Consider the following 72089-nt stretch of genomic DNA (forward strand, 5'->3'; position numbering starts at 1 on the left):
ATGTGTAGTTTATTACTATACCTTAGTATAAATATTATTATATTGTACTTTTCCTCATTTTTTCATATCTTTTTCTACACTTACCAGTTTTCGTTTTCGTTTTCGTTCTAAGCTCCAATCACCAAAGGTTGTCTGTGAGAGATCGCTATACGGGATAAGACCGCGTTTGCGCACCATGTACTTATTTTATGTTTTATATTTCCCCTTTTTTTTCCATGTGTTGTGCAATAAAGCATTTTAAATAAAAATAAAAAATTGATTATATTATTGTAAAGCTTTTATGTTCCTATTTGCTGCTTTAACAAAAACGATTTACAATGACGTCTAAAACTATTAATAGTGGATACACGGGAAGAAACGGACGCAAAATCACTGGTCGTTCTGAGTTCGATCCCCGCTAAAACTGAAAAAAAAATTATTCTCATAATTTTTAACTAAGTTTTAAAGAAAATAAACTTCGGATCGAAAATGTCAAATAATAAAAATATTATCATCTGCGCAGCTTGTCTCAACAAGATCAAAGGTCGAGATTACCTCGTTTGCTCAAAGTGCAAGCAATACTTCGACTTACTGCGCTAACGTATCTGATGACAAATTTACTTCAATGTCAAAAGAAAACAAGAGCTCTTGGATGTGCCACGGGTGTCGTTGTAAACAACCAAAAAAGTGACAACACAAATACGCCTATTCGACCAAAGGTTCGGTACCACAATCATTAAACATTCACTTCGAAGACGACGAAGAAACAGATAATGAACTGACTAATAACATCACAATGCGAAAAAAAAGTAAAGATACTATATTACAATTGAATTCTCCATCTAAGGATTACCCGGACATGTTACAAATTAAACGCATCATCCAAAACACAGTAAAAGAGTCTGTCGAATCAGCTGTTTCCACTTTCTTTTCCAAAGAATTCGAGCTTATAAAAAACGAACTGAAAAAACTAAAAGAATCCGTTGAGTATCTGAGTTTCGAGTACGACCGAGTTAAGGTCGATTTAGCAGCATCCGAGGAAAAAATGAAGTCTCTTGCAAAAAACAACAGCACCCTAAATCAAACTGTTGATTCTTTATCTGCTCGACTAAATCTTATTGAACAACATTCGCGTGAAAACAACCTGGAAATCAACGGAATTCCAGAGAATCGATCTGAAAATTTATACTCAGTTATTAATCAACTCGGAAATACAGTCTCACTGTCTATTCCCGAGACCGATATATTGTCGTGCACAAGGGTACGGAAAATGGATGAAACCAATAACAGACCCCGATCTGTAATTGTCAAACTGCGTAATACAAAAGTCAGAGACAGTATCATCGCTGCAGTATTCAAATTCAATAAAAAGAGACAAACCGCAAGATTGAATTTAGGCGATCTGGGGTACGGCGGTAACAAGTCGAATATGTATGTATCTGAACATCTTTCCCCCTTTTACAAAGCATTACAAGCACGCACCAGGATCGATGCAAAAGAAAAAGGAATAAGTTACGTATGGATTCGTAATGGTCGGATATTCATTAGGAAAAATGATCAGTCACCTGCTAAACAAATCAAATGCGACAATTCTTTGAACAATCTTTAAAATGAGAATCTCTTAATTACTATTAGTCCGTAGATAGTTAACAAAATTCAAGGTTTACTATCAGAATTTTCGTGAAATGAAAACTAAATGGCATAAAATACAAATGGCAACATTACAAGCTACCTATGAGATGATTGTTGCAACCGAAACGTTGATGGATGACACTGTTGCGGATGGGGAATTGTTCACGGATAAATACACATCTATAGCAGAGATCATCAGTCAACCTCCTCTCAACGCAAAACTGGTGGTGAAGTGCTTATTGCAGTATCTAAATCTATAGAATGTAGACGAATTGAACATTTAGAAAGCAACGGTGAAGATTTATGGATTTCTGTAAAAGTGTCGGAAAATGGATTTTCTACAAACATTTTATTTTGCGCAGTATATAATCCTCCGCCTGTCTCTTTGGAAAGTTTAAACCTTATTTTAGGACACTATAAGTGTTGTAATACAATCTAACACTCAAAATCAAAATCAAAATAAACTTTATTCAAGTAGGCTGTTACAAGCACTTTTGAATCGTCATTTTACAATTAAGGAAAGCTACTACCGGTTCGGAAAGTAGATTCTACCGAGAAGAACCGGCAAGAAACTCAGTAGTTACTCTTTTTTAACATTTAAAAAATACAACGTCTCCAGTCTTGGAAGTCAACAGGTAGTAACTCCACGCTTTTTTATCATCTATAAAATCTTGTATCGGATAATAGGCTTTTTCTACCAATGTATTTTTTACAAACGATTTGAATTTACTAAACGGCAAAGTTAAAAATGTCTGCGAAATTTAATTATAGAAACGGATACCTTGCCCCAAGAAGGATTTATTGACTTTGCGGAGTCGGAAACTTGGCGTTATAAGCTTATCCTTACTCCTAGTGCACATACAATGATCATCACTGATTTTATCAAAGTAATCAATGTTACTGTGAATATACATAATATTGTTGTAAATATATTGCGACGCAACAGTGAGTATTCCCACTTTGTTAAAAACATCCCGAAGAGAGTCTCTAGCTGCAAGATTATAAATAAACCGGATTGCTCTATTTTGTAAAATAAAGACATATTCAATATCTGCAGCGTTACCCCAAAGTAATATGCCATATGACATAATACTGTGAAAATAACCAAAATAAACTAAACGAGCGGTATCGATATCAGTTAGTTGTCTAACTTTTCTAATCGCGTATGTTGCGGGGCTGAGTCTTCCTGTTAGGGATGATAAATGAGAAGTCCACTGAAGTCTGGAATCCAATTCTATTCCTAAAAACACCGTAGTATCAGCTTCTTTAAGACGGTCACCATTTAAAGATATATTATAATTTTGCTTGCTAACATTAGATAGGGTAAAAACTACACATTTTGTTTTTTGAGCATTCAAAACTAAATTATTTACTGTAAACCAATTGTGTATCTGTGATATTGCACCATTCACATCGTCATAGTCATTTTTTTGCCTGTCAACCTTAAAAATCAGCGAAGTATCATCAGCAACCGTTTCAAATGAAAAATCAATAACGCATTCAGAAACACTATTATTTAATAACCTAGCTGATTTTGATGTAGATGATTTTAAATGAAATGTTATTTTATGGGGTACTGCATCAAAAAATGTTTTAAATAAATTAGCAACCTCTAATTCAGAACTCGTGTATCTACTACCTGTGTTCAATTATATTGGTATCATTTCCTTTGTGGGTTTTCCACTAACACTACTAATAACATCCCATGTGGCTTTAATTCTATTATCAGAATCCAGGATTTTTTTCTTTAAATATAAGGACTTAGCAGAAATGCATACTGTTTTAAAAATTTTGGAATATTTATTGACGTATTCTAAAAAGGCTACGCTTTGATTCCACCGCCTCATATCATATAAGTCGTATAATTTATTTCTACTTTTATAAATACCAACAGTAGCCCAGTCACTAAACTTTAATTTTATGTTACTATAACATGATTTCATTTTAAATATATTGTTAAATTCTTTTAATATTACTTCAAAAAAGAAATATAATGTTCATTTGGATCCTATGTCGTAAGATCTAGATTAGACAATTTATACGCCACATATCTTTAAAACAATGTAATTTGTTAGCCGTTATTGGCCTGTATGTTATTTTTTTTGAATGATTTATTTCTTTGTGTTTTAATGAAAACTTCTGACCACAATGGTCAGAAGTTAAATTATTTATATTTGATACTTCATATATTTTACAGTCACAAAACACATTATCAATACACGTAGAAGTATCGTCGGTTATTCGCGTCGGTTCATTAACTCTATGGGTTAAATTAAATGTCATAAACAAGGCGACCAACCGAACACTTAACGTAGTTTCTTTAAGTAAGTCGACGTTAAAGTCCCCACATACAATTATATATTTATTAGTTTTACATAGCTTTTTAAGAATGTCCTCCATAGTGGTTTCAAACAAATAATAATCTCCCGATGGTTGCCGGTACACGCAGACTATAATGTATGGTACTGTGGAAATTCCACGCAGGATAGTTCGATAGTAAGTTCGATAGAGAGGGCCACAATATCTTTTCGAGATTTACAAACGATATCATTCCGTACTAATATTAATGAGCCACCACGAATAGCACTCCTCTTACGAATGCACTTGACAGTTTAAAGTTTGAAATATTAAATATGTCAAATTTTTTTACCCACTGTTCTGTGAAACAAAATACATGAATTTTATAACACTCCGAAAATAATTATATTTTATGATCTTTGCCACCTATGCCCTGTATATTTTGATGTATAATATTTAAGTAAGAGGGCGCAGATGTTGTCGTTTTATTTAGTTTAAACTATTAATTTGAGTATCTTTGATTTTGTCGGTGTTAATATAAATTAAATTATTATTTTTATTATACATATGATCCTTGGTAACATTACTTGTTAAATAATTTTTGATATTGTAGGCAATTAGGTTACCAATTTGTCTTTTCGATTTCATTGGTAGGTACATAGTATCCTCTGTCAACTTAAATCTATGAATGAATTTATTATTGTCAAATAACATTAAATCATTACTGCAATGTCGAGTTATTTGACTCGACATTGCAGTAATGATTTATATAGATATATGTATGTTTAAGTCATAAATATGTAAATTCTGTGCATCTGTGAAGGTATGTGAATATGGAAATAAACTAAGTATAAATTTGCATTTCTTTTGATTTTGGATTTCAATTAATAATTTAATATCCTTAATTAAACTCTTTTTGTTTAGAGACAAACTGCCACCATGCATTAATACTACTACATTATTAGAACCCAGACGCATATAATTTATTTTATTTATTTGATGTTGATAGGTTGCCCCGGGTGAGTACGTGTTAAATACATTTTTTATTTCACTTTTAATTATTGAGCCAAAGCCCTGTCCTAACTTATCAGATACTACAATAACATCTTTATTTTCTTCTAACCCCAGTTTATTATGGTTGTGGATCCCTAGTGCACATTGACTCAATTTGATAGGTGATACTTTGGTATTATTACTATTAGGAGGAACCAACTCATTGTCCTGAGTATGCATACAGTTACATTTATTCGACAAGGATTAAAATTTTTCTAAGTTGGAGGTGCATAGCTCAAGAAGATTGTTGGCTGTGTGTATATGTTCCTCTATCTGTTTTTGAGCCAATTCATATTTTTTATTAACAAAATCTTAAGATCTTTGTAGGCTAGAAATTTCTAATTGCAGTTGTTCAATGTCATTTTCATATATTATTTTATTATTCTGCAATTTATTATTTGATGATTTTACTTTATTAATTAAATGTGACCGGTCTTTTATCATTTTGCATATGATGAATTTATTTAATTTTATATATTTTTTTATCTTATTATGTGCAATGCCTGAGAGATCGCCAATAAAGACAATCACCCAGACGTGGTATTGAACGCGGGCATAGTTCTCGCATCCAATCTGAGAGATTTATGATGAGAAGATGAATATGAACAACATCGCTCTTTTTCTAGGCTCGATGACACCGATGACACGAGTCTTGCGGAAAATATAAGATTTAAAGAACGATCTAGATCACGGCATAATTCGCGTCGCATGCATCGGATCTGATAGTGACAATCATTCTTACAAACATTCGACCAAACAAGGCAGAAATAAAAACAATCGAAGGCAATCTAATGGTATTGAAGATAATAGCAGTTCTGCCTCACGTATTTTTGAACAATTTATTGAAGCTCTGAAAAGGGGAGTATGAGGTTCATAAAGGCAACGGAAGTTTATTGATTCGTAACTTATCTTCCAAAAAAATATAGAATTCAAGAAGAATACTCTAATGACTCGTGCATTACCCGTGAAAGGCCTCAACAATGTATGTAACTTATCAATTGTTACGAACGACTATGGAAATGCAATGATCAATTGTGGAGATACAATAACTACAAGTCAAGAAGCACAATTGAAAACTTTATTAGAATAATTTAGTGATCGTTTTTCGACAGGACTCAAAGACTTAGGATTTACCACAGTAACTGAAATTCAAATTAAATTGAAAGACTGTGATCCAATCGTATATCGTCCTTATCGGCTGTCACATAAAGAGCGAACCCAAGTTCAGGGCATGATACAAGAAATGCTAGATTCAAATATTATTCAGGAATCGTCATTACCATATGCTAGCCCAATTGTTTTGGTGAAAAAGAAAAGTGGGGAAAAAAGACTACGTGTTGATTACAGAGCCTTGAACCGGAAAACAGTGAAAGATCATTATCCAATACCACGTGTCGAAGATCAACTGGAACTCCTTGCCGGTCATATGTTCTTTACATCATTGGATCTCACATCTGGATACTACCAAAATACCAATATCTGAGGAATCTCGACCAAAAACAGCTTTTGTAATACCCGATGGACAATTCGAGTAGTTACGAATGCCGTTTGGAGTAGTTAATGCGCCACCTGCATTTCAGCGCACCATCAATAAAGTGTTAGCGTATGCAAAAGTAAAGTTTGCCATGATCTACATGGATGATATCCTTATTCCAGCTCATAACTTCGAAGAAGGAATGTCTCGCCTACGAAAAGTATTAGAACTTTTGCGTGAAGGTGGACTCGCGTTAAATCTCAGCAAATGTAATTTCTTTTACAAAAAAAATGACTTTTTAGGCTTCGAGGTAGGTAGTGATGGAATTCGACCCGGTAGTACAAAAACAGAAGCAGTAGCCAAATTTGTACGTTCAGACGTTTTGTCAAGAACTTTGCTATTATAGCACGACCCTTAATCGACCTTCTACGCAAGAATTGTAAGTGGGAGTGGACCTCAGAACAAGTAACAGCATTTGAAACTCTGAAAAGGCGCTTATTAACAGGCCAGTTATTGCCATTTATGATCCACACGCTGTGACCGACCTTCATACTGATGCATGCAAGATTGGCGTAGCAGGTGTTCTGTTACAAAAGGACAAAGAAGGTTTATTACGTCTAGTTTCTTATTTCAGCCGTAAAATAACTATAAATGAGCAAAAAAATTACACTCATTTGAATTAGAGACTCTTGCTGTTATTACGTCGTTAAACCGGTTTCGCGTATATCTCATTGGAAAACCCTTCAAAATTTATACAGATCGCAACGCCTTAATGACAACCCCTTCCTAAGCGAGATCTGGTACCACGCATAGCACGTTGGTGGATTCAATTGCAGGAGTTTGATTGTGAAATTGAATACAGGGAAGGGAAAAAGATGGCTCGTGTTGATGCTCTAAGCCGTAACCCATTTGAAGCAGCAGCCGCTGAAACACATGTTTTAGATGTATTTCATATAGAAACAGATAATTGGTTCAATACTGCTCAGATAGTGGATGAAGACATTTCAGCAATCAAAAACATTCTCGAGAATTCAAGCAAAAACGAAAATATTGACGTGGCAAAGAATTTTAAGTTGAAGAATGGTAGAGTCTATCGTAACACAAATGATAGACTACGGTGGTTTGTACCAAAAACAGTGCGTTGGCAAATTTTAGGGAAGAACCATAATGACATTGGCCACTTCAGCTTGTTATGTTGTATGTTAGCTCGAATAAAATCATCATATTGGTTTCCCAAGATGCGCAGATTTATTAAAAAGTATGTAAATGCTTGTCTAGAATGCGCTCATCACAAAACACACGGTGGACCTCGGGAAGGATTCCTTCATCCTATACCTCAAGTATGAGGTATAACCCTTTGTTCGTAGTAAACGTGGAAACTGCTACTTGCTAGTGATTATAACTTAACTAAGTTTGTGAACATTACTGCAGTAAGAAATACAAAGGCAACAACTACAGTGCGAACAATGAAAGATCACATAAGCTATTTTGGCACACCAACAAGGCTTATTAAAGACCGTGGCTCTTGCTTCACAAGTCTGGCCTTTAAGAAATTTATACAAGGTACTGGGATCTAAGCATGTTTTAAACGCCGTTGCAACGCCAAAATTAAATGACCAAGTCGAAATATACAATAGGACAATATTAGACGCACTAGCTACAAAATCACACGGAACAAATAAAAGAAATGAAATGGGATGAATTCGTACCTGAGATCCAAATGGGACTTAATACAAAAATAAATAGGACAACACAAAAAAGTCCTTGTGACCTTCTTTTTGGTTATAAGGTTATGAATATATCCGAATCGATATTAAATGACGTTTTGGAAGATACGAGTGTGGTCGCGTCATCTGAAGAAGTGCAAAACATGAGGAAGGAGAGCGGAGACCGTGTAGAAGTGATGGAGAAAACGAAACCAGCGCCGCATTATAGGGAAGTGGGGGACTTGGTGAGAGTTGAAAGAGTCATTAATAGTGGCAATGGAGGGTCAAAAAACTTTTGGCTAACTACCAAGGGCCTTATAGGATTGCTAAAATTTTGCCGAATGATAGATTTTTCGTAGAAGACACTCCCATAACGACGAGGCGAAAATCGCCGATATGAAATATGTTGTAGCGGTGGATGGAATGTCCCCCTGGTTAACTCTCGGCACTCAACTGAAGACTTCCACAGATGGTGATACTGACGATAGTTAGAAATATATAGAGTAAGATCTATTTGCCATAATTTCGCCTACTTAAATGAAGAAGTTATTGTATGATATTGTGTGGTAACGTATTCTTGTATTGTGTATTACCTACATATACCTATATAATTTAATTCAGATTGTTTATATTTGTTGATACGGGGACGTACCGGAGGTCTGATGGCCGAGCTGTTAGCATATTTATTTTAATATGATAATATTTTATTGTTTTAATGTATTGAAGTATTATCAGCATAAATAATTCGATTTAAATAGTTGTTACAATTTGCGTTGATTGTCAACATCCGGTTTTGACTAAACTAAATTGTTTTTAAAAAGGATCAAAACCGGATGTTCCTACAGTCGGAGGAGGGGCGTGTAAACATTAAATACTAGGAGTAAGCCTATAAATGATCATTCCTACTTTAATCGTCGAATTGGAAGGATCGTGAAAAATAATCAATCTTGTATCAGTTTTGATTGTGAACCACTTCAGGAGAGATAAGGTATTGATTGTGAGGAGAGTTTTTGTATTATTCCAACATTAGGATCAAGTAAATTCTTTACTAGCCTAGACATGGCCACTGGCTTCCACCAGGTACCTTTTTTTTTTTTTTCGCTGGAAAAACCCTTAAATATTAAAATGCCGTACGGGTTATCTATTGGTTATGCGCCGGTAGTTTATCAAAGGATTATTTCAAAAACACTAAAGCGTTTCATACATTCGGAACAGGTTCTAGTATACATAGACGATGTCCTTTTGCTATCGAACTCGATATCTGGAGGGCTAATTATATTAAAACAAGTTTTAGAAACGCTCACATCTTCGGGGTTTTTTATTAATTTGAAAAAAATGCACTTTCCTCTGTAGTGAAATCGAATATCTCGGGAGAGTGATTAAAAATGGTCAGGTTAGGCCGAGTATGCGTAAAATACAAGCGCTGATAGATTCGCCTAAGCCACGTAACGTCAAAAAAATTCGCCAGTTTCTCGGTCTTGCTGGCTATTTTAGAAGGTACATTCCGAATTACGCTCAGCGAACAGCTTGTATTGCGCGTCTAACTAAAAATAATGTGTCCTTTGAGTGGGGGCCAGAACAAGATAAACCACGCGAGTTCATAATCGATTGCTTAACAAACGAACCCGTCCTTGCTATTTATGACCCTAAATTACCGACCGAATTGCATACCGACGCAAGCGCAATAGGTGGACTCAGACGCGCGGTCGCGTATTTTAGTAAATCCACTCAAGGTGCGGAATCCAAGTACCATTCGTACGAACTGGAAACCTTGGCTGTAGTGAAGGCCCTTCAAAATTTTAGAAAATACTTGTTAGGAATATCCTTCAAAATTATTACTGACTGTAACGCCTTAAAATTAACCGAACGCAAAAAATAATTTACTTCCGCGTGTAGCCAGATGGTGGCTTTTCATGCAAGACTTCCAGTATATATTTGAGTATAGGAAGGGGTCTTTTATGTCTCACGCCGATTATCTGAGTCGGAACCCTGTCGATGTATGACATATACAAAACCCGAAAAATTGGGCTAAATTAGCTCAATCCGCGGACGAAGAGACGCTTAACCTTATAGATAAACTTAATAATGGGCAATCAGACTCTTCCCGACATGACCTTAAAAATTGACTTTTATATGTTAAATATTGTGCCATTGGTGAAGAATCCCGCCTATTATGTTATATTTCTAAGGGGTATCGATTAAGCCTACTTCACGTTTTTTACGACGATCAAGACCACATTGGTTACAATAAAACAGTAGAACTCATATTACGGCATTTTTGTTTCCCCGGTTTACGTGCTGTAAGGAAATATCTAAAGCACTGTATCGTATGTCTTTCTCACAAACGGGTACCACGAGCCCCTCATCAACCGATAGAGTCCTGGTCTAAGCCTGATGCTCCATTTTCGGTAGTACATATGGACGTTCTTGGTCCTTTAGAATCTCAAGGTTATGTACATATTGATAATAATAATCACGAAATATTGTTTCTTATACTCACTTTACCGTCAAGAAACAAATGAGTTAAAATGAGCTTTTACCGACGCGATTTGACTGTTTGGGTCTCCAAAACTTTTGGTCACTGATCGAGGCCGGATGTTTGAAAGCGCCGCGTTTAAAGATATGGTTAAATCATTTGGTAGTGACATTCATTTTATCACGCCAAGTATGTACCACGAAAATTGACAGACTGAGCGGTATTGCCGAACGTTATTGAATCTACTCCGAATCGAAGTGAACCATAAAAATCAAAGTTGGTCTAATGTGCTGTGGAAAACGCAACTCATAATAAATAGTACTAAACATAGCACCACTAATATGTCAACTCTTCAATATATGATCAAAGGAACTTCTCAAGTGAAGTTCAATCATTATTATATGAGTTGTTTCATTCTTCAGATATAATTAACTAGGTAGTCCTTCTTACCTACAAGGTAACGTCGCATATTTAAGAGATTTCATTTTTTTTACTGTGGTACATAATAAAAAGTTATTTTTCGTGTACCTACATTATTTCCTTCATCGTTCCTGCGCTCCGTATTAGCCTCATTCTTTATAGTATTTATTTTTGCAAAACTTGTGGGATTTTCGGGAGGGAGGGAATCTATATCTTCGAATGAAACAACTCATATAATAATGATCGAACTTCACTTGAGAAGTTCGTTTGATCATATTTGGAAAACGTCATAAGCGCAAGACGTGTTTTGCTGTCTCTGCTTTATTAATTGTAATAACTATATTTTAAACTGTCGAAATAGTGAAAAAGTGATATATTTTTAAGTTACCGTATTAGTGCTAGCATAAAGTATTAAATTTGTGTGAATCTATTTAAATAAAACCATATAATTTTTATTTTTTTATTTTAATTCCGTTATAACTGAAGGTACTCTAATAGTGTTACGGAAGATAAATAAATAAGTGGATACATCAATTTAACGCAATATACAATAATAAATGAATGTCCATAAACTCTGACTCAGTTGATCAGGAATTTACAACACCATCTACAATTTCACGCTGTCAAGTATTCGCTTGATAGCGCAGTGTTACTGTTAGTGGATAACGGTGTAACTTTAAGGATCCCAGTTCAAACTCCTGCAGTCTTTGAAAGAGCAAATTCAGATTTTAATTTTTAATTTGAAATCTACAAACTATTATAATTTACAATAAGATGCCCAACTTCTGCACAGGCTGTCGCAGTAAATTACCATTAATAATAAAGAATTTATGAAATGTCATCAATATAAGCATAGTTATTATCCTCTATGTGAAAATATCTCGTCTAATAAATTCAAGTCACTATCTAATGAAAGCAAAATTAACTGGATGAGCCAAGGATGTCGTAACAAGATACCAAAAACAAATAATTCTAATACCCCTATTAGACCACCACTAAACAGTCAGGTTGATTGTGTATTAAAAGATTGCGGGACTTCCTTAGATATCGATAATGTTACTATTCGAAGTAAAAACACCAAATTACAAAATGATATTTTAGCCAGCCAGCGATTCCGTTAAAAATGCAGAATCGCTTAGCGACATTTTGGAGAGTTTCAAATCAGATTTATCAACGGTCATAACCAAAAATATATCCGATATGATAACTGAAAGGTTGAAGGATATTAACAAAGAAATAACTGGATTTAGAGAGGCTATTACCTTTTTTAATGAACAGTATGAAGACCTAAAAAAGCGTCTTGATGACTATGACGATGTGAACGGTGCATTATCACAGATACACGATTGGTTTAAAGTAAATAATTTGGTTTTGAATGCTCAAAAAACAAAATGTGTAGTTTTTACCTTGCCCAATGTTAGAAAGCAAAATTATAATATATCTTTAAGCGGTGGCCGGCTAGATGTAGCCGATACTACGGTGTTCTTGGGAATGGAATTGGATTCCAGACTTCAGTGGAGTCCCCATTTGTCGTCCCTAAGGCCCAGCACACACGGCGCAACGCATTTGCAACGAAACTGCGACTTCTAGTTACTTTTGAGTTTCAGCCATAGACTCCTTTGAGAGACCGCACACGACGCAACCTGTATGAAACTGGTTGGAAACGCGTTTCAAACCAGTTGCATTGAAACCGGCGTGCAGGAAACTCGTGTTTGCGTTTCTTCGGATTTCGCGCCTTTTTCATCAACAAAATGGCTGACGATGATAATCAAAGCATTGAATTTGTGTTAGAAGTAGAAAAATATCCTTGTTTAAATAATAACACATTACCTAGCTACTCTCGGAGAACTGAGACTGATAAAGCATGGGCAGAAATTGTAGTAGAACATACAACAGTTGATATTAATATCAATGTAGGGATGTATCCCCATAGTTCTTCTTTTACGCCTTCTCCTTTGTCGAAGATATAAATACATAACCACAACTTCTTCATCACTTGAACTAGACATTTTGCAGACTTCTATTCTTTTAGAAAACCGAACTGATTGTGAGCCGTGAGGTTGCTGCGTGTGTGGAAATCGATTGAAACGAGTTTCAAACTGTAGGCGAATTATTACATTTATTTAGTTTATTTTATTTATTACACTTTACATAAACATAATATAATATTTTATTTAATATTTATTTATGTATTAATATTATAAACATCTTACACATTTCACTAATACATACATACATACACATTATAATTTATATTAAATAATAAAATATATATAAATAATTAATTCACAAGCATATTCGGGCGAAACCCGTAGTATACGGCGTTCGGATATTATTCTCCGACTACCGACTACTGCGGAACAAAGTCACATATTTAGTCGGCTTTAACGTTCGATGCGATTTGCTTTGTTTTCTCATTACTTTATATTTCCTGAGTTCCTAAGTTTTTGTGTTGTGCTATATTTCTATGTGTGATATTTCTATGTGTATATTCTATTCTGTCTATCTTCTATTGACCTTTTGAACTTTCTTGTGTGTTTTGTGAACTGTGACTAATATACGTGTACTGGACTGTTAGCGTGAGTACTTTCATTTCCCCTGTATACGTGTTTACGCATTTTACCACAAACTGGTGACCCCACCGTTCACGCTTATTTAGAAGATGAGTAGCGACAGTGATTCACACACTTCGCAAGTGAATACGCGTCCACGCCGCGTTAAGAAGATGGAGCGCGTTGAGTTGGAAAGCACGGATGCTCCTACCCTCACACTTGCTTCTGCACAATTCAGGACACCACCTTTTTGGACAGAGAAGCCTGCAATATGGTTCGCACAGGTGGAAAGTCAATTTAAATTATTATCGATCACGGATGACGCAACAAAATTTTACCACATTTTGGCGAACTTAGATAGAAATTACGCTGCCGAAGTCGAAGATATAATAATTGGTCCCCCGAATTATAAGCGTCTTAAAACCGAACTAATTAAACGGTTATCGGTGTCTCGAGAAAATAATGTTAAACAGCTGCTGACACACGAGCAGCTCGGCAATCGCAAACCTTCTCAATTTCTTCGGCACCTTCAACATTTGGCTGGACCCAATATCCCCGAAGATTTCATTCGAACAATTTGGACAAGTCGTTTGCCAACGGAGATGCAACCAATTATCGCATCTCAACCAACGCTAACACGTTGCACCGATGCTATAGCAGAGCTTGCGGACAGAATACACGACATCGCGGCACCCACCCGCCAAGTAGCGGCAACATCTTCTTCAACGCCTATTGAACTGTTGACGAAACAAGTTGCTGAGTTGACCAGACAGGTCAGCGCTCTCACAGATAAGGTCAATCAGCGATCACGATCCAGAGAACGCGGCCGTGGTAACGGAAGACGACGCAGTCGATCCCAATCACGTAGGTCTGACTCGTGTCATCGTCGGTACCCTCTTTGCTGGTACCACAATAAATACGGCGTCAAAGCTAGTAACTGCAACAAGCCCTGCTGACTTCACATCGGGAAACGCTCCAAGCAATCGGTAATGGCGACTAACGATTGCGGGAGTTCGACGGGTCGCCTCTTCATCACAGATCACGGTACCAAAAGACAATTTTTAGTAGATACTGGTAGTGATATTTGTGTATATCCAGTTAGTGCAATTAGTGAACGTCGTTATAAGACATCATTCCAACTGAGCGCCGCTAACGGCTCAGCTATAGATACTTATGGTTATATAAATTTAACTTTAAATATTGGTTTACGTCGTAATTTTCCATGGCGATTTATTGTAGCTGACGTAACCAAAGCCATAATCGGAGTCGATTTTCTGTCTCATTACCGACTCGTTGTTGATATTAGTAATCGCAAATTAATAGATAGTTTGACTAATATTAGCACTGTAGCTTCTATAGATAAATCGCATAATCTTGTAACGAGCGGTTAAGTAACGACTGGCGGTGATAGTCTTTATCATAATATTTTATCAGAATTTCCGGATATAACCCGTCCCGCCGGTACTCCGGGTATAGTCAACCACACCACACTAAACACCACATTCGCACTACACCAGGTCCATCAGTGTCCTGTTCTCCTAGGAGGCTAGCCCCCGAGAAATTAAAAATCGCTAAACACGAGTTTGAAGCGATGTTGGCGAACGGCACCGCTCGTCCTTCCGACAGTCCTTGGGCGTCGCCACTCCACCTCGTATCCAAGACAAGGACAACGGTTGGCGTCCCTGTGGCGATTACAGGCTACTGAATGCCAGGACCATACCTGATAAGTACCCCATACGCCACATACACGATTTTTCTCACAACTTGATTGATTTTGATTTGATTTATCAGTCATCCATTTAGTGAAAGCTTATAACCAGATCCCAGTTGCCGAGGAAGATATACCCAAGACCGCTATTACAACTTCATTCGGTCTATACGAATTTCCCTTCATGACGTTTGGGTTAAGGAATGCCGGTCAGACCTTTCAAAGGTTCGTTGACGAACTGACGCGTGGACTTGACTTTTGCTATCCTTACCTTGATGACTTTCTAGTCTTTTCCAGGACCCAGGAACAGCACAAGGACCACTTGCGTCAACTTTTTACCCGTATGCAAGATTACGGCGTACTGGTGAATACCGCCAAATGTGTCTTCGGTGCCTCTGAGGTAACATTTCTTGGTTATCATATTTCAGAAAATGGTACCAAGCCCCTGGATAGCAAGGTCAAGGCCATTTCGGAATTTCCTGTCCCGAAAACCGTCAGGGAGCTTCGTCGTTTCTTGGGCATGATTAATTATTATAGACGTTTTGTGCCTAATGCCGCCAAAATTTAAGCTCCTCTGAACGCCTTACTGACCGGATCCGTTAAAGCTTCCCACCCGGTCGTCATAGAGGGAGATTCTCTCAAAGCTTTTGAGAGCTGCAAAGACAGCCTTTGCCAAGCAGCGCTCTTGGCACACCCAAACCCTGATGCAAAGTTAGGACTGGTCACTGACGCCTCTGATACGGCGATAGGTGGCGTCCTCCAGCAATTTCAGGACGGTGCTTGGCAGCCTCTAGCATTTTTCTCACGCAAGTTGAGCCCATCGCAGACCAAACACTCTCCCTATGATCGCGAGCTCCTTGCAATATACCAGAGTATTAGGTACTTCCGACACATGCTAGAGGCTAACCACTTTACTGTCTATACTGACCACAAGCTGGATATAGAGGTAGAGGACGACCAAGGAAACGATGGATGGATTGTGTGAAAGACGATATGGCTAGAAAGAATGTTACTTGTGAGATGACGTCTGACAGAGAAGTATGGAAGGAGAAGACATGCTGTGTCGACCCCAAATAAAATTGGGATAAGGGCAGGAGAATGATGACTGACCACAAGCCTCTCTGCTACGCTTTCCATGAAAGGAAAAGTAGCTGCAGTCCCCGTCAGTATAGACACTTGGACTTCATCTCGCAGTTCACGACCGACATACGAGACATTGCGGGCAAAGATAACGTCGTTGCCGACACTGTTTCTCGAGTCGACGAATTGCAGATGCTGGTCGATTTAGAAGTCCTTGCCTAGTACCAAGCCACAGACCCTGATCTGGCTGACACCCTTAAAGGCGACACATCACTTCGTCTTATAAAAATGTCGATACCCGGTAGTCGTACTGAATTGTACTGCGACGTCAGTACACTGACTCTCAGGCCTTTTGTCCCCATTAACCTCCGTCGGCAAATTTTTGATAGTCTGCACTCCCTTAGCCATCACGGTTCTACAGCCTCAACTAAGCTCGTTGCACAACGCTTCGTATGGCCACTCATGCGCAAGAACTGCCGTCAATGGTCTAAGGCATGTTTGACCTGCCAGCGTACGAAGGTAAGCCGTCACGTGACCTCACCGTTGGGTACACATGCTTTACCTTCAGCGCGATTCAAACATGTCCAGGTATAGACCTGATCGGACCATTACCTCCAGCCAGTGGTTATCGGTACTGTTTGACAGCCGTCGATCGCTTCACGCGATGGCCGGAAGCTGTACCCATAGCCGATATCACTGCTGAAACCGTGGCTAAAGCGTTAGTGTCCTGCTGGTTCTCCCGATTTGGTTCCCCTACTGACATAGTCACCGATCGCGGAAGACAGTTCGAATCAGCCCTGTTCGAACAATTGGCTAAATCCATTGGATTTCAGCATCGCAGGACAACCGCTTACCACCCTCAGTGCAACGGCTTAGTTGAACGCTTTCACCAGCAGCTAAAAGCAGCTATCATTTGTCACGGAGATAGCAATTGGGTTGAGACACTTCCCCTAGTTCTTCTCGGCATAAGGAGTTCCTTTAAAGAAGACCTCCAGGCTTCATCGGCGGAACTGGTATATGGCGAGCCACTGCGCTTACCTGGCGAATTTTTCGGCCATAATGTCGCAGGCTACACTACCGACATTACCGATTTTTCCGCTCGTATGAAGTCCTTTGCCGAGAAGCTACGTCCAGTCCCAGCACAGCATCACTCCACACGTAAGACCTTCATTTTTAAAGACCTTACCACATGCAGCCACGTATTCCTTAGGGAAGACGCGCTGCGTGGTTCACTGCAACCCGCATACACAGGTCCACATAAGGTTATAAGCAGAGGTGCTAAAACTTTTAACATAGATTTTAAAGGCAAAGTCGTGACGGAATCGATTGACCGCCTTAAGCCGGCCTATATACTGTCCGACGATTTGCCACAGCACATACCACCGCCTGACCACGAACTACCAATTCAGCCACGATACCATAGTCCCCCCATAAAAACTACTCGTTCTGGGAGGAAAGTTCACTTTCCAGATTATTATCGTCCGTAGACACGGCCTCTGGAGGGGAGTAATGTAGGCGAATTATTACATTTATTTAGTTTATTTTATTTATTACACTTTACATAAACATAATATAATATTTTATTTAATATTTATTTATGTATTAATATTATAAACATCTTACACATTTCACTAATACACACATACATACACATTATAATTTATATTAAATAATAAAATATATATAAATAATTAATTCACAAGCATAGATATCATTCTCATAATTATAGATATTATTCTCCGACTACCGACTACTGCAGAACAAAGTCACATATTTAGTCGGCTTTAACGTTCGATGCGATTTGCTTTGTTTTCTCATTACTTTATATTTCCTGAGTTCCTAAGTTTTTGTGTTGTGCTATATTTCTATGTGTGATATTTCTATGTGTATATTCTATTCTGTCTATCTTCTATTGACCTTTTGAACTTTCTTGTGTGTTTTGTGAACTGTGACTAATATACGTGTACTGGACTGTTAGCGTGAGTACTTTCATTTCCCCTGTATACGTGTTTACGCACTTTACCACAAAACTAATAATTTCAGAAGGGTTTCGTTGCAGTTACGTTGCAGTTGCGTTGCGCCGTGTGTGTTGGGCCTAACAGGAAGACTCAGCTCCGCAGCATACGCGGTTAGAAAAGTTAGACAAATATTGATACCGCTCGTTTAGTTTATTTTGGTTATTTTCACAGTATTATGTCATATTTTTTAGAGTCCTCCTAGGTAAAATGAAATGAAAAATATTAGACTACTTAAAAAGTCGATTTACCATTATATAATGTAGTTATAATTATTGCTATATTTGGAGTCGGTGTCAGCCCAGAAAACCCTATATCTATCAAAAAACAATACGCGAAAACTTTAAGAAATATGTTTTTTACAAATTACCTTTTATACGATATTATACTGGGTCAATCAAGGGGCTCGTATAGCTTCTTTCTTTTGATTGTTGAGGCGTGTGCCCGAGGCTGACAACGGCTCCAAATATAACAATAACTATAACTACTTTACTTGGTATGTTTTTAAAAACAAAATTCACTTTAGTCAACTCACTATTACTTCCTATCCTCGATTATGCTGATGCTTGTTACATAAATCCCACACAAGAACTGTTGGATAAGTTGGAGCGGTTACAAAATTTATGCATTAGGTACGTATTTGGGTTGAAGATATTTGACCATATTTCTCAATACCGCACTAAGCTTCAGTGGTTAACTGTTCGGCATCGTAGAAATTTCCATGCTCTTTGCACTCTCTTTACCATCCTTTTCCATCCCCACACTCCTCACTATCTTAAAGAACGCTTTGCTTTCTTTACAACTGACTCTCCTCCGCATCCTAATCTTCGGTCCAGAAGTGACAATAAATTAAAATTACCAATATGTCATTCTAAGTGTTACAACGAATCTTTTACAGTTAAAACTGCTAAACTGTGGAATGATTTGCCGTATACCATTCGGCATTCAGAAACAATTAATATATTCAAAAATCGATTAAAACGTTATTATTTGGCTTTGCAAAACGAACATGTAAACGACAATATATACTCGTATCTGTTTAATTTGTATTTATTGTTAATATAGAGGATATATATGTGCATGTATGTATGTATGTATGTATGTATGTATGTATATGTGTGTATTTATATATTATGTACATTAGGTATACATTATTGTATATTATATTTATATAGATGTATGCGTTTGTGTATATTGGATGTATGTATTTATTATTGTAGTCAACATTTACTTATTATTATTTTGACATAAACTTTCTATGCACTTAACGTATTACTAATATAATAGCTTTTTACTCCTGAGGTTGTCTGTTAGAGATCACTAATAGTGATAAGACCGCCTTTGCATACTAATGTTTTCTATATAGCCAATGCTAAAAACGTAACAATTTGTCGTTTTCCTCCATATCATTGCGAGCTCAACCCAATAGAATTAATTAATTTGGGCTCAAGTTAAATCTTACATTGGCAGAAAAAATAAAACCTTCAAAATTCTTGAGGTTAGAAATCTGCTCCACGAGGCTATTAAAACGATAGATAAAAATAAGTGGCTACGGTGCATTGACCATGTCATAAAAGAGGAAGAGAAAATGAAGGAATTGGACGGAATATTGGATACCAAGACGTCGAACCCTACCAAATTTATTATTTCGGTTTCTGACAGCACAGAAACGGAATCAGAATAAATATTTATTTAATAATTGTTGTTTTATTTTTATTTTACCTGTAATTGTTATACAATTATTTATAAAATAACATAAAATTACTTTTAACATCAAAAAAATATATCGTTCCTTAGCATTCATTACCCATTCATTCAATTATTTTCACCTCACTAGTCGAAGGCAAATGACATATCAATTCAAGGTCAAAGTTGTTTATTTACATTTTCTCCTCTTCCCATTGGAATAGACTATTTGTCATCGACCAGTCTGCCTAACAACGCCATCTAGTATCTATTTATATTAACTACTCACGCCATCTATTCGACTAACGAAGAACTAAATACTAAGCTACCGGCTTAACCTGATAGACAAGAGAAAACCTTAATGTCAAAGAAGATTACCCCCTGGATGTCCTAAAAAAACGGAAAGAATTACAATTAGAAGCCGAGAAGGAGAGAAAAAAAGGGAGAAAAGCGTTCCTCAAATACGACAAACTTATTATAATAAATAATCATAACGATAAAAAACAAGATGAACACAAAGTACCACAAGAATATCAAAACAAAAAGAGAAACTTATCTGTATCACCGGAAACTACAATCACCTAAAACACAAAGAACAAAGTACAAACCAACCAAAAAAGATTAATAAAACTAACAACATGAACAACTATCTTATAAAAGCTCCTGTTCTCTCCTATCAAAAGAAAAACCCAACCACAATGCAAGGTGATAATCAAAATCAAGAGAAGTAGCAACTACCGCCTCCCTCTCTCAGCCTCCCAACACGGCTTGTCACCGCGGGAGACAAAGACTACAACCCTCCAACAAAACAAAAAATATATATGTCGGAGACGGTCATGAATCCCTTATCGTAACGAAGCGCGGCACGAATCCCGCGAGGCGGCAGCACTGTCGTTACGTCACGACGCGACTAACTTCGTGCTACGACGGAGCCTACCCGGTGGAGGCGCTCAGAGACGACTCACTCACGATTCCGCTCTCGTGAAGATCAGTACCTCCATCCTAGGAACTGTCATTCGCTTCGTTGCCAAGTGTGATACAGTGTGATACTGAATTAGTGTATTAAGGACTTTAAACGTAGAATAAACGTGTTCCTGTATTCGCGGTTTCCTCTTTGCTCGATCACCCTAGTAATACGCCCCTTTGATGCCTGACGATCGTACTGATGTCGCTGTCGATCCGACATATATATGTACCTACAACGTTAGATCTCTATTAAAACCCATACAAATGGAACTATTAAAATATTCCCTTACTAATATCAAGCATGACATCATTGGACTCTCTGAAGTAAGACGAAGCGGAAACGATATCATAGAAGATGAAAATTATATATTTTGCTACACAGGCAAACCAAAAGGACAACACGGAGTTGGATTTTTAATTTAAAAAAATACAAAACGAATATAGACAACTACATAGGAATATCCGAGAGAATTTGCCTTTTAAATCTTAAATTTGAAAACTTAAAAATAGCCATCATACAAGTTTACGCTTCTACTCAAGACGCAACAGAAGAGGAGATAAATACCTTCTATGACTAAATAAATCATGCTAGAAGCCTTTAAAAATGGAAAAGAAATAATTATGGGTGATCTTAATGCCAAAATAGATCAAAGAAAAAACCAAACACCAAACAGATTGGTGCAATATGCAATTGAAAATAACTTTACTATAATCAACTCTATATTCAAAAAGAAGATTAATAACCTATGGACATGGATCACACCAGACAAACAAACAAGAAACTCAAAATAGATTATATTATGAGTACCTACCCTAAGCTTTTCCAAAATATAGAAATCTTAAATAACAACACTTTCGCAAGTGATCATCGACTTGTAAGAGCCCCGATACAAATTGATAGAAAACAAAAGAAATGTAGAACAAATTTTAGTAGAGCCACATCCTACTTATCTGACATACAAAACCAAACACAGTACTTAACTAATCTAACGAATAAAATATAAAATATACATTAGGAAGATGCTGACAATATAGAGACATTCTACTCTAAGTTAGAAACTTGTATTCACCAAAGTTGCAACGAAATTACTACAGAAAAACCGAAACAACATATAATATCAAATTAAACGAAAGAACTTATCAAAAAACGATCAAAACTATTACATGTATCACGAAAGACACAGAAACAAAAACGGGAACTATCTACACTCTTTAAAACTACAAATAAACAATTGAAACAAGATTACCAAGATTATAGGTTAAAAATAATAGAGAAAAATTTCTACAAAAACTTGTGTAGGATCATTATCCTATTTTACTTTTTAATTATAATATTTATATTTAATAATAATATTTGTTTCTAGTTCATATTACATACGCAGTTTACTAATTATTTAATTTTTGTTATATATGTAAAAATTTATATAAATATTTAACATTTTAAATGACACATTTCGTGTACGGTGTTACAGGAGGTTCGTAATAGTGACGATGCACGAGCCTATTGTTCTCGCGTCGTGCGTCTGCGCTGCGGATCGTCACTCTTCGAGAATTAGTCGATCCGCACCGTATGAACGTTGAACCTGTGTCGCTCGATCGCCGCCGCTCGCTTATCGTATCGCCTATTTATTCGTTACGATATTTTGAACTGTATTTTATCTTTCTTTCCCGCCTTCTGTTTTTCTGTGTGTACTCTCCTCTCGAACTCTTGTGTGTGTGTAGTGCTTCTTAAGGCAATATACTTTTATTTGATTTGGAAAACTGGACTTATATTTAAATTGCCTTATTCATATCTACCCCCAAACTGGTGACCCCGCAAAGTGAACATTATTTTTTTTAAATGAGTGATAGCAGTGACTCTAGCAAAAACAGCTGGTTCACAAAATGGCGACCACGTAACGAAAAGGAAGAAAATTATGCGCGTTTCTACTGAACGTTCCGGATCATCAACGACTAATGGAAGAATGCAACTAAAAGTACCTCCATTCTCACCTGAGGATCCAGAGATTTGGTTTGCGCTCCTAGAAGGTCAGTTCGAAAATTTTGGTATTACCGATGATGCGATAAAATTTAACAACGTAATTACCAATTTGGAAACAACACGCGAAAGCAGTGAAGGATATTATAGTTAATCCGCCAGCTAGGAATCACTACATTAAAATAAAAAGCGAATTAATACGGCGATTATCTGCTTCACATGAAGAAAAAGTTAAGCAACTGCTGACTTGTGAGGAACTTGGTGATAGGAGGCCATCTCAGTTCTTGCGCCACCTCCAGGATTTAGCGGGACCTACAGTACCAGAAGAATTTTTAAGGAAGATATGGAGCAACCGTCTCCCTCACAGCATCCAGACGGTTCTAGCATCTCAGGTCACACAACCACTGGAACAGCTAGCTGACTTAGCTGATCGCATCCAGGAAGTGACATCACCATGCAGCGTTGCTACGATGTCCTCCAGTCAAACGCTCCCTTCGGTTCAATCTGACGAGATCGCGGAGCTGAAGAAGATGGTGCAGCTTCTAACAGTGAAGCTGGATGAACATACCCGGGGATCTTGCTGCTCCATAGTGCGCTCCAGGCAACGCGACCGCAAGCGTTCACCTTCACGCCGTCGTAACCGGTCAGGTTCCAGTCATCGGAAGTATCCCACATGCTGGTACCATACTAAATTCGGGGCTCAGGCCCTCAAGCGTCTGAAGCCATGTGAATTCGCGAAGTCGGGAAACTCCGTGGGCAGTCGATAATGGCGACAAACGATTGTCCGGCACCTTCGGGTCGCCTTTTCATTACCGACCGCTACTCCAACACACAATTTCTGGTGGACACCGGGAGCGACTTGTGTGTCTACCCTCGCTCGGCACTTCGGGATCGCCCTGCCAAAATGGACTTCCAGCTAAGTGCAGCCAATGGGTCTACTATTGACACCTACGGATTTATCGATATTAAGTTAAATCTAGGTTTATTTTTATTTATTTATTTATTTGACAACACCAACAAGTAGTAAAACAAAAATATACATTAAACAAAAGTCATAATACGTAAATGGGTAATTGCCTACTTTTTTACAGGTGTTCTAAGATTACTTGAAAATTATTATATAAGTCAACATTGTAAAAAGTTAAGTGATAAAATAAAACATTAGAATTAATAAAAATAAAGAGACAATCCGATACAGTCTTAATACAGTTTCATGTCAAATTTTAAAAATAAATTAAATTAATTAAACTAAGCAAAATGATCAATTGTGAGTTTAAATAAGTAAGAGATTGTAAAATGTCATAATCAAAATTGAAAGTTTGAATTATACATAAAAAATAATTAAAACTAGGATAACCGATTTGAGTTACTGAATTATTATAGTCTATAAATTATAATTTATGTACACTATTGTTTTTTCAACCGACTTCCAAAAGGAGGAGGTTATCAATTCGTCTGTATTTTTATTTTTTTTTTTTATTTTTATGTTTGTTACCTCATAACTTTTCACTGGGTGGACCGATTTTGATAATTTTTTTTTTGTTTGAAAGGTAGTGCTTCCCGTGGGGTCCCATTTTTTTTATTTTTTTTTCCGATGATGGTATCCATGTGAAAACGACATAAGTCTTAAATTTGCATTATGTATATGCGCGACAAATAGGTGAATAACTGAAAATCACGTTAACCAATTTTGATGATTCTTTTTTTATTATAAAATATGTACTTCAAGGGTAATTTGGTGAAAGTTTGGTAAGGTTCTGAGCACAGGATCCATGACAAAGTAACGAAACGAAAGGGAACGGAACAATTCTGAGGAGCACGTTAGCGATACTCGGTCGAATCTTTTATTTATAGGTTATTTGGATATTTGAGTCACCTTCCGTAATGTGGTTATGTTTATGTAATTATCATAGTCGAATATTATAATCAACTAGCTACCCACCCCGGCTTCGCACGGGTGCAATACTGATACTAAATATACTACAGAATTTGTTTATATACGACATCACATCGCAAACTTCTAAAATTATCAGTGTTTCTTTACTATATTGTTCATGTTTTATATACACAAACCTTCCCCTTGAATCACACTATCTTTTAAAAAAAACCGCATCAAAATCCGTTGCGTAGATTTAAAGATATAGGGACAGAGAAAGCGACTTTGTTTTATACTATGTAGTGATGGAACTCCTATACGGCTCGCAGTTAGGGTGCGATATGGGGCAGAATTTCTTACTATCTTTAATCAAATTTTGTGTATGTGATGTGATGTCATATGATGAACGAAATATAGTTGGTCTTTTTCAAAGTTTTTTTGCTGAGTTCGATTACAGCTCTTTCGAGGGATCCTTGTAGTTTACGCCGCGTGACGTATTAAATCCGCATTTTCGAAAGTCTATTTTTGCTTTATTCGCAAGTTTCCTTTGAAATTGTCCTCGAAATAGTTTCTGACTCATATAAACGGAACGTTTAATCTATCCATATTAAAAAAAATTAGTTAGTCAACATCAGCTTCACTTAAAATCAAAAAATAAATAAAATTTTAACAAAAAGAAAAACCGACTTCAAACAAAACACTATTTTAAAACAAATGAATATGCACGAAAAAGTAATAAAAATAATTGCGTATTCAACATATTTTTTAGAGTCTTCCTAAGTTAAATGAAATGAAAAAATATTAGACTACTTAAAAGTCGATTAACGATTATATCATGTAGTTATAATTATTGTTATATTTGGAGTCGGTGTCAGCCAATAAAACCCTACAGTATATCTATCAAAAAACAATACGAGAATACTTTGACAAATATGTTTTTTACAAATTACCTTTTACACAATAATATACTGGATCAATCAAGGGGCTCGTATCGCTTCTTTCTTTTGATTGTTGGGGCAAGGGCACCGTGGCTGACACCGGCTCCAAATATACCAATAACTATAACTACATGATATAATCGTTAATCGACTTTAAAGTAGTCTAATATTTTTCATTTCATTTAACTTAGGAAGACTCTAAAAAATATGTTGAATACGCAATTATTTTTATTACTTTTTCGTGCATATTCATTTGTTTTAAAATAGTGTTTTGTTTGAAGTCGGTTTTTCTTTTTGTTAAAATTTTATAATATTACAAAAAGACACTCCTATTTTATTATATTTTATTACATGAAAATCCAGTCACATATCGTAAATAAACAAATTCTGTAGTGTCAGTATTGTACCCGAGCGAAGCCGGCGCGGGTCGCTAGTAACAATATAAATACGACACAAATGAAAATACAAACAAATAGTTACCATCAGTTAATATTAATAGCACCATTAATGTCATAGAAACTCAACCGATCTGGACACCAGATGGCGGAACTGGATTTTTCCAGTTAAAACCAGTTTTACGTACATAGTGTGAACGTGCTGGAAGGTCCGTGATCTGAAGTTAATCAGCTTCATTCTCATAAGATCTGGTTTTCGTCCGTTTTCTTTCAATTGAAAGCATGAAAGAAATTGGGTCGAACAAATTAATATTTCACGTTTTGTTAGATTTTGTTTTTTAATGGCGATTTTATTGCGTGCGTTCTTTAAACTTTACAATTTATTGTATATTTAGATGTTTGTCGATTTTCATTTTTTTTATAAATTTAAATCATATGCTTTTGAATCATTAATAGATTAAGGATATGAAATCTGCTATTAGAACAGATGATACCTTTAATTTGAAGTAAAAAAATACACTTTCTTTTCTATATTCAAATTCACCTAAAGTCAAATTGTTTTTTTTATTACTTAAGAAATATAAATGTAAGTTTATTTTTAATAAGTAAAATTAACTAAAACAAAACTTTGCTATAAGGTTTTTCACGATACATGAAACATAATAAATTAAAAACAATGTAATTAAGTCCGTATTCTACACTGTACTGTATGAAGTTTATAATAGAATAGAATATACATATATTTACCACTAATCGGTGTAACAGGTTCGTTTTACACTAATTTCAATCCTAATACTAATTATAAAAATATAGGTTATTTTGTATAACGTACGTTAATATATGATTATATTATATTTCTATTATTCTTATACATGTTTCAAAGACATTTATTTCGCATGTCCTAGTTTGTTATATTTTTGTATATTTATGTAGGCCAACTGTTATGATGTCTCTGAATCTCTGTTTCAAAACAATTTCATGAATTCGTTTCTCTAATTTTGTTTATTTATCACTAGTTATCGCCCGCGGTTTTAGGTGTTAGTCAGGTGATAGGCATAAAGAAGTCCTTCGTTTATGTTCAAGCTTTTTTCATCGAGTCGAGATGGCCCAGCGGTTAGAACGCGTGCATCTTAACCGATGAATGCGGGTTCAAACCCAGGCAAGCACCGCTGATTCATGTGCTTAATTTGTCTTTATGATTCATCTCGTGCTCAGCGGTGAAGGAAAACATCGTGAGGAAACCTGCATGCGACAAAGTTCATAGAAATTCTGCCACATGTGTATTCGACCAACCCGCATTGGAACAGCGTGGTGGAATATGTTCCAAACCTTCTCCTCAAAGGGAGAGGAGGGTTTCAGCCCAGCAGTGGGAATTTACAGGCTGTTGTTGTTTCTTCACCATAAGTTTCATCAAATTCGGTTTAGTCATGCAGAGTTACTTTCGCATTTATAATATTAGTATATATAGATATTATAGATTAACACTGTTTTAGGGGCTTGTCTGTCGCGATTACAATATAGCGAAAAATAATACGTTAAATTGTTCAATCATATTTCACGGTTATATTACGACAGATTAAAATTCATTTCGTCGGATTGTAATCTAACGAATTTTGTAATTTTACGGTGACATATATATATTGCGTATTTCTAGCATTTCACGATCGTTTTCTGCAGTGAATGTCGAATTTGTGTCTGATTTTAGCAAACATATTTCATTCTTTATCTGTCGGCAGAGAAAACAGTCATTTAATCTTATCTATGGTTTCGAACGGTCGATCTCAATAATTAACCGTCAATCATTCGAGATCAAACGCCCGAGGTTTGGTTCTAGGGCAGTTATTTGAGTTCTCTTTGTCAATGGCAGCGAGGCCGCCCCACACCTGCCCCAGAGTTCATTACACTTTAAACTAATTATATATTATGCATCTGACGTAAACAAACGAAAGTAACACTCGTCGTTTGCGAAAATACATTACAAAGATTGTCATCATTACTTTTAATGTGCTTTTAAAAAAGCCTGTACAATATACCTATTACATCTTGTTTTTAAATTAACATGGTTATTTTTATTATTAAAGTTATCAATTTCGGGACATTCGTAGATAATGTCGAAATATCCAGCTCCACCGAACAAAAATAAAAAAAACATGGTAAATATCGCGAAATTAATAACTTTAATAACCTTTTTTTTTGTTCAATGTGATGATTAAATAAATTAATAAATTATTATCTAAATAATTTCCTTTTCCTTCGCTCTTACAATGAGACACAGTTGAACTTCGATAGATTACAATATAGCGAAAAATAATACAATATTTCAGTTTAAAATGTGAGGAGACAAATTGTAATCTAACTATTATTTTAATCTTATGGTCATCTTAATCTTTATATATGTCAATATATATTTCAACAAGTATTTTAGTAGTCATGTATAAAGTTTTATTACATATATTGATATCGTATTGATTGAAAACATTCCGTGGATCTATTTATAAAGTCATAAATAAACCTCGAGTTAAACTGTTTATTTTTAAAAAGTTGTAAACAAGAGGTATCGGTAATTCAATTGAATTTCAAACGGTGACTAATATTTAATTTGTTTATGTGTGCGCGTTAACACATTGCATTCGAGGAAATTAGCGAGCGTTTACCTAAGTTGTTTTTTTCCTCATTTTTAACACAAACAAATATATTAATCAACCGAGGTATTAGTTGCAATAGTTTTTTGTATATCTAGTATATATTTAAATACGCAAAGAATCCATCCTTACTAATATTATTGTAGACCCAGCTTCAGATAAATAGGAACATCAAATATTTTACAACATTTAATATGGTTTACAATATTTATTTTTACAGTTTTCTTTACAATCATCCATTATCTTCCGTATTCAAAAACAGATTAACAATTCTCATGTCAAATTTAATAATATTCTATTTCTAATTTTATTTATAAAAATGTCAAACCAAAAAGTATTCATTAGATTAATATAATTATGTGAATGAATTTAGCTCAACAACTAGAAGTTATACAACTTTAATGATTATTTATAAATACTTTATAGGCTCTCAATATAAATGTGGAAGTTGGTTGGTTGAACTACTGAACTGATGATGATGATGATAATGCCGGGACTCCTTACTATGGAAACTACTTAGTCAGTTATTCTTAAAGCAAAGTATATAATCTGCTTTACCAAAACAGTATTTATTAGTGGATATATCAGGAAGCAGATCCGGCCTTTGTCCAGTTTCAAGTATATATGTCAGAGGTGGATGTGATACGTCTACAGAAATCAAAGGGTCCATGCACTCACATACATCAATTTGAGGTTTATTTGAAAGCACTAAGTCAAGAATTTTATTTTTATTGTTGACAATGAAGTTATATTGTTTTAAATCGTGAAGGGATGAAAAGTCCGACAACATGTTATCCAGTGCGCTATTTGAATTTCCTATATAGGTATGGGACGTCCTAGATCATAACATGTTGCCCAAATTGAAATCCCCAACTACTAACGAAGTGCCATCAAAAGATTCTAGTACTCTATTAGTATTGTCAATAGTGTTTGAGAATGTGTTTTTGAACGGGAGGAGGAATGTAAACTCCGCATATAGGGTAAGGAGGGGGAATGACGTTCACTTAAAGAAAATATGTTGTATTTTTTAAATTATATATTTTAAATCAAAATTTAAAAAAGTAACAAAGTCTTTAACTCTCGAATAATCAACAATTTAACAATAAAAAGCATACATCTTTTATTTACTAGTAGTAGAAAAACTTAAAAAAAAAACATGCTTGAGCGGCATTACCCCCTGACTATGGGTAATGCCGCTCGGGGCACGGGGTAATGACGCTCAAACATGTTCTTTTGGAAAATAACCAATAATATACGTTTTGATAAAAGATAAAGTAATGAGATCAATATCATAAATAAAAATAAACACAACTTAGTATCAATTATCCCCCATTTGTACGAAAAATCAGCCTTTTTCAATTTAACAAAAATAGTAAAGTTTTCAAACTTAAAATCAACTTTCTAATTAACTTCGATTAACATAGTATTATAAAATAAATATTATTCTTAGAGGTAGGACGAATTAGTAATTGGTATATATTATTTTTGAATACACAGATCACAGATAAATCCATCTGGTGAATCCCACCCTGAACATACAGCATGTGCCCACAGTCCGCAGACGGTGCAACGATACCACAACTCGTTATTTTTTCCAAATTCTTCGCAAATAATGCATTTGTTATAATTTTCATCGTCCACATTTATTTCGTCATCGCTGTCATCGTCGCAAAGGTTCTCTTCATCTTCACTATCTGAAGAACTGGACTCGAAAATTTTTCTCTTGTATGATTTTTGTTTCTTAGGTTTGCTCTTATCTTTAAGAACTTTTTTTCCCGTCTTCTTAAGTTTGTCAAATTTTTTCTTTTCTTTATTTTCTAAAATAATTTTCATAGGAGTTGCAGTTAAAATGGTAGCATGTTGTTTTCGCTTTCTTTGAACTCGCTTAGAGGATGGTACTGTAGTAGGTGTATTTGCTATAGCAGCAAAGGATATCGGAGTTCTTTGCTCATCAACAGCTTTTTGGTTACGATTTATTGCCAGAACTGGTTCAGAGCATTGATCCTTATTTGATGGACCTGCCACAGGAGACTTATGTCCTGAAATTAGAGTCCTGCCATCACACTGCACATCGTCAGAATTCTGGATATTAGGATTTTGATTTTCAGCTATTTGCTCCGATTCTTGTGCTATCAGCGACGCTGCCAAAAAGTCTTGTTCAGTAAAAACATTCGGGTTCAATGGGTAAATTCCTGTGGCTCGAAATCCAGACTCTGCTTTACTTATATTCGCAACCTGTACATATGCTTTATTAAATAGACCTGCAACATCATATGGAGTTATTGTAGACATTAAATGTGTCTTCATGTGCCTGTTGCATTCATGTTTGTAAGCAGTTTTTAGCGGCCCATAAAAAGACACATCTAGTGGTTGTATTCTGTGAGAACTGTGTGGCGGAATGGAAAGCATTATGATATAGTTTTCTTTGCAAAAATTATAAGCTTGAAGCGAAATATGACTGCTGTGATTATCTAAAATTAATAACACTGGTGATTCTTGGGTCGGCTTAGCAAATGCTGCAAAATGTTTGAGCCAAGTGACAAATAATACTTCGTTTATCCATCCATTTTTAGAGATGGCATATAACGCATCGGATGGTCCATCTTTTTCTAATAATGGTGTCATTCTCTGTCTGGCAAAAATAAACATGGGCGGTATGAAATTTCCGGCTGCACTCATCGCACACATGACTGTGGTGTTCCTCCCTCGCTCGCCACTCGCAACAAACCCCACTCTTCTTTGTCCTTTTTCAGCAAGCACTTTTCCCGGGTCTGTCATCGTAGTGATACCAGTTTCGTCAGCGTTATAAATATTGCTGGGAATAAACTTATGTTTTTCCATTAACTCGCCAAGTTTATCGTAAAAATGCGTTATTTCTTCTTTGTTGAAAGCAGAAATTCTATTTAGGCTTGTCGCTTCAGCTTTTCGTATAGAGACTGAAGGATTGCGTCTTATAAAGGCGTGTACCCAATCCAGTCCAGCTGTTTTGCTGTTGTTATCAAAATTATTTTTGATATTGTTGAGCTCAGCATATTTGTAAACAAGTTTACGCAGATCGGCGACATTGAGTCCATAGTACAGAGAACCCAGTAACTTAACTTGTTCAGCAATTTCATTTTCTTGCTGTTGGTTGAAAACAGGCTTGCGACCTAGTTTTGGATTGCTCATGTTTTCATTTTTTAGTCGATCACGTAAAGTTGAAAATGGTATGTTATATTGTTTTGCGGGTTGTCTCTTGGACAAACCTCCTTCAATTGCTGCTTTAGCAGACTGAAGCTCATCCTCAGTCCAAGCCGCTTTAGCAGTGGTTCTTTGACGATTTCTTGGCATATCTACAACAATAAACAAAAATATCACTATGGGGTAATGGCGCTCAAATGAGTGGTATTACCCCAAACGGCCATTTTGCAATTGATTTAAAATAGTAATAAAAATATACAAATTACGAGTTTAAATTGACTATATTCACAAAATAGAATAATTTCACTATCGAAAAAATTAGATTGATAATTAAATACGGATTAAAGTTTTAGACTTACCGACAGAAAACACCTAACGTAAAATTACATCAGCGCGGCCGCAAATGAAGAAACGCACTTCACTGCCAGATGACGCCGGCTGACTGTTCGTTTGCATTGCCGCCTATTAGTGGCCCCCTTCCCCCGCGCCTTCATGCGACGTGGCGTATTGCTATGTTACATTTTGATAGATTTACTGAGGTGAGCGCCATTACCCACTGAGCGTCATTACCCCAACTTACCCTATATATGTATATAGTCTCACTGTTAACGCCCTTTTTGCTATTGATATTTAAGCTAACCCAAATATCCTCACAATCAGATTCATATTCTTGAATTCGACAAGATTCAATATGATTCGAAACGGCTATAAGGACCCCTCCACCTCTTCCTTTTTAGAATGAAACCCACTGCTCATGCGATCACGTCTATAAACTGTGTACCTATTATAGTCAAATAATTCAGAGTCAAAGATGCTATTATTCAGCCATGTCTCAGTCAATATAATGATGTCATACGAATTACATGCAATATTATTAAATAATTCAACGGTTTTCGTCCTCAGACCTCTTACATTTTGATAGAATACAGATAAACCATTTAAAGTGCCTTTAAGTAATAAAAAATACGTTAGTCAACCTTAGCTATTTATGATAAATTATTAATACAATCATGATTACGTATCTGAATGTATTTTGCGTTTTCAGATTTTCACATATAAATTTTACCGTCACGCACCCACACAAACCTGTAATTTAACTCCTTAGATTTCTGTCGAGCGGCGGCGAGTAGCGTTTTAGTTTTAGGCGACAAATGCTCCGATATAAATATGGGTACCTTTTTTGTATTTGCAATGCCTAAGTGATCGCTGTGTAACTTCTCGTCAACGTTGCTTCTGTTAAATTTACTTGTCGCTGCTAAAAATTCATCACGAAGGCGTGGTGTGTTGAATTTTACTAATATCGATCTCGGGCGAGGGCTGGTCTTATTCATTTTAGCAATTCTGGCACAAAACTGTACATTATTCGTGTCGAACGGACATTTTATAACCTTAGCCAGCTGCTGTACTGTGTTCATCAAATTTTCAGATTTGTTTTCCGGTACACAATGAATCTCAATGTTACATGCGCGAGAGTGTTGCTCTAGTTGTGTTAGGCGGGAGCTTAGTGATTCATTAATGGAACGAAGTGATTTATTTTCTGCGTGAACTACCTCAAGAGTTTTTTCTTGAGCAGATAATTTCTTCTTTACTACTTCTAACTCTTGGTGAAATGATGTCAGCGATGTCTCGAGCGAAGAAACTACTCTGAGAATGTCTTGGAGTTTGGAATTGAATTCGGTCGTTAGCACCCGACGAAATTCTTCTCCTATGATGTTACGGATCGCGTCAGCAGAAAGGCAGTTGCATGATGATTTTTTATTACGTTGTGTCACATAATCCTGTTGTACGTTGAGTGCTGGCGTGCGTACAGGAGTATTAGTGTTGTTACCTTTATTTGGTTCTTTGCAACGACATAAATCACAGATCCAAGCATTTAAGAATTCTTGGTTCATGCTATTATACTCTGTCATCGAATGTCTCGTGCAGATAACATGATAAAATTTTTTACAACGCATGCAATGTAAAGACGCAGCAGATTTTATTTCATTCGGACAACCGGCGCATTTATGCGTATTCATTTTTATTTAAATACAGCAAATACACGTATAATAAAAAAACAAACGAGCGATGTTTCATTAACAGCGCAAGGGTCACTGACCTGGCCGAGTGGTCATAGATGCGACAGCGGTGCAACTTATTGTCGTAGGTCAGGGCGAAATAATTTAAAGATGTTCTTCGTTATATCTTGCGAATAATATGTTTTTGCACTAAGATATCTCACTTATTTGATAACAATATTCACCAACTACACAAGGCTTTAGTTAAAAGCGGTAATATTTGATTTTAAATTAATAATTTGCGGTAAAATTTGGGGAGCGCAATAAAATAATGTTAACTCTTTGACCGAGCGTATGATATGAGCGTATATTAAGACGAACTTTTGCTTGGCGATTTACCGTGGCTAATGTATCAAAGCTAATAATAGACGTTGATTTTCTTAGTTTTTTTAATTTAATAGTAGATTGTCGTAATCAACGCCTAATCGATAACACAACAACATTGTCGTCATGCGCTGCAATAGCTAATACTAGTGTGTTCTCCATCAAGGTCGCGACGGGTGACACAAGGTATCATGAGCTCCTAGGTAAATTTCCCGAAATTACTCGCCCCTCAGGCACACCGCGCACTCCTGAACACCATACAGTACACCACATTAGGACTACACCTGGACCTTCTATTTCGATTTACGGAAAATTCATCTAAAACGATTCGTCTAAAACAATTAGACTAAAGCAATTCGTCTAAAAACCAATTCGACTATTAGCAATTCGTCTAAAACAATTCGACTAAAGCAATTCGACTACAACAATTCGATTAAAAACAAGTATACTAATTATACTATTCGTCGTAAACAATTTAGCTGAAAAAAAATTTACTAAAATTAATTCCACTAACATTGAGTATACAAAAGTCAAGTGGAACACGAGTGTCTTCTTTTGCTTACTCTAAAGCTTTGTTCCGTTAAACTACTTAAAAAATTCCTATTGTGTAGGTGTATCCACTATTTTTGAGATATCTGGTTAGAATTCGCTATATGGACTAATCATAAGGTTGAAATGATCATCCTTCGTACATCCCCTCCCTTCACCCTCTCTTTTATAAATTTCCTCTTCCTCTGTGCCGGAATCCCAGAATCAACGAACGAGGACGTGACGGATTGCTGACTCCATTTTTTTTTTGTTTTTTTTAGTTATTTTTTGTTTATTCCAGTTTTTCTTATATTTTTTGTGTTGTTTTTTGTATTAAGTTTATTATTATTTTCTTGAACGCACGATGAAGACAAGCTGATTTCAAAGATGAAAGAAAGAATAAAATTAAAAAAAAGAAAATTAAAAATGAAGAAATAAATTCTTCATATCGACAGACTCTTCGCAATTGATTTGACGTATACAATTCTGTCTGTATATCTCAGAGCGTCAAAGTTGTGCGGGTGTGGGGCATCTCGGATGGTATGTGGGAAATAGCCTAGCCGGTGTGGGGAAGACAGAAGGTTCACATGAGGTGAAAATTTGCGAATTTTCAATAAGATCGATAAAGACTGCAGAGTCGCGAGACTGATGTGTAATGGGGAATAAGCAATGTTTCTAGTCGATTTGTTTTTAGTCGAATTGCTTTAGTCGAATTTTCTTTAATTGAATTATTTTAGACGATTTGTTTTAGTCGAATTGTTATTAGACGAATTGTTTTAGTTGAATTTTCCGTAGACGCCTATTTCATGTACCCCCCGCAGGCTGGTACCGGACATTCAACGTTCGGACGTCTTAGACGGAGGTTGTGTTGAATATTGCTTGTTATTAAATATTATTGATTAAAATAATATTACGACTTGAGGAATTTAAACGACATCTGGCTTGAAAACTGGTTTTCGTTATCTCTGACGTCACATCTCGACTATTTGCTTTGTTTATCGGACACTTGTTTTGCTTACGGATTGGTTTTGTTGTTGTTAAGTGGTCTTTTTAGACCATATTTATTGTTACAGATTTATGCATTTATATTGATATAAATACATATATTGTTTGTTTCGTTGTTTTTTATGTTGTTTGTTCTTGGCGATGGAAGTCGATACTGAATTATCGTCCGATGCCCTAATTCGCCGAAAAAGGCCATATGAGGGCCTCGTTATTTTTAACTCCGATTCCGATACGGAGACGGAGATGAGGATGGCTGCAAAAAGCAAGCCTGCTATTCGCGGCAAAACTGCTAAAGGTCGTGGAAGTGGTCTTGCTCGGGCTAAGGCTGAGCTGAAGGCCAAGGCCAATGAGGCTAGAGAGGAGGCCTTCGAACGATCGCTTCGTAGTCGAGCGTTTCGAAAGGAACCTCCTCAGGCTGTCTTGGACTCCGAGGAATCTTCTTCCTCGGATGTCCACACCAAGGATCCCACAAAAATGGGCGCCGAGGAACTTCGCGCACAGGCTGGTCGAAGCGCAGCCCTCATTTTGGAGGTGGCACAAAAGTCCTCCAACTTAAAAGGAGGATTTGGCAAAAAGCTGAGGGAGTCGGCGGCTGCACTACAGGCCATTGTAGATGCCTTAGCGTCTCGGACGGAAGCCGAGGAGACTCGAAAGCTCCGCGCTGATAACGGACGCCTGCGCAAAGAGGTGGATAGCCTCAAGGCCGAGGTGAAGGCTCACCGTCGCGATTTTGCGGAGATGCGGTCCAAGGTCGCTGTGGTCAGTGAGGCATCCACCAGCTCTGCACAGGATGCTATGGCGGTGGAGAATATAAAGGCCTCAATTATATCGTCGATAGGCGTTATGATTAACGCCCGATTTGCCGAATTGGAGGAACGCCTTCCTCCGGCTAAAATACAGCGCCCACCATTAGCTGCTGATAAGAGGCGGGAATCAGCACAGCAAATTGCTGTGTCCCGAGCGCAGGCAGTCAATTCGGCTCCACCGTTGACTTCTGCACCCCTACCTAAGCGGGTTCCACCAGCTGCCCCACCGGCACCTGTTGCTGGCTGTTCAAGCGCCTCGCTCGAGTCGGAGACAATTCCGCCTCAGGTGGTCCAGGAAATGTCCTGGTCCACTGTAGTAAAAAAGGGGAAGAAGGGGAAACAGGCTCACTCTCCGGCTGAAACAAATGCCACGGTGGCGAACACGGTGCTTAAGACACCTCAAGCGGCCAAGCCTAAGCTGACTGCTCCTCGTACAGCTGCAGTAGTGGTTACGCTGCAGCCAGAAGCGGAGCAGAAAGGTGTCACATATGCTCAGGTCTTGGAGCGCGCTGAGCAAGGCATTAAGCTGCAAGAACTCGGCATCAATGGAGGTCTAAAAGTCCGACGCTCCGCGACGGGAGCCAGGGTGCTGGAGCTGCCGAGAGCACAGTCGAACCAGGCAGAAAAACTAGCCGATAAGCTCCGCACAGTGTTGGATGGGGTGGCCAGCGTCGTTCATCCCGTAAAAAAAGTGGACATTAAGGTGACGGGGCTAGATGACTCCGTCACCAAAGATAAGATTATCGCCGCAGTCGCCCGCAAGGGGCATTGCGCCATTGAAGAGCTAAGATGTGGAGAGATTGCGCGTGGGCCCGGTTACATGGGTATGGTCCGCGTGACATGTCCAATAGCTGCGGCGAAGAAACTGTCTGACGCCGGTCGTCTCTTGGTTGGGTGGAGCTCGGCCAGGGTATGCGTGCTAGAGCAGCGCCCTTTGCGCTGCTACAAGTGCATGGGCCTTGGCCATACAAGGATATTATGCCCATTCAATGCGGATCGAGGGAGCCTTTGCTTCCGGTGCGGCGTTGAAGGTCATAAATCGGCTGAATGCACCGGGAAGCTGCGCTGCGCGGTGTGCGCAGAAGCCGGAAAGCCCTCCGGGCACGTGATGGGGTCGAAAGAATGTAACCCCCCCATCACGAAAGGTAAGGTGGTCCTCGCTACCCAGACCACCAACAACGTCGGACGGCGCCAGGCCGAGGAGGAAGCTGCAATGTCAACATGAGTACCGACTTCAGCTTCCTTCAGACTAATCTCAACCACTGCGCCGGGGCTCAGGATCTACTGCTGCAGTCCATGGCGGAGTGGAGGATTGACCTGGCTGTGGCCTGCGAGCCCTATTACGTTCCTCCCTTAACTCATTGGGTAGGGGACGTGGACGGCACCGTGGCGGTCCTCGCGAGGAGTGGAACGGGGCCCCCCCTCTCACTCATCGAGAGGGGTTCGGGCTACGTAGTGGTGGGGTGGGGGAAGTACGTCATCGTCGGTACGTACTTCTCCCCTAACCGCAGCCTGGCTGAGTTCGAGACATATCTCGGCTTTGTCAGAGCTGCGGTGGCCAGGCAGTCACCGAAACCAACACTGGTTCTCGGTGACTTAAATGCGAAGTCGCGTGCCTGGGGCAACCCCGCCACGAATCCGCGAGGGAGGGCCGTTCAAGTGTGGGCCCTGCTCTCCAACCTGTCCCTTCTCAACAGGGGGCAGGTTCACACCTGCGTTCGCCAACAGGGGGGTTCCGTGGTGGACGTATCGTTTGCCACCCCTGTGGTGGCTCGCATAGTGCGGAACTGGAGAGTAGAGGAGGAGGCGGAGACTCTATCGGATCACCGCTACATCCGATTTGAGATCTCCACCTCTCGCAGGCCGGCGGAACCCCAGAGGGTGCCGACCACGCTTCCGAGATGGTCTCTCGGCCAGGTCGATCGAGAGCTGGTCAAGGAGGCCGCCATCGTGCAGCGGTGGGGTTCCACAGGGAGGAGGGAGGGCGCAAACGCAGAGGAACTGGCGGGCCGTATGCGCAGTTCACTCAAGAAGATCTGTGATGCGGCCATGCCTCGGACCCGGCGCAGAGTAAAGCGCCGGCACGTCTATTGGTGGTCGCCCGAAATCGCCGACCTTCGGGCGACGTGCTGCCGGGCGCGGAGGGCCTATGTCCGCTGTCGAAGGCGCAACGGCCTTGACACGGATCTGGAGGGACAGTTGCTAGACATTTATCGCCAGTTGAAAAAAGATCTACAGCTGGCGATAAGGAAGGCTAAAGAGAAAGCCAGGGACGAGCTTCTGGCGGGTCTCAATCGAGACCCGTGGGGGCGTCCGTACCGCGGTGTGCGCGGGAAGTTCCGCACCCAAGGCGCCCCTCTCACCGAGACGCTGCCGCCGGAACTCCTTCTGCGCCTGGTCGGGGAACTGTTTCCCCACCCAGGCGAGCATGTCCCTCCACAGATGGCCCCCAGCTCCGTGACCGAAGACGCAGTGGCTTCACCATTGATCACGGAGCGGGAAATGGAGATGGCCCTCGGTCGCTTGAAGGCCAAGAAGACGGCGCCGGGTCCGGACGGGGTTCCTGGGCGTGTTCTATGCGACGCTCTGGAATACCTAGGTGCAAGGCTTCGGGAGCTGTTTGACGAGTGTCTGTGCAGTGGACAGTTTCCGAAGCCTTGGAAAGAAGGGAAGTTGGTCCTGTTGCCGAAGGAAGGTCGGCCGTTGGATTCCCCTTCGGCATACAGGCCAATCGTGCTGCTGAACGAGACTGGAAAACTCTTCGAGAAGATCCTCGCAGCCCGTCTCGTTCAGCACCTCGAGGAGGTCGGTCCGGGTCTCTCGCAGGCTCAGTACGGGTTCAGGGCAGGCCGGTCGACGGTCGACGCCCTGGACGCCCTGAAGACTCGGACCACGGAAGCGGTGGCCCAGGGGCAAGTCGTCTTGGCGGTTTCGCTCGACGTGGCTAACGCCTTCAACAGTCTCCCCTTTGAGACTATACGGGAGGCACTTCGATACCATGAGGTGCCGTCCTATCTCAGGAGGCTGTTGGAGGCGTACCTCCAGGACAGGGAGATCCTCTGGGCGGGGGTCGATGGGAGGCTCATCCGGCATCGAGTGAGCTGCGGCGTTCCACAGGGGTCGGTTCTCGGCCCAATTCTGTGGAATGTCGGTTTCGACTGGCTCCTGCGGGCTCCCGTCCTTCCCGGGATGGGGGTGTTGTGTTACGCTGACGACACCCTCGTCACGGCGATTGGGCGGGACTTCCGGGAGGCGGCTCGCCTCGCCGAAGTCGGAACGGCTCTCACCGTGGACCGCATGGAAATGCTGGGCTTGAGGGTCTCCATATCCAAAACGGAGGCCCTCCTCTTCCACGGTCCACGGAAAGGACCCCCACGAGGTGCGAGTATCACCGTCCACGGGACGGTGATCAAGGTGCAGGCCCAGATGAAGTATCTGGGCCTGATCCTGGACGGTCGATGGAGCTTCGGGCAGCATTTTATCCAACTCGGCCCGAGGCTCATCAACGCCGCCGCCGCTCTTGGTCGCCTCCTTCCGAATGTGGGGGGGCCGGGGTCACTATGCCGGCGTCTCTATTCCGGCGTAGTGAGGTCGATGGCGCTTTACGGTGCCCCGATCTGGATAGATGCCCTCACCACTAAAAATCGGGCCCTGCTGCGCAAGCCGCAGAGGGTCATAGCGGTGAGAGGCATCAGAGGGTACCGTACGGTGTCGTGGACTGCGGCGACACTTCTCGCGGGCGATCCGCCCTGGGAGCTCCAGGCGGAGGTGCTCGCGGAAGTGTACCGGTTCCGGGTCGAGGCGAGGGACCGCGGCGACCGTCCAGGGTCGGCGGAGATCGGGCGGATCAGGGCTCTAGCCCAGCAAGCCCTGATCGTCCGATGGCAGGAAGATCTGGGGTCACCCACGGCGGGCCTAGCGACAGTGGAGGCGATCCGTCCCCACTTGAGTCGCTGGGTCGAGAGGAAGTACGGCACACTGTCGTACAGAATGACGCAGGTACTTACTGGACACGGATGCTTCGGTAAGTACCTGCACGGGATAGCGCGGCGGGAGGAGTCACCCTGCTGCCACGAGTGTGGTGCGCCAGTGGATTCGGCGTACCACACCCTGTACGAGTGTGCTGCGTGGGGGCCCCAGAGGCACACCCTTGCGGCGACTATGGGCGGAGACCTTTCGCTGCCGAGCATCATCAACGCCATGCTCGGTAGCGAGATGTGCTGGTCAGAGATGCGCTCCTTCTGCGAAAGTGTCATGTCACAGAAGGAAGCCGCGGAGCGGGAGCGGGAAGAGAGTGCCGCCGCCGACTCGCTCCGCAGAAGACGACCGGGGAGGAGGAAAAGGCGCTACGCGCACCTTCTCCCACCGCCTCAATAGGCGCCGCAGGGACTAGAGGGGTCCCAGTACCCCGGGAATCACCCCTAGGTGTTAGAGGCCCGCATAGGTGGGCCGACCGTCAGGGCGTCACGGTAGCATGCGTAAGCGATCCCGTGGCGTCCATCGAAAGACGGAGAGGGTACCGCTGGTTTTTTAGTGGGTAAACCCGGCGTACTTGGGCGCACTCGGCGTCCAGGGCTCCGGGGAGTCCCACACACCCCCCCACTTTCCATCACGTGGGGGAAGCGCGTAATGCGTTTTTCCAGCGAGAAAAAAAAAAAAAAAAAAAAAAAAAAGGCTGGTACCGGACAAACTTAAAATTGCAAAAATGAGTTTGAGCTTACGCTAAGTAATGGCACAGCGCGCCCTTCTAAAAGCGCCTGGGCTTCACCTCTGCACCTCGCGCCTAAAAAGAATAATGGCTGGAGGCCTTGCGGTGATTACCGGTTGCTGAACTCACGAACTATACCAGACCGGTATCCTATTAGGCACATCCATGACTTCGCCCAGTCCATTTCTGGTTGTAAAATATTTTGACCATCGATCTAACGAAAGCCTACAACCAGATTCCCGTCTTTAAGGATGATATCCCCAAGACTGCCATCATTACGCCCTTTGGTCTGTACGAATTCCCATATATGACCTTCGGCTTAAGGAATGCAGACCAAACGTTCTAAAGGTTTGTTGACGAAATGACACGAGGCCTCGACTTTTGATTCTCTTACTTGGATGATTTCCTCGTTTTCTGCAAGGATGAAGCAGAACACGAAGCTCACCTCCATCAGATCTTCCAACGAATGAAGGAGTATGACGTTCTCGTAAATACGTCAAAGTGCATCTTCGGTGCATCAGAGGTAACATTTTTAGGTTGCAAAATTTCGGCATCCGGCACCAAACCTTTGGAATCCAAAGTTCAGGCTATCAGAGAATTCCCAGTCCCTAAAACAGTCAGGCAACTCAGGCGGTTTTTAGGAATGATTAACTTTTACAGGAGATTTTTACCTCACTCAGCTTCAGTCCAGGCTCCTTTAAACTCTTTACTTGCTGGCAGCGTTAAGGCATCACAGTCCATAGACATATCCGGTTAAATACTGCAAGCATTTAACAACTGTAAGGAAAGCCTTGCTAATGCTGCATTACTGGTACACCCAGATTGTTGTGCGGAACTTGCTCTGGTAACAGACGCATCTGACACAGCAATGGGGGCAGTTTTGGAGCAAATGAAGAACGGTGCCTGGGAGCCACTGGCATTCTTCTCTCGGAAGCTGAGTCCATCTCAACAAAAATATTCTCCGTACGACCGCGAGCTCTTGGCTATATACGAGAGCATTAAACTTAACCGCCACATGTTAGAAGCACGTCATTTCATAGTGTATACCGACCATAAGCCTCACTCACTCACCTAGGCAGTACCGTCTCCTCGAATTTATCTCACAGTTCACGACCGATATTAGGCACATCGCAGGTAAGGACAACGTCGTATATTTTAATTGCCTTATTCACATCTACCCCCAAACTTGTACAGTGATGAAAACTACAACCACGAACAAGCATTGTTGCAAGAGGAAAGCCAGAGTTATAACTGTGAAATAAATAGTCCTGTCCAACTTTTCAACGCTACTGAAATAATAAAAACAATTGTCAAATTAAAGAACGAGAAGAGCCCGGGATTCGACAATATTCCTAATGAAGCCTTAAAAATTGGAAAACATATATTAATCCCGCACCTAATCATATTGTTCAATAAAACATTGGAAGCACAAAAGATACCCCAAAAATGGGCGGAATCAAGAATAACTCTATTGTATAAGAAAGGTGATCCAACGGATATTGGCAACTACCGTCCAATAAGTCTACTCCCAGCAATGTATAAATAGTTCGCAATCATGTCTAGAAAAAAGGATAGAAATAGATATAGAGAAACACCAACCCAAAGAACAGGCGGGATTCAGACCCGGGTTCTCAACTATTGACCATATCCATACGCTAGAGAAAATAGTGGAAAAATATCAAGAATTCAAGGCCCCGCTCTACCTAGCGTATGTAGATTATGAGAAAGCATTTGACTCTATATCACATGAGAGCATTTGGCAGGCACTGAAAAACCAAAACATTCCGAATATATACATAAATATAATTAAAAACATATATGCAAAAAGCACAAGTCGTGTAAAGCTCGATAGACTAGGACCAACAATTTATACATATACGCAGAGGTGTGAAATAAGGAGATCCACTCTCACCTAAACTGTTCATTGCTGTTCTACAAAATATAATGAAGGGTTTACAGTGGGAAAGAAAAGGAATAAATATAAACGGCAAGTTTCTCAGCAACTTAAGATTTGCCGACGATATAGGCCTTTTCTCGACGTCATCGAAACAACTGCAAGAAATGCTTAAAGATCTAAGTGACTCTAGCAATACCATTGGTCTACAACTCAACACATCTAAGACTAAAGAAGCTACAAACAGCATACAAACCCCCATAATAGTAAACCAAACACCGATCGAATATGTCGACAGCTACATATATCTAGGAAAGCTCATTTCATTTAAAAACACACGGTATAAAGATGAAATAGACAGAAGAATGAATATGTCTTGGAAAAAGTTCTGGAGCCTGAAAGAAAACATTAAAATCAAAACTTCCATTACATCTTAAGAAAAAAATCATGGACTCATGTATACTACCATGCCTGACATATGGAGCACAGACCTGGATCTACAATAAATACACAAAAACAAAAATACGTACATGCCAGCGCTCAATGGAGAGAAGCATCCAAGGCCTAAAGCTCAAGGATAAACAAAGAAGCAGTGTTATAAGACGCAAAACCAAAGTTATAAATGCGGTAACGCGTGCACTCTTACTGGCTCCGTGATATTTTTAATAAAATGAGTTTAATTTAAGAATATAATACGACAATATTGTAAATAAGTAGTGCTTAAGTGATGTGTGACCGGAAAAATAATTAATCTGAAGAAGAAAACATTAAATTTAGAAAACAATTCGACATCTAAAATGAACAACTGACAGATCAACCTCAACGAACGATATTTGAAAATTAAACTTGATCCCGGGGAGTATTGCTTCTATTTTACTGCTGCTCATATCATAACATTTACTTTATAAATAATAACATTATAACATTAATTACGTAGGGCTGCCGTTGAGGATGCAGAATGAAACCGAACGAATTTAACTTATACGTTTATTTAAGTAATTCAATTTAACAATTAATTATTTCTAATTTATAATACGTGACAGTCTGTTCGATGTCAGAACAAAAAGTGAAGTTCTGTAGTCTGAATTACATATTTATAACGAAATCGGTAAATCACTGAATGGTCCCCACGGTATGGTGATTCTTGGTAGCGCTCGATGTTCGGGAGGTCTTGCGAAACAAAGCAGCGACGCTGGCAACAGGTGGTAGCTTCAAGGAATGCATGGTGTGATTATTTCTCACGGTATGGTAATTCTTGGTAGCGCTCGATGTTCGGGAGGTCTTGCGATTATTTCTTAACAACTCCATCCGCAGGATCAGCAGCTATTTGGAGACTTTTGTCGAAAATAGTGCTGATAGAGACATAGGATCTCTGGGGCTGTCCTGGACTTCTTGTGTTCTGGTTGCCTCATTTTCCTTCTGGTTGGTATTTTTTGAATGCATACATTTGCGACGAATGAGGACGATGCTAATAGTGAGTACTGATGCACCGATGAGTAGGTAGACAGGCATAGTCGTGTGATAGAGCGTGTCTAAGTTCGACAATTCCAAAGTCACTAGTTCTTGAGAGACAATCCTGGTATTGGTTGAATGTAAGTGAGTCAAATCTATACTGTTCAATTTCAAGATGTTCTTCGCTGTCGCTTTGTATGGATCTTCATTACTATATTCTATATTCAACATTTTCAAAACTTGTCCTTTTACTTGATCATGGTGGTTAGTGATGGTGAAGATGGACGTTTGTAGAGCACACCCTTTAGGTATTTCAGCTAGATAGCTTCCAAGAAGGTTTTTGTATTGATCTTGAGAACAGGTTAAATGAACTTTCGTTAAGTTGGGAAAGCTCAGAACATAGTGACGATCATCCAATTGTTCCATGGCTTGAGAAGATAAGATTACTGGAGTAACCCGACAGGTTTCATGGATATGTTGCTGGAGTATAAGATGTTGAATGCAGCTCGTTTGCTCTCCATAGTGTCGGTTTAAGTTGTCCTCGCAAAGATGACCGTGACTGTACTTCGGACATTCTGTCTCTATATACAGTAGATCTTTCTCGTGAATCGCTACGTATGGATAGGTAGGGATTATAATTTTATCATTACTAAGGACAATTTGTAAAGGATGTAGTTATTGGGATTCATGATTGGAAACTTAATTACCAAGATTATATCATTATCTTTATAATAATATCCTAATCTTAATAGATCTAAATATTCCCTAAAATTAATATCTAGCACTACATTTGAATTGTATAAACCTTTTAGTTTATTTAACATAACTATATAAGTGTCGTAATCGAGAACGGAATAATGGATGCTCTTAGCTCTTATGAATGCCAATAGATTCTGTAGTTTTGACAACTCTTGTGACAAATTGTCTATGTCATCACCTAGTATTGTAAGTAGCTGGGCTAAATGAAAATACTTAATTGCATCTTCTTCTTTCCTAACATCATTATCTAAGATGGTTTTAATAATGTTCTCTATTTTCCTCTGGTTTTCTACTATCCTATCTGTAACATTTGAACTCTGAGATGCCCACTGCTTGCTTAAACTTATTTGATGATTTATTTCAATGGCTAAGTTATTTTCGTTCTTTTGTAGAATAGCAATGGCATTTTTGTACTTTAGTGCGTCCGTATAATCTAAATTTCCGGAGATACTTTTGATTATGGAACCAAGACCGTTAACGAGGCCTCTTTTTGAACGTTTTCCTTGAAAGGTTAACAGTTGCTCTGACATGTCATTTAATTTCGTTGCAAGATATTTGATATGCGGGGCGTAAAGTAACGACGTTTTATTATTTAAGTCAGGTGCTAGGTTGCTTAATTTCTCTCGAACGGATTCTAACCTATTTCGCACATTATTTAAATTTATAATTTGAACAAAAAAATGGAAATGGGAAATTATTCTAGTGGGTCCTAGGTTGAAGGGGAGAATACCCGGTCCATTTTTTAAGCTTTCAAGTGTTATCACGTCTGCTTGTCCCAGCTTCAGGACCTGAGCCAGCATTAACGCGAGTAGTGTTTTCTGTATCCTGTAACAAACGAGCACTATTAGGTACCCGTTTCAGGCGCGACTTGGGTACGGGTCCTCCCTTTCTCTTTGTATAAATATGTATAGGTAAATCTGTTACAACCGTATCGTTCGTATAGCGGGCAGCTAATTTTTGTCTATTAGCTAGGGGATTTCTGACATAGATTCGTTGATCAGGTGCATATGTTTGCTCAGGCTCGCGATTTCTATTAATGTTCTCGGTTATTTCAGTACGACGCTGAAGGGCGGTTTCATTAATGATTTCGTATACCTTTAACATTCGCTTACGGTGATCTAGTATATATTCCTGCAATAGGTGCTCTGTTATATTCATGTCTAAAGGATCTCGCGGATCTAAATGACCAGTAATTATTTCTATTGGGCGACATTTCGTGAAAGAATGGATTGAACTATTATATGCCATTACAGCGTACGTCATAAGGTTGGTAACGGATTCATTGCGGTGTTCTAATTTTAAGATACGCAAGTGTTCGAGTAGGGTATTATGAAAGCGTTCTATCATTCCATTTTCATTGGGTGTATTGGGGCATATTCTATGATGTTCAATTTTGTGTAATTTAGTGAATTCAGAAAATAGTTGATTTGTAAATTCAGGGCCATTATCCGTAATGTATTTAAGAGCCATACCATGATGGGAAGAGAACCTAAATAAAGCCTGAACTACACTAACGGCTGTAGCATCTCTCAAAGAATATGCTTGTGCATATTTCGAGAATGCATCGATAATTGTTAGGTACTTGTTACTATCTACGCTGAATAAATCCAAGTGTACAACTTCCATAGGCTTGGTAGGTGGTGGTACAATTTCATATCTAGGTCTTACAGGATTTCGGTCATATTTTGCCTGACCGCAAATAAGACACTCATTAATGAATTTTGTCACTTGGTTTTTCATTTTTGGCCAGAAATAACGTTTAGACAGAGCTAAACAACATTCATTAATGCCTCTATGGTTCGTCTTGCCTTCATGATAGTTCTTAATAATTTCTTGTTGCTTTAGGTAATCCTTAACGTTTTCAACTTCTAATTTGGAAAGAACTAGGTTCATTGCGGAATTTTTGAAATACTTTTGTATAACCGGTATAATTTTGTACATTTCAAGCGGGGGATTAATTAAGATTCCTGTTTTTATACGTGGTGTAACGTATTCTTTTATGGCATCTATTACATCTTGTTCTAGGTTTGATTTGGAGATTTGTATGCAAGTTTTTGTTTAAGTTTCAAAAGGGTGAGTTATGTGAGGTCTACTTTTAATATCGCCAACAACGTTAAATACGATTTGTCTGCTAAATCTGTTAAGGGGATCATCAGTAATAGGGACTTCTAGTATAGGGCTTTCTGCATCGCTATGAATACTGTCGGTTCTTGAGTCGATACTTCTGGTTCTTTCTGAATCAGATTTGTCTGAGATGTTAACGACAATAGAACTAGACTCTTCATTATGGATTTCTATTCGTGATAGGGCGTCGGCGTTGGAATTAATTTTCCCTGGTTTATAAATGACTGTGTAATCATATTCACTTAGGCGTAGTCTCCAACGTGTTAAGCGCGAATTGGGCTCTTTCATGTTGATTACCCATTGCAAAGGCCGATGGTCTGTCATAATTTTAAACTTCCTACCAAAAAGATAGGGTCGAAAGTACTTCGTTGCCCACATAATGGCGAGTAATTCCTTTTCTATCGTACTGTAGTTTATTTCGCTTGAATTAAGCGTTCTCGATCCGTATGCTATTGGTTTATCTGATCCAATGGGGCCTTGAGAAAGAACGGCTCCAATTGCTAAATTCGAAGCATCTGTTGTGAGTATAAATTCCTTTGAAAAGTCCGGATATTGAAGGATCGGATCATTGACAAGTAGAGTTTTACACTTTTCAAAGCATTGGATATAATTTTGATCTTGGACAATTTTGGAACCTTTCTTCAAGCATTGGGTCAGAGGCTTGGTTATTTTAGCAAAGTCTGGTATGAATTTTCTATAATAACCAAGTAATCCTAAAAAGCGTTTTATTTCTGTACGGGTATTAGGTAAGGGGTAATTCTTAATTGCCGATATTTTGTCAGGGTTAGGTTTTATACCATCCTTGCTAATAACATGCCCAAGGTACGCCGTTTCTAGTTTTAGGAATTCTGATTTGTCCATCTGTATTTTAAAATTTGACTCACGTAATTTCTTAAATACTTTTTCTAGGTTAATTATGTGCTCCTGAAGGGATGTACTAAATACTATTATATCATCTAGGTATACTAGACAAATAGTATTCTGTAGCTCTCTCAACACATTGTCCATGACTCTCTGAAAAGTGGATGGACTATTTTTAAGGCCCATAGGCATGCGTAAGAATTCAAAATGGCCGTGTTCAACATTAAAAGCTGTTTTAGGTATATCTTGGGGGTTCATTTCTACTTGATAGAAGCCACTAGCAAGGTCTAAGGTTGTGAAATATTGGCAATTACCTAATTTATCTAATACGTCGGCTATATTAGGAATGGTATACTTGTCGTCTACGGTCTTTTCATTGAGTTTTCGGAAATCAACTACTATACGCCATTTAGCTTTCCCTGACGCGTCTGCTTTCTTAGCTACAACCCAAATTGGGGAGCTCCACGCTGAATTCGAAGGCCTAATGATTCCCTGTTCTAGCATCTTACCTATCTGTTCTTGTACTTCCTGTCTGTGGACATAGGGATACCGATAACTTTTTGTGTAAACCGGAACCTCATCAGTTGTTTTAATCGAGTGCTTTATTTTGTTGGTGAAAGTTAAAGGCTCTCCTTCTAAGTAGAAAACATCGGCATACTGCGCACAAAGCAGCTCTAAGTTCGTACGTTCTTCGATATTTAAGTGATCAGTGCGTAGACGCGAAATTACTTCTTTTATGCGATCTTGCTGTTTATTGGCAGGTGTACACTGTACGTTATACATTTCTGCAGAGATTGCTCGGTCCATAGAGAATATGACGTCGCTTCGACTTGGATTGGTTACTTCAACTATTCCCCTATTATTCGAAACGGTAGTTAAGCATTCGCCAATAATACAATTTGAAACGGTTTGTTCTTCTATAAGTGCATGTCCGTCATGAATATTTATCGGAATCCTAAGTAATTTCGAAGTATTCGCTGGTATAATGTCCTCATACAAATTCGCGTTGCGGGAATCATATACCTTAATAGGATTTGAAGCGGTTTTAGTTTTTAGCAATTTGTTCTTATAATCTATTACAGCCTCCCACTTATCTAATAGGTCTGTACCAATAAGCCCATCGAAATAATCATGGAACTTATAAATGTAAAATGTCGTATTATCCGAATCATTAAATTCTTTAAAGCTAGGTAACGTAATTGAATAGTAATTTCTAGAGGTGGCGTGAATATTCTTAACTTCAAAAGGATCGTAATTTACTGGTAAGTTACTATAGTATCTTTCCACTACCTCGGGACACAGAAATGATTGATTTGCTCCTGTATCTATTAATAGTTTCATAGGAGGTGATGCGATTTGAATGTACGGAAGCTGACGTTGGGTTTGAAGATTAATTTCTATTTTAAGGTGTCGGACTTCCGGTCCTTCGAAAAATCCTGCTCGTTTGTTTTAACGCTATCGGCTTCCACTTGGGGTGTTTCTGTATAATTTTCTAAAGGTTCCTGTACGGAATATTCATAGGGTTGCTGGTATTCTACGTACTCGCTAATATCGTAATAAGGATCGTAATAATCGGCATATTCATCGTATATAGAATTGTCAATGAAACTATTGTAATTTACTTCTTTAGATTTAAAGTAGTTCGTAGGGGGTGGATTCCCGGATTTTGCCCAGTTATGTCCTGTAATTGCTGGTTGTGTAGGCGGCAATGGTCTTGTAACATAATGGCTTACTCCACTCATAGGACGTGGTTGGTTAACAGCTTGGTGGTTAAGACGTGAACCTATTTGAAAGTTATTTTGTTGAGGGTTATCATTTGGCGGTGACGATCTAAAAATTTGTTGCGTATGTGTTGGACCGAATTGGCGGGGTTGATACAGATTCTGTCTCCATTGCGGTGTAGATGGTGGAACGAAATGAGGGCGTGAAAGGCCAGGTATATTAAAGTTAAAAGGTTTAGGCGCGGGCATTGAAAACTGTTGGTTAGGCATTTTATAGGCACTTACAAAATGATTTGGTACGGACATAGAATTTATAGATTTTCAGGTAATCTTTGGTTCCGATTTTGTAGGTACATAGTATTCATCTCCTCGTGTACGAATTCTAATGCCTTTTCGATGGTCTCAGGGCGCATGCAACGTATGCGCGATCCTAAGGGATCGTTCAAACCTCGCAAATACGCTTGAACCGTTAATTTACGATAAAGATCTCGTTTAGCATTAATGGTGGTCTCAAGGTTATCATGCAGGCTTACATAGGTCATTATAGTACTGTATAGATTCTGGCAACGCTCATAATACTCCTGCGCGGTGCTAGAACCTTGCGATAAAATAGCTAAATCGTTATATAGAGCGGTCTCATCTCGTTGGTCCGCGAAGTTGTTCACTAAAGCAGTTCGAATGCCTTGCCAGTCGGATGGAATCCCATTAGAATTAATTAAGCGAGCAGCAGAGCCTGTTACTTTGTTAAGAATTCCGTTGAGAAGAGCACACCTACTTAATTCACTACTACTATCACTACAAAACTGTCCTACCAATTGATCACATAATTTTAAAAATCTAGTAAGTACATTTGGGTTCCCGTCGAACTCGGGTACCAACCTTAATGCTTTATAAATGGTGTCTAACTCAGACATTTCCGTTTGTTCTTCTATACTACTTAAACTAATATCTCTTCTATTATCTACGAAAGTTTGCCTACTACTAATAACTATCCTAGGTTCCTTCGATTTTCTTAAATGAAAAATCTTGGCAAATTTTATTAACACAGGTTAGTTAGGCTAGGATTGAGCAACCACTAAAAAGAATCTAGTGTACTCACATGAACATGTTTCGGTCTCTCTGCGTTATCGATGTCTGGATACCTCTCGTGCAGCACTACTCGTAGATTCGGATGCTCTGGATGCAGCAGCTAGACAAGCTACGGCGGGGCTTCACGCGATTACAGAAATCTTCTACGCGAAACGTTCCGCGAGCATCCTACCGACTGCGCCAATTACGTAGGGCTGCCGTTGAGGATGCAGAATGAAACCGAACGAATTTAACTTATTTAAGTAATTCAATTTAACAATTAATTATTTCTAATTTATAATACGTGACAGTCTGTTCGATGTCAGAACAAAAAGTGAAGTTCTGTAGTCTGAATTACATATTTATAACGAAATCGGTAAATCACTGAATGGTCCCCACGGTATGGTGATTCTTGGTAGCGCTCGATGTTCGGGAGGTCTTGCGAAACAAAGCAGCGACGCTGGCAACAGGTGGTAGCTTCAAGGAATGCATGGTGTGATTATTTCTCTCGGTATGGTAATTCTTGGTAGCGCTCGATGTTCGGGAGGTCTTGCGATTATTTCTTAACACATTAGTAACTGTCAAAACGTACCAATGAATGTAAAAAGTACTGTGGACGCTGTTGTAATTAATTTTATGTTTCACTACTCATAAAGTTTTAACACAAAGTAATATACACATACTCACCAAATTTACTCGGTTATTTAGCCGAGATACGTCTCTCCTCACACACTTGGCTTGATTTTTATCTCTCTTTGCTTGACATAAAGTGGAAGCAAAGCTGAAGACAAATTAATGTAATAAGCCACAGTCATACCTGTCAAAACACTAAAATATATAGCAAAACTTATAGTGTAAATACAATAGTTATAATTGTATTCTATAGGACACATACATCATAACAAAATTAATGGCTACAATAGCAACAGTGCTTCTTTTTAAATCTTTGTAAATTGTTGTTGCGTTTGACATTTTATGTAACATTTTAACAAACGTTCTAATTTTTCAATCTTTATAACACATAACCTTCATAATTAACCATAAGTCTTTGCTTATATAATCTGATTCAATCTTAAATTTTTATTTAACATTCCTGGTCCCTATTCTTAACTTCTTTTTTTTTAACTTTCTTTTTTATCTTTTGATTAAATTGATTCTTCTTATTTTATTTTTTTATTCACCCCTTTTGCTATTGTCTGTAACTATTTTCCTCAATAATCATAACCAGACTTATTATTAATTGAGAATATTACTGTCAATTACAGTTAACTATTATGATGCCATCGACAATCCTTACTCGAAGAGCAACATCTAGAGATTTAGAAACAAAGCTAAAACACACCCTTTTAGAATTAAAGGAATCGAATCAACAATGTGAGCAGCTTATGAAGGAAAGAGAAGATAGTGAAGATGAAATACAACTAGTTATAAACAAAAACTCTCAATTGAAAACACAATTAGCAGAATTAGACAGAAAACTTCAAGACAAACTTTATGAAAATCATCGTCTCCAGGAAGAAATTGCTTCATTCAGGGAATGTAGTGTTACTCACGAAAGGGCCCTGTGTCGCATCACTGAGTTGGAACAGAGCTTGTGTGAGGCACAAAAGTCAATATCACACTTTGAAAATGTCAAAAGTTGTATAGACTCCGATGCCACACAGAGTCTTTTCAATGAGCTTTCTAATTATGACTCGCTTGGTATGAACAACATCACCACTATTGACTTAACGGAGGATGTATCACAGTGTGAGAGCAGGATAGTCATGGGAAGTCGAACAAAAATTAGGAATTACATTAAAATTAGCAATATGATTAAAAGAACAAGAAAATTAATACAAAAGTCTAAAAATTCTAAAAATATAATATTGTTAAGAAAAGAAAACATGAGTCTAATTAATGCTCTTAATTCTTGCTCTTTTGAACTTCAAGAATCAAAACATAAATATGAAAATGACTTAGAGCAGTTCCAAAATGAAATTTAAAGACTAGAATCTGCTCTAAAAAATATTAGTAATAAATATGAACTGGCTCAAAAACAAATAGGAGAGCACATTCTTGCAGCTAATGAGCTATTGAATATCAGCAACTATAATATAGAGCGATTCGACTCCCTAACAAATAAGCACATAAATTGTAACTGTCAATCCGTTCACACTGTGCAGCCACTTCCTATGGTCAATGAGTCACATAGTGTCAAAGAAAATAGTATAACCAAAACCATTTCCCAGAAATGTGTCACTACCGATATTAATAGTCCAAATAGTCTGGATACAATGTCTGACACTGTCTGTAATACTTATAATACAAATACAAGGTGTCTCAAAAGAAATTTTATATTTAGTGGATCGATTAAAAAAAAAGTAAGCCGTATATAGAAAAAATGTTTATTAATTATTGAAATACACTTTTTGGGGATTTATTTCTTAAAAATGATATCGTCTAAATGTAGACCCTCGCGTTCTCGGCACACATTTAATCGAACAGTAAAATTACTTATGACGGCTCGGCAGGTGGATTTAGGGATGACTGCCATTTCGTGACGGATATTTTCTTTCAAATGGGCCAGTGAAGTCGGTTTATTGGCGTAAACTTTAGATTTAAGATAACCCCATAAGAAAAAGTCCATAGGGGTTAAATCTGGACTGCGTGGAGGCCAATTTATGTCACCTCTCCGGGAGGTCAATTTGCCTGAGAAAATTTCACGAACACGATGCAGAGACATATTGGACGTGTGTGAAGTTGCTCCATCCTGTTGGAACCATGTTCTTTGGTTATAGCCAGGAAAGTTTTGCAGTTCAGGTACCACGAAGTTGTCTAACATCTCCACATAACGCTCTTAATTCACTGTAACTGCATCCCCCTTTCGTCTTCAAAAAAGTAAGGGCCGATAATTCCTCGCGCCGACATCGCAGCCCATACGGTCACTTTAGGCGAATGTAGGGGTTTCTGATGTTTGCGTTTTGGATTCGTTGCACTCCAGTAGCGGCAGTTCTGCTTATTTACGTGGCCATTAAGATGAAAATGAGCTTCATCCGAAAACAAAATGTTGGTAAACGTTGAAAATCGCTCAATCATCTGATTTACGAAATGAAGCCTCTGACTGGCATCTTCGGGCTTTAATTCTTGCACCAATTGAATTTTGTAGGGGTGCAGCTTTAGGTCTTTGTGCATGATGCGATGTAATAATGATCTATGCACATTTAAAGCACTTGCGCGCTTCCGAATTGAAAGGTTCGGGTCGTCACGAACAGACTGATTAACATTCTCCACGTTTTCTACCGTTCTTGATGACCTAGGTCGCCCGGATTTTGATTTATCTAGCGTTGTACCGGTCTCTTCAAACTTTTTAACCCAATGTCGAATGAGAGGAATGCTTGGCGCATCATTTAAGTGGCGAAAACCTCGAATACTGCAGAATTTTCTACGCGCTACAGTCGCCGAATCACCGTTTTTGTAAAACTCTCGCACGCACAACGCGCGGTCTGCTCCCGAGAAACGCTCCATAGCGATTGAATTCCCAAGAGCCAGGCTACCGATTGACATAACCCCCGCGCCCCTCGGATACGTTGCGCTCACGCAGTAAGCTAAATAAATATAAAATTTCATTTGAGACACCTTGTATTTAGAACCTTACCTTATAGAACCTATAAGAATATCAGCGACTTCCGCAACCTGCATAGATAACGTGTTTTGTAGTTGTGAGGCCGTTAATAAGAAAATCTTATCAAACCTTACATCAGATCACTTTGGCCAAATGGTGTCAATAGGTATAAAAAAAAATCAAAAGAAACGAAAAATCACTTGTAGGCCAATTACTGTAAAAGGTTTAATCAACTTCAATAATGCTTTACACTGTAGCCTTCCAAAATTGAATCTTAGCTCAAATGATCCCAACTCTTTATATAATTCTCTTTTACAAGTAATTAATAACGAATTCAATAAAATATTTCAGTTAAAAACCTTTTATCAAAACAATGAAATGCAGTTCTCAGACTGGGCCACTACCGGTATCTATATAAGTCGAAATAAATTGTATGAGCTATATGAACTTAAGAAATATAATCGTGATTGTAAATTTATCAATTTTGTTAAAAAATATTCCAAGTTATTTAAACAAGTTTGTCAAACAGCTCGTTCATTGCATATTAAAAATAAAATCTTAAAATCTAATAATAAAATGAAAACTACTTGGGATATTATAAGTTCGGAAACAGGTAGGTTGAAGTTTGATGCAGGGCAGTTATCCCTTAGTATAAAAGGCAAAATTGTAGGCAATGAATTCGAAGAATATTTCTCTAATATTCCTCTGAATATTACTAAAGGACTTAATGCGTCTCCTAATGACGCTTTAGACCTACTCAAATGTTATGTTCCCCAGAATGAGTTAGAATTTTCTTTTGAGAATATAACTCCGTACGAAATATTAAAAATATTTAAAACATTAAATCTGAAAAAATTTATCAGTCACAATTATTAACAATGTAATTGTTGACTTGGCTCCTTATTTAGCTATCATATTTAATAAATGTGTACAATCTGGTATTTTTCCTGATATGTTGAAATTAAGTAAAGTAATCCCATTATTTAAGTCCGGTGATAAAAATGATCCAAACAATTACAGACCGATCTCCATTTTGCCAGTATTAAGTAAATTTTTTGAGAAAGTCATGCTTAATCAATTGCTATTATACTTTAACTCGAATAAGCTATTGCATTCTCAACAGTTTGGTTTTACTGAGGGTCGCTCGATTGCTGATGCGGGGGTAGCATTTGTTAAGCACATTTATGATGCGTGGGAAAAGTCACAAAACGCTATTGGAGTTTTTTGTGATTTATCAAAAGCTTTCGATTGCGTTAGGCATGATATTCTCCTAGAAAAGCTTAAATATTATGGTATCAGGGGCCCTGCATTGAAATTAATTTCCTCCTACCTTAGTGAAAGAGTTTTGAAGGTTGTGGTTAATGGTGCAAAATCAAATGGCGCTGTGGCGCAAATGGGTGTACCACAGGGTTCAATTTTGGGACCTCTCTTGTTCTTAATATATATAAATGATTTACCTTATTTCGTAAAAAATACTTGCGGTATTGTACTGTTTGCAGATGATACATCCCTCATTTTTAAACTTGATAGAAAAATAAATAACTATGACGTTGTAAGCAGTGCTCTGTCGCGGGTTCTTGGCTGGTTTGACATAAATAATTTAGTACTAAATGCTAAAAAGACTAAATGTGTTTTGTTTTCCTTGCCAAATGTCAAATCAAATCCTTCTGCAATAACTTTGAAAAATGAAAGGCTTGAGTTTGTTGAGTCGACGGTCTTTTTAGGGATAACCCTTGACTCCAAACTGCAGTGGGGCACCCATTTGTATGCCCTGGCAAGAAAACTAAGTAGAGCCATTTATGCAATAAAAATAATTAGAAAACTCACGGACATAAGTACTGCTAGACTAGTTTATTTTAGTAATTTTCACAGTACTATGTCATATGGAATGTTGTTATGGGGTAATGCAGCAGAGATTGAAGTTGTTTTTATTCTACAGAAAAGAGCTATCCGATCTATTTACAATATTAGCTCCAGGACATCATTACGCGAGAAATTTAAAGAAATAGGTGTATTAACGGCTGTTTCACAATATATTTATGATAATATAATCTTTATACAAAAGAATATTAAAAACTGTTCTATCAATGCTGATGTACATACTATTAATACAAGAAATAAGAATAAACTTGTAACCCCCAGTTTCCGTTTGCATACGGTAAATAGAACGTTTTTGGGCAATGGTATACGCATATATAATAAGATACCGGAAAATATAATCAATTTACCATTTTCAAAATTTAAAAATATTATTAATACTAAATTAATAAATAAATCATACTATTCATTAAAAGAGTGCTTTTTAGAGAGAAACGCCTGGAGTTAGGCTCGGGTTCCATCATAGGACGCTAATTACTGTCAATAACAGCATTGTAAATGTGTTTATTTGAAAAGAGCAACTATGCGAGTTTCTTGCCGTTTCTTCTCGCTAGAAGCTGCTTTCCGAAACGGTGGTAGTATTTGATTATTGACGATTCAAAAACGCTTCATTGTGAAGTTTACTTGATTTGATTTGATTTGAATAAAATTGTGTATAAGTGAAGTAATAAACATTCTTTCTTATTAATTAATTGTAGTGTTTGGTTTTGACTGCTATAAATGTTTGGCCGTTAAAACTTTTAAAATATAATAGTGTGAATGTTAAGGATTTATATTTGGGTATTGACTTTTTTAAATTACGTATTATAATAAATAGTTGCGTGTGACGTGTTTTCATTGAGAGATTTTTAAAATTATTTTCGTGTGTGCTAACTTTATTACGTAAAATTGATTTTTCGAAGTGTTAATGTATTTAGTATTTTGAGAATTATTTTATTTATTTAAAATACTTTATTGCACAACGCATTACACGACAATGGGTAACAGAGAGACAAAAACAACAAATGGTGCGCAAAGGCGGTCTTATCGCTTATAGCGATCTCTTACAGACAACCTTTGGTGACAGAAACTTAAGACGAGAGAACAGGTAAGTGCAAATAGAATTAAGAGATGATAATAATTTAAGTAGACTAATATTACAGTATAATAATAAACTACACACAACTACATCCAAATAATACACATATAATAATATATATTAATATATTATATATCAAAATATATATATAATTATAACTACATATTATTTCATACTTACATACATTCTTGGGATTTGGACAGATAATAGTTTTTCAAGCGATGTTTAAAGATGGACAAGGATTTTGATTGCCGAATATCGTTGGGTAGTGCATTCCAAAGTTTACGGTTTTCACAGTAAAAAAGATACTGTAAGTTTGTGTCCGGCTGCAGGGCGTTACAAGCTTATTATCGTTACTAGAACGCAGGTTGAGTATACTGTCACACCCAAGAAATTTAAAACGTTCTTTCAGGTAAGGTGGTGTATGTTCAACATATAGCAAAGAGTAAATAAGAGATAAGGCGTGCAAATTTCGTCGAAGCCTGATTGGCAGCCACTTTAACTGAGACCGATACTGCGAGACATGATCGAATTTACGCAGACCAAAGATAAATCTAATGGCTAAATTCTGCAGTCGTTCTAATTTGTTTAGAAGGTTCTCAGTTAAGTCAGTGTAGCAGGCGTTGGCATAATCCAATATTGCAAACAGGAACGAATTGGCTTAGTTGATCTTATTGGCAGTAGATTTTTCCATCGCCTTAAAAAACCAATGATGGCATACATCTTACGGCTCATTTCTGCAACCTGAGGGACCCAGGAAAAGGAAGCATCCAGAATTAGCCCAAGATTTTTAACCGTTTCTTGCAGTGGTAATATGTGGCCATCAAACATTATTGGAGGTAGATTTTTGTCTTTAATCCTCGACAGAAGCTTAACACTGCCAAAAACAGCTACCTGTGACTTCCTCGGATTCACTTGGAGCCCGTAAGATCTACACCATTCACAGATTTTTGCCAAATCATTATTCAACGTTGCAACAGCCTTGTCGATACCGTCCGCAGGAGCGGTAACATAAATTTGAAGATCATCAGCATATAGATGATAGGAGGAAGAGATAAGTGTGGAGAGAGTATTGATGAAGATAGAAAAGAGAAGGGGAGACCACCTTGCGGGACACCAGAAGGAATATCTAAATAAGTCGAGAACTTACCATTCGCCTTTATGCATTGCTGTCTATTTAATAGGTAAGAGCGAAACCAATCTACAGCAGTAGGATCTATGTTTAGAGATCTTAGGATTGCCAAACATATATCGAGAATATTACAAACGTGCCTTGTTTGAACACTACTTAATACTCGTTAGTCATTTATCGTATAGTAAGTTATGGTTAACACGCGTGCACAACGGTCGAATATGATGAGTGATGTCGAGATGGAAAGCGAATCCTTGCTGCCGCCCCAGGGTAGGTCGGCTGCAGGACTTGTGTCTACGGAGAACGTTGCGCCCGGCGCGCTTTCGAGCGTCGACGCAGCGCACGTGGCGCCACAACCGCATTCTTCGCATGTGCCGCGCGCGCATCCACCCCAACAGGGTGAGCCAACGGGGACTCCTGTACCACCGACATCTGTTGTAATCACGGACCAGCAGCTAAGTGTGATTTTGCAATCGTTACGTATGCCGCCGATTACACCGCTGCCATCTTATGGTGCTCATACGAACTTCGCGAACTGCACCGCATTTGATGGTTCCGGTGATATTGAACCTTTTATTGACTCTATCACGATTTACAAAGACTGTGTAAACATAGACGATGATATAGCGTTGAAAGGACTTCCAATGTTATTAACTGGTTTCGCTGCAACATGGTTTTTCGGTGTTAAACATAACGTTTTTACCTGGCACGACGCACTGTTACTGTTGAGACAGACTTTCGTTACACGAATACCGCCACATTAGATATATCGCAAGATATTCGAGAAACAACAGGGTGAAGAGTCAGTAGATATATTTGTTTGTAAAATTAGAGCCTTATTTGCACAATTACCACATAATAGTTTAGGTGATACAGTACAGTTAGATATGGTGTATGGTCTTCTTCATAAAAGAATAAGGGAAAAACTACCCCGAAATTCTTTTTCGTCGTTTGCTCATCTGTTAAGTGAGGCACGCCGCTTGGAGGAGTTCTTCGAAGAGGGACATAGTCACCGCAGAGCGCCGATTGTGACCATGATTTCTGATTCGATCTTACCATCCCCTTACGCACCTACCATATCAAAGACGTCTAGTAACAGACCTAAGTGTATATTGCAAAAAATTCGGACACACAAAAGAGGATTGTAAAAGGCTAAAAGACAAGGCTCTAGTTGAGATTCCAAAGACAGAAGAATTGCCTGAGCGACCTAAAGTCACCTGTTTCGGATGTGGTGCACCAGGAGTGGTACGATCGAATTGTCCTACATGTAGAGAAAATAAAGTATAGTTCAATCTCACACATTGAATGAATTTCAATCATTGTCCGCGACGTTTGATAACATAAATTCTCGTGTTCGCCCCGTGATTAAAATTGAAGTTCTTCAATCATTCTCTCCTCGGACCCTTGTTTGAGTATAGACGTGTATTTTGTTTGTTCTTGATTTATTTTTTCTTGAAAAATTAAAACTAGCGAAATAAATAGTGGAATAAAATTAGGAGTGCATAAACTGCTGCAAGTAAACTGATTCTATATGCATAAGTGAGATGTGCTGTTTTTGTAAATTTGCACCCTATCGTTACGTGAATAAGAGTGATTATTGTGGTTTCTGCTAATTCCAACTTATCATATCGTTCAAGTGATTGAAATCAAGATCTATTTAGAAACACTTTAAGGGTGTAATTCCACTGCCGTCTGCTTGCAGTAACCATATCTTTGCGTTGCTGCGGCCCTGGTACTTTACTCGAATATGACAAGCCGAGCGAAGTCTCCGTCCCCCGCTACTCCCCCCGTCGTGGCTCGCCCAATGCATCATTGTGACTCCGATCCGGCGTTAAATGCGAATACCGACAAGGATGTAAAAATTACGACCGAAGCGCAAGTTTGATGGTAATAATGATAATAAATCGTTTTTAGCGGAGATGCGCATGATGTTTTTATCTTTTTCAAGGGAACAGGATAAAAAATATCTATAATTCAAGACTCAATAAATGATATAAGGACACAAAACGCGGATATTATGAAAAATATTGAATTTTTATCACAGGAATATGACGAAATTAAAAACAAATTGTACATGTTTGAGGCTGAGCGAAAGGAACACCTAGCATATATTTCTACTCTCGAAAATAAAATCGAAAATATTGAAAAAAAGGCCCTAAGCTCGTGTGTCGAGATACGTAATATCACCAAACAAAAACAAAATGAAACAAAGAACGACTTAATTGAGATTCTTTTAAACGTGAGCTCTAAACTATCACTGAATATTCAATCCTCGAACATCAAGGATATATATCGCTCATACTCAAAAACCGAGGCCTATAAACCGATTGTTGTAGAATTTACAAGTTGGTTAATAAAAGAAGATCTCCTTTCGCATTTGAAAAAATATAATAAAGTGAACAACGGTCGGAGATTTAATACAATGAACATCAACATGGCTGGGCCCTCGCGACCAATCTATATGTCGGAGCTATTAATCAGAAAAAATAAAAGACTTTTTCTTGGCGCGAGATTTTGCAAAAACACACGAGTATTCCTTTTGTTGGACTTCCCGCGGATCTATATACCTACGTAAACAAGAGGGTGCATCAGGCAGCATCGCATCGACTCGGAAGAAGACCTCTCAAAATTAAAGTCAATTGCTGTATGACTAGAAAATAATATTTTTTCGATAACTTTAAACTATCACAATATTGTAAATTGTTACTGTTCTTCTAATTTATGCATGTGTTTTAATGCTACAGTTTATGTTATTTTTATGTCATTTATAACTTTTATTTTAATTTCAAGAAAATCATACTCTTCTAAAAATGAAATAATATATCTACACATTTATACTCTATACACTATAGTACATTAAACTGTTTTATACAAATACCGACACATTTTAACACACAATATAACACACGAACATTTTTGCAACTTAACTATGACTTATAGCAGCCTATTGAACTTATCTTATATATTTTTTTTACGCACCACTGTTTCACTCTTTTGAGTATATTGATTGAATTGGATATGAAGTACAATTTTGTTTCTATTGATGTAATAAATTGTGGACTTTTTACTAGGTATAATAATCTTTTGTCAACCTTAGTTAGAAAAATATTCTGGTGCCAAGCTTTAATAGCTGTTAACTCACCTTACGTTAAATTAAAATTTTTAATTTATAGTCCTGGATTTTGATTGGAACAATATTAACTCTGATCTCCAAAATTTAGGAAACATGATTGCTTGTCAATGTGAAGCCGAAATGTGTACTAATTACATTACTGAAAATACGAACTCCTTTAAAATATTTCAAATGAATATACGCAGCATCAACTCAAATTACGATGGACTTCTAGTCCTATTGAAACGCATTAACGTACAGCTAGATATCATTGTCTTGACTGAGTGTTGGCTTAAGAATATTGATCAAATACCTACTATAAGTGGTTATACGGCTCACTCTTCGAAAAATTATAATAATCGTAGTGACGGGGTCATTCTGTATGTTAGAAACGAACTCAATTATACTATATCTCATCCAAATTTAACTGACGCAACTTCTTTAATATGTAATTTTAATGATCAATTCTGTCTCATAGCTATATATCGGTCCCCCTCTTTTAATCGAATCGACAATTTCATGAACAGTCTTACTACCTTATTTTATAATAATAATAATAATAATAAAGATTTATTGGTCAAGTTGCACAACAACACAATAACAATCTTATTCACATATAAAAACAGTATAAAAAACACAATAAATTAAAATTACACAAAAAAAAAAATTAATATTATAATAGAAAAAGGGAAGAAAAAAAAATTGTGCTGCAGTACAACAATACCAAATGGAGATTCGCTCAGTAAAAGAAGAAGCATCAATGATGCTTCTAAACTGATTTTCAGCGGTCTCCAGAAGGTATGCGCTGACAGCTGTGACACAAAAAAAAATAGTAATAAAAGTAATACAAAGCAAATCTAAACACTAAAAACAAGCAAAAAAAAATTCTTACAATAATATAACGAAAGTAATTAAAAAAAATAAAATAATAATAATAATAAAATGATAACAATAATAACAATAAACAGTCCTAGCGGAACGCTGTGCGAGTGAGATATCTACATGAGATAGAAGCAACTAAACGGCAATTTTAATTTAGAGAAAAAAATTATATATAACAATAACAATGTAGACTTAATGTTCCATCTCACTCTCAGTCTGAGCGTCACCTTTAGCGCTGAGCTGTCGTGCGTACTGCTCGTCCGCACTAAATAATTATAATTATCGTTTATTATAGGCACAACTTGTAATTAAAAATAAAATAGCAACAATGACAAGTAATAGGAAAAAAAAAAAAGAAAAACAGACATCGCAATGGTAAGTCAATATTTTTTGGATTACATATGATAAGATCATAACTTAGGCTTTTCAGTTGTATTATATTTCTCTGGTCCAAGTCCTTTACTTTTTATTTATTTATATTCTAGGCTCTCAAGTGTAAGTGATCAAAAACAATACTATACGGAGAATACTAATGTTAGACAGAAAGTTAACGCCAAGAAGATTTAAACCTGTGGAAGAATATTAAATATCCAATACAAAAAAAAAAAAAAATTGGAGTCGGAGATTGTGTTTAAAACTACAATAACAACAACAACCGGTCACTGAGCGCTGGCATGACTCATTCCAAGTGCTATCGGGCCGCAAACAGACAGGTACCTACTCTTACTATTAATCGTATTCCTAAAGAAAAATAAACATACTTAGTGTATTATAACAATTACATTCTGTTAAAATTTATTTTCATAATTTATATCAATTTTTAAATACTGAATACCTACACACGAGTACATACTATAACATAACATATATACATATATATATACATACTCATAATAGAACAATTATTTAAAAAATAAATAAATAAAAAATAAAAATAATAAATGAGTATCTAGTATCCTCATTCAGTTTTTTGTTTATCTAGCAAGTATTGTTTATATTTACTTTTAAATGTTGAAATTGTTTTCAGGTCCCGCAAAGGAGGTGGAAGATCATTCCAGCACTTGGTGGCGTTATACCTGAAGCTGCCTCGGAACGCTGCAGTTCTGTGCTGGGGCATTTTTAGCATAAACAGTGACGCTCGCGTGACATGTTCATTACTGTTCCTTTTTAACCATTGTAGTTTGTGGTATAGGTAAGGAGGAATCTGATATTTAATAACACCAAAAAGTAACGATGCAAAGTGTAGTTGTCTACGATAATTCATTTTTAAAATATTGGCACTATTTAGAAAAGGCGTAACATGAGTACGAGGTGGAATATTGAAACAGTACCGTGCGCATGCATTCTGCACTCGCTGTATTACCTTTTTAGTGCGTGCAAGTAAGCGGGGCCCTATAACTGCGTCAGCGTAGTTAAACTTAGACAAAATTAAGGCCTCGCATAGTTTGATACGGACATTCGTTGAAATTGAGTCTCTTATACGATAAAGGATCTTTAATCTATAAAAACAAGTTTTAGATATATTATTTATATGATTTTCAAAGCGAAGCCTTTCGTCCATTAGTACAACTAGATTACGTGCCTCGGTTACCCTTTCAATATGTTCACCTCTTATCTCTACTTTAGGGTTATAAATGTTAACTAATTGTATTTGACGATCTGTGCCAAAAATCATGTATTTTGTCTTGGCCGCATTTATAGTCAAAGTGTTTGACTCCGACCATTTGGAGATACGGTCTAAGGCCTGCCCAAGCTTGTGCAAAGCTAAACTTATCTCACTTGGTTTAAATGATATATACAATTGTTGTATATCGTCCGCGTACATCTGAAATTTACAATTCTCTATTTTGTTTACTATGTCTGATATGTAGATTATAAAAAGAATAGGGCCCAACATGGATCCCTGCGGTACGCCCCTGTTTACCTGGCTACAGACAGATTTATCAGCATTACCATCCTCACGTCCTATTTCTACATATTGAGTGCGATCGGACATATAACTTTTGAACCACTCTACAGCTTCTGAGCTAAAACCATAGTATGCTAATTTTGAAAGTAATAGAGTGGTGTTTATGGTATCAAAAGCTCGCGAGTAATCGAGAAGCACAAGGATAGTCGCCTCCCCCCTGTCCTGAGCAGATAGGATATCGTCCACTACATAAGCAAATGCGGTTGTAGTACTCCTTTTCTTTCTAAACCCAGATTGTTCTGAAGGCAAAATATTGTTCAGTTCGAGATAGTCCCTTAATTGATTGCAAACTACTTTCTCAAGAACTTTAGACAAACAAGGCAGGATGCTAATAGGGCGTAAATCCTTTAGTTCTGTAGGGTTACTTTTCTTTGGTATGGGCTTAATTATGGACTTATGCCATTGATTAGGATAAATACTAGTTGTTATTGATTTATTTATGATTTTTGTAATTAATTGAATTGAATAAGGAAGCGTAGGTAATAACATATCAAGTGAGATGCCATCAGATCCGATGGCGTTAGTATGCAATGACTTGATATGTCTGAATATGTCAGTCTCTGTAACAACATTTATATTAAATATTGAATGTCCAAATTTATGCGTTAGAAAGAAATCAATATCCGATTGGAGAACAATGTTTTTGTTTATTCACATACATATCAAAGTATGCCTTTTTTTCATTTTTTATTGCCTGATTCACTAAATTCTTTAATTGTTTATAGTAACTGAGATGAACATCGCTTTTATTTTTAGTTGCACGTGTGTGCGCACTGTCCCTAAGTTTCATCATAAACTTGATGGTAGCGGTGATCCACGGGTATTACCGATTTTTGATGCTAATACATTTAAGAGGTGCTAAAGTATTATAAACACGAAGCACTATCTTGTTAAATTCCTTCACCATATCATTAACATTTTCAAGTTCAGCAATGCACTCCCAATTAATTAACGCTAGATTCCTATCCAACTCATTCCAGTCAATAGCTTTAATGTTGTAATACATATGCTTTTAGAGTGAAATACATCTTTGTCGATACTAAGCTCGCAAGAAATGAAAGAGTGGCTACTTAATGTACTAATATGTTCAACCCATACCCGGCATATACTTGTATCTGAGCAAATTAAGTCAATTAGGGTCTCGCTATGGTTTGTAAAATGCGTCGGTTCAGTAACATGTTGAGTTAAGTTAAAAAAAGATAAAAAATCAGTGATCATATTGTAATTAACGTGATTATTGTTAAGAAAATTAATGTTAAAATCGCCCATTATTATTAGATGATCGCGCCATGTAAACGTACTCAGAGTCTCATACAGGGCATCGAAGAATGTATGCACGCTTAACCATGGAGGTCTATAGGCTGTACCTATTACGATTTGCTTGCCTTTGATTTTAATTCCTATCCACATCTGCTCAACGGACGAGGGAGGATGAGTAAGAGTGCGTACAGTTAAACCCTGCCTTATATAAAATCCTACTCCGCCACCGCGTGCTCGTACCCCTGGTGGCCTTGGTATATGTCGAAGATTATAACCTGCAATGTTAGGCGCACGCCCGTCTTCGCCTGCTTTTAACCACGTCTCGTTAAGGCCTAATATGTCTACTTTGTGTCTTTCTACGGTAACAATGAGTTCCTCATGATTAGTCCCAAGAGACCCAGGATTTATAAAACCAACTTTTAAGTGTCGTGGATTAATCATTTAGAACCAAAAAATATTATATATATATATATGTATATGTGTAATTACTTGATGGCAAATTGAATGCAATATGCAGGAACAAGTTTCAACATTAATTTTAAAGCAGACTATAACAACATTACTTTGAATTATTGCAATGTTGACTTCCAAGCAGGATACATTAATTGAAATAATTGTATTTAATTAACATGACGTTGTATTTTTTAAATGTTAAAAAAGAGTAACTACTGAGTTTCTTGCCGGTTTTTCTCGGTAGAATCTACTTTCCGAACCGGTGGTAGCTTCACTTAATTGTAAAATGACGATTCAAAAGTGCTTATAAAAGCCTACTTGAATAAAGTTTATTTTGATTTTGATTTTTTTTGCAGATAGATTAAATTTTATTGTTATTGATTTTATATTAGATGTTACGCGTTTTAAACAGTTTTCGAATTTAATTCCATGAACTATAATACAAGAATATATTCCAAGAAATATAATACAAGCTGTACCTAAACCAATGCACAGAAAAAGTGTCTATACTTAATATTGCTTTTAAGTAGTTAAAGTAACTAATTAAAAAAAACAAAAAACAATATTTGTGAGTCCATAAACAAATAGTTAAATTTAAAACTCAAATAGACGCTTGACCAAAAACCGTCATTAAGTCTTCCTCCGAGCGTATCCTGTGTGCTGCTGTTTCCTTGCTACGCCGTGCATATATACGTCCCCCGCGGGTCCATACATAACGCCAGCCGTTCTTATGGCCCTTGCTTTAAAGAAAAGGAACCGGTTTGCTCGCGTCAGCCGCTCGTTGATGTAGAATCGCTTCGGTTCCTTATCTATTTCGAAACCCGATGAATCCGCCCCGCGGCGCGCAGTAGTTGTTCGCGGAGCGCGCGACGCGCCAGCCGTACGACTATGGGGCGCGGCCTTAGTCGTTCACTGTTCTCCACGTGAGCCGGTCGCGGGCCGGAGCGTTCGACGTAAACAACATCCTTCTCATCAATTTGCACGCCTATTTTGCAAGCTACCAGCCCCAAAATATGCGGCAAATTCTCTCCTGCTCGTTCCGTTATGCCTGTTATCTCGACGTCATTTGTCAAGCACGATTGATCACGGTCATTTAGCTCGGACTTCAGATGCGCAATTTCCTCCAGGAGGCCGGTATTCGGATTCGACATGGATGTATCCTCAAGCCGAGACAGTCGTATCTCTATGCTGTCGACTCGCTTGCCTACTTCCGACATTGTATTTTTTAGATAATTGTAGTTCCTGTCGAAAGGAAGACACCTCATGTGTCACCGCCACCAGCTCATTGCGTAGCAATTTGATTTGCTCCAACAGTGTATTGGCAACTTCTGCGTCCTCCTTGAGTGTCAGCAATAACGGGAAATCAGTGTCTGGCTCATTTGTCCCACTCATGGATATCGAGGCAGTGACCGAGGCAGGTGAGCATGGCTTCGGCTTACAGCTCTTGCATATCCATTTCGGTGCCTTAGAATCGGAGCTTTTATTGACGGCACAAGTCCGATGAAATAAAAAGGAACAGCGAACACATTTTACCGTAATGTTGTCTTAAATTTTCGCGATTATTACACATTTAAATAAAACTAATTATAACGGATGAATCGCGTATATTAATTATTTTTAAACATCCCGACGTTTCGAGCACTTTGCAGTGTTCGTGGTCACGGGTAGACGCAATGCAAAGTGCTCGAAACGTCGGGATGTTTAAAAATAATTAATATACGCGATTCATCCGTTATAATTAGTTTTATTTAAACATTTTACCGTATCAGCCAACGCAAGGAACTTTCCACAGCTATTACATTTGTTTGCCATTTTACTGTGTTAATCCAGTTACCGTGTTTTGTTTTTAGACGCCAATTATAAAGTTATTATTAAGGAAAAATTGTTAGTGAACGTAGGAATAGTGCAAAAAATATACGTGAGCTGCTACACTTTGCATAAGGTGGGTACGCAAACAGCTGACCGTCACTTCGTGCTATTAGATGTTAATTTATAACACTTCCCTATATAAATAGTTTCTAATAACACTATCACTACTTTAAGATATATATACTTTAAGATACACTGTATATGAGTTTAATAAAGTTTTTATATCGCAATTACTTGTTTTATTATTTTCTAATACGAACAACCATAAAAATCTTGTTGTTGTGACATAAATATACATATTGCTCCATTAAGTAAAGACAATCGTTCGCATGAATACTTAGATCTCATTAGCAGTCATCGATTCTTGCCAACTCATTACCTTCCTACCCATGACTAAAGCTGTATTGACCATGTACTAATAAAAGCTCAACTTAAATGTACGACTCTTGTATTAGATCCATTTGTTACTGACTATTCTCCAGTTCTCGTTTGCCTTGACTTTAAAATTCCTAGTCAGCATATTCCAAAAAATCGCTATTGCACTGACTATACATGCGTCAAAAAGTGCATAGATTAATTAAATTTTAGTGATTTAATACATTCTCAGGACCCTAATATTGCAGCAAACACTTTAGTTGATACCCTAAGTAACATTATTGAGACAAATACTAAAACTGTTCGTACGCCAAGGAGGAAAATAGTAATTAAGCACTGGATCACTCCAGGGCTTCTTAGATGTATTAGACATCGAGACCGGCTTCACAGAAAGTATAAAAAATCACCTGATAATGAAATATTAAGAACAACATACTATAGATAAAATTTTTTTTGCAATAATCTTTTAAAGCGACTCAAACTCAATTACGAAAAGAATTAATTTAGAAAAGCTAAAAAGAATACAAAACAAACTTGGCAGGTTATTAAAAATGTAACAAATATAGCTCAATCACCATCTCCCCCAATAGAACTTTTACAACTCCAGTCAAACCCAGAAACTTCCCTTAATTATATTAATAAATATTTTGTTGAGATAGGAAGTAAACTTGCGACTCAGATACAAGCTCAACCAAATTTTCCCTTGATGAAAGACACACATCTAACCTCCTCCCCTGTGAACTCTTTTGCTTTTTTACCGGTTGATCCGAAAGAAGTAGAAACCACTATTATAAATTTAAAAAGTAGTGCAGTTGGTTGGGATGGGATCCCGATTTCCATTTTAAAATCTAGTCGTACTGCATTGGCTCCAGTAATCTCTAAAATCTGTAACCTCTGTCTTACTAAGGGTGTATTTCCTAATTGCTTTAAAAAGGCATTAGTTATTCATATCTATAAGCAGGACGATAAAAACAGTGTCAACAATTACAGGCCTATATCAATGCTTTCGGCCCTATCTAAAATCTTAGAGGAAATTAGTAATAAAAGGTTAGTTAATTATTTAGAATCACATAATCTCTTATCACCGAATCAATATGGCTTTCGAAAAGGTAAATGTACCGAAGACGCTGCACTTGACTTAACGGAATTTGTTACTAGGTCATTAGACCAGAAATTAAAATGTATCGGCATATTTTTGGACTTATCTAAAGCTTTTGACACTGTTTCTATTCCCCTGCTCCTTTCAAAACTAGATAAAATGGGAATCCGGGGCTTTACGCTGGATATTTTCAAAGATTATTTGTCTAATCGTACTCAGCTAATTAAAATAAATGAATTTCGAAGCGATGAAATGCCTCTTACCTATAGGGTCCCCCAGGGTAGCATTCTTCGTCCCACGTTATTTCTCGTATACATAAATAGTCTATGTCGACTTTGTATTCCTAACTGCAAAATTATAACCTATGCTGATGATACAGTCTTGCTCATCACATGGGATACCTGGGAAAATACTTTCAGCAATGCTGAACATGCTCTAAAACTGGTATCAGAATGGTTGTATGAGAATTTATTGAGCTTAAACATCAACAAAAGTAAATTCCTCACCTTTTCGTCATCCAGTCCTTCTCTACCTGATGCTCATAAATGTATTTTAAAAGCACACAACTGTGACTCACTAAATTCTATCAACTGTTCTTGCCCTACTGTAGAGTTTGCTTCTAATATAAAATATCTTGGACTACAAATTGATAACACTTTGTCTTGGAAATTACACATAACTAATCTAACTACCAAAATAAGAAAACTAGTATATATATTCAAAAATCTCAGAGCTTCCGCGGAAAGATCTACTATCTTCATGGTATATTATGCTATAGTTCAATCTTTGCTTATGTATTGTATTACAGTATGGGGAGGAAGCAATAAAACATCCTTGTTATAGCTAGAAAGAACTCAAAGGTCTATATTGAAAGTGTCATCACTTTCAATATAGACCTAATAGATCCTATAGATTTCCGAATAACGAACTATATAATGATTGCAAGGTGTTATCCGTTCGACAGCTATCTATTTATGAAACTGTTTTACGCAAACACAATACCCTAACTTATGTTGATAATAGTGATAAAAGGAGAGTAGATATTATATTCCAGATAGAAAAGTACAGAAGTTAACTTGCAGGAAGGCATTATTATATTATTAGCTCCAGATTATACAATAAAATTAACAAACTTATAAATATATATCATCTTAATAGAAATAAGTGTAAAAAAGTATAAAAAGAATGGTTGCTAGTAAAATCTTACGACGAAACTGAAAAGCTGCTTGAAGTCTTAGGTTCCTAGTAGACTCAAACACACCCACCCACAACATGCACACTCCCCCCCCTCTACACACACACACACACACACACACACATACACACACACACACACACACACACACACACACATATCTCAAATATACGCATGCTCAATTTTACACACACCTACTACTAATTTTATTTTACTATACTAGTTACTAGTTATATTCTAAGTTAAAGCTAACGATACGCTTGGCATATACTATATTGTGTAGGCTTTTTTTCGCTATTTCACTTTTGTCAACTTGGTAAAATGAATCCTTTGTAACAGGAGAGTACTGTCGCCTGAAATACAAGTTTATACCTAGCTCAGGGACAGTAGATTCTATTTGCATATACCTTTTACCTTTATGCATTGTAATCAGATGTCAATGTCTATACAATTGTGATGTGTTTTGAATAAATAAATAAAATATAAAAAAAGTTTATGGTGCTAGTGGTAAGGTATTAGTTCACACAGGAGCTAAGCACTGTATAGGTAGTGTTAGCTTAAGATCATTGTTAGTTAAGAATAGTCATAAGTTTGATTATGTATTTACTGAATTGAAATATGCCGATGGTCGCGTTTGTGCGCACAATGTTGAACTCGCACACGATAGTGTCACCGTTCGTGGAGAAGCGCGGGTCGTTGATTTTATAATGTTCCCAGATGCAACTGATAGTTTGTTGGGTATGAACTTTATTCAGGACACTGGTATGATATTGGACTTCGACCGTAATATATTGTATCTTAAATACGATCGGACGCCATAAC

The 72089-nt window shown here is 37.9% G+C and overlaps 4 protein-coding genes across 4 annotated transcripts; all 4 read left to right on the forward strand.

Annotated features, from left to right (window-relative positions):
* The first annotated feature begins 13763 nt into the window (after window positions 1-13763).
* LOC124542633 lies at window positions 13764-14546 on the forward strand. Its single transcript, XM_047120561.1, has one exon. It carries the CDS (start codon window positions 13764-13766, stop codon window positions 14544-14546), a length of 783 nt encoding a protein of 260 aa, XP_046976517.1.
* A 2326-nt stretch (window positions 14547-16872) lies between these two features.
* LOC124542634 lies at window positions 16873-17865 on the forward strand. The gene has a single exon (XM_047120562.1). It carries the CDS (start codon window positions 16873-16875, stop codon window positions 17863-17865), a length of 993 nt encoding a protein of 330 aa, XP_046976518.1.
* Window positions 17866-23009: 5144 nt separating this feature from the next.
* Window positions 23010-23790, forward strand: LOC124542635. The gene is made up of 2 exons (XM_047120563.1): window positions 23010-23073; window positions 23159-23790. The coding sequence occupies exons 1-2, from the start codon at window positions 23010-23012 to the stop codon at window positions 23788-23790; spliced, it is 696 nt and encodes a 231-aa protein (XP_046976519.1).
* A 12319-nt stretch (window positions 23791-36109) lies between these two features.
* Window positions 36110-42557, forward strand: LOC124542636. Its single transcript, XM_047120564.1, has 3 exons — window positions 36110-37984; window positions 38068-38365; window positions 42334-42557. Exons 1-3 carry the CDS (start codon window positions 36110-36112, stop codon window positions 42555-42557), a joined length of 2397 nt encoding a protein of 798 aa, XP_046976520.1.
* Window positions 42558-72089: the final 29532 nt, after the last annotated feature.

This window comes from Vanessa cardui, chromosome W (genome assembly GCF_905220365.1).
Source record: "Vanessa cardui chromosome W, ilVanCard2.1, whole genome shotgun sequence".
Classification (NCBI taxonomy): Eukaryota; Metazoa; Arthropoda; class Insecta; order Lepidoptera; family Nymphalidae; genus Vanessa; species Vanessa cardui.

Excerpts from the sequence above, each read along its gene's own strand:
- LOC124542636 (XM_047120564.1), top strand. The coding sequence starts at position 36,110 with ATGGAAGTCGATACTGAATTATCGTCCGATGCCCTAATTCGCCGAAAA. Across the intron at positions 37,985-38,067 it reads GCCAGGCCGAGGAGGAAGCT|TCCATGGCGGAGTGGAGGAT; the intron begins GCAATGTCAACA and ends CTACTGCTGCAG. Across the intron at positions 38,366-42,333 it reads GAAACCAACACTGGTTCTCG|ACGCATCTGACACAGCAATG; the intron begins GTGACTTAAATG and ends CTCTGGTAACAG.
- LOC124542634 (XM_047120562.1), top strand. The coding sequence starts at position 16,873 with ATGTTTGACCTGCCAGCGTACGAAGGTAAGCCGTCACGTGACCTCACC.
- LOC124542635 (XM_047120563.1), top strand. The coding sequence starts at position 23,010 with ATGCAACTAAAAGTACCTCCATTCTCACCTGAGGATCCAGAGATTTGG. Across the intron at positions 23,074-23,158 it reads TTGGTTTGCGCTCCTAGAAG|TGAAGGATATTATAGTTAAT; the intron begins GTCAGTTCGAAA and ends ACGCGAAAGCAG.
- LOC124542633 (XM_047120561.1), top strand. The coding sequence starts at position 13,764 with ATGGAGCGCGTTGAGTTGGAAAGCACGGATGCTCCTACCCTCACACTT.